This window comes from Pollicipes pollicipes, unplaced genomic scaffold (genome assembly GCF_011947565.3).
Source record: "Pollicipes pollicipes isolate AB1234 unplaced genomic scaffold, Ppol_2.1 Scaffold_7262;HRSCAF=8765_pilon_pilon_pilon, whole genome shotgun sequence".
Taxonomy (NCBI): Eukaryota; Metazoa; Arthropoda; class Thecostraca; order Pollicipedomorpha; family Pollicipedidae; genus Pollicipes; species Pollicipes pollicipes.
Window position 1 is genome coordinate 24,377,384 of NW_023597055.1, and position 72,089 is coordinate 24,449,472.

Sequence of the window (72,089 nt, forward strand, 5' to 3'; positions counted from 1 at the left end):
AGCAGCGGTGACGATGTTTAGGTCGTGACAGCTTCCAGAACACAAAGCTCCCTCCTGTTTGATGATATTATGATGGCAGTGTTTCTGGTGAGGCCGTCTCGGTTGATGTTCCGGCCGTTATCTTTCCGCACGTGCTCTTTTGGGCCACGTCAGCCAAGGACATTGTCAACCACCTTGAAAGTGGGGTGGTAATAACACCAACGTAGTTTGATATCTTTAGAAACCTGCAGTCTCCTGCGTCACAACGCAGTTGGCAAAAGACGTTGGTTCGTTTCACCGGGTCAGAGTTGGCTGTTAGATTATTTTCACGAAGATTTGGGTGACCTTTCTGTTTTGATAGTAGGTGGTGACTGGCATATTGTTGTCCCTGGTTGACTGGTTTGGACGTTTTCAGATCTTATTTTCCTGAGGATACGCTGATGCGTGATTTCGACACAGATGTGGTACAAGAAACAATATCAAAATGAAATACAGGTGGAGACCAAAAAACGGGCTGTGTGAGTGTTCACTTTGACATACGCCCGGTTGGCTTGTTGGATACCCTCCGCTCGGGTGGGGGTCAAGTTGACCGCCTTGAAATCTCAGAAACTCAGAGGGCTCGAGACACCAAATTGACTGGGTGTGTTGGTCTGTAAATAAACTCACTGAGGTCAAATTTTCAGGCTCCTAGGTCATGAATTTGTGCCAAACAATGTCAACTCCACATTTGTGTTCAAACTGTCCCCGGAACTAAACACCTGTTCTAAGCAAAGGGTCACATGCTTATTTAAGGTCAGTTACCTTTTTCGACCTTAGAAGGCTATGGTGACGAAAATCATAGAACACTGCATTGAGTTTTGCATCCGAATAAGCGGCAAAGTTAACGCCAGGTAATACGTTCCTAAAAACGAAGTGTTGACCTGAGTCAGCTTAGGTCAGTGAGCTATTCTGACTTTAAGAAGACCGCTGAAAACGTCTAATGCGGTTCTTTTATCAGTCATTCCGAAGTGAGCACCAGAAACTACTTCATACAGCAAGCCGTAGAGCGATAACACAGGTTGGTTTTAATCTTGGGCCGACCTCCCTACCTGACCCAAGGTCAATGGTCTTCGGTTACTCAATTGATGCGCTGCCTAAAAAGTGTCTTAGAGATGTTTCGTTTCATCTAACACTCCGTTGTCGACCTACTGCCGTAGGGCAGTAGGTCGACCTGTCGTAGGTCAGTGTTATTCACTTGCTATTAAGGTGTATCAACATTGATGTAAAAAACGAGATTCCACAATTTTTGCACATTTTACAAATACCTTAACTTCTTTTGAATGGTGAGAAGTTGCAGTACTACTTTGAAACCTATTTCATTATAGCCCATATTTTGGTTCTGTTCCAAGGCAACATTTCAAAAAAGTCGTTCATAGCACGGAGACCTAACATCGTAACTAAGCGTTTCCATAGAACCCTCCCAAGTCCACACTGACCGAGGTGACTGTGGCCTGCCGACAAGTGGTGGTGACCCGACTTTCCTGCTCCACCGCCACAACCTCGCTCGGTCATTCAACAACATCTGTCTTCCGTCTACTGATGCCGAATCAGCTGAGCCGGCGTTAGGAGTTGCTGAACTTTGGACCTGAATGAATACACGGGTTTTTATCTGCGTAAATCCGATTAAGAAGTGCGCAATGCAGCTTAGCATGCAGCTTTGTGTTATTTCCACCTATGATCAACAGTCTACACTAAACATAGATTCATGATTGTTTACGGCCCATATCAGTCATAACACATGATAGATCACTTAAGAAACATGTTTGATACTGGTGGCGCTTCTATGAACAGAGCACAAAAATGGTTCTTTAGAGAATCAGCTTTTGTTTAACTATTAGCTATTTTTGCTCTAAGGGTTCTGCAGATTTTCTTTTCCTTATTGCATGCGCCACTTCTTGCTTTATTCTAATGCGTTTTGTGGTTGACGACACACCTTGAATTGTACATGGGTTCCATCGTTTTGTATCGCGGGTGTGTCGTCTGTGTCGTCTGGAGCATGTTTTGATGAGGTATTTACTCTGTTGAAATCACCCTAAGTGAATATCCATTTGATGTGAATATTACATTTTGTTTCATCCCTTTCTGGCAGCTGCTTCGTTAGAGGCAAGGCATTGTGCCCTCAAAGGCTGTGCGTGAAGTACCGCAATTTTGATTTTCACGGTGTCAGCTAACGTGAAGGGCAAGGTGATAGGTGCCGAGATTGGCTTGGTGTAAAAATTGGAGTACGTATGGAGTATTTGGTGCAATATTTGATGCATGGAGTACACTTGATGTATGGAGTACATACAGGAGATGTATGGAGTATTTGATGTATGGAGTACAAAGTTTTTTGCCAGTCTTATGGGCCGTGAGCAAAGTGTTGAGGTACGGAACATCCTTGGTGTTGTAGTGATCCGTTCTAGCACCCCCTCTACAGACAGATAGAGGGAATGCCTATGAGGAGACGTATTGGCCCACCGCTTGCAACTATTTTTGTGCACATGTAAGTTTTGCTGTTCCGTGCCTCGCCTCCGGCTCACTGGTACACTCAGTACGTCCAAAGTCACTTCTGCATTTGACAATCGCCACAGGCGCTCCACACAGTCCGCCCCGCCGGCGTGCCTGTCCTTGCGCCGGCGGCTCTCCGAATATTATTGTTATTACTCCTCTCCTCGCCCCCCCGGCCGCGACCCTCGGATGTATGCCTGGGGCAGGAGGATTGATTTTGATTTCATGGTCAATCAATTCGGCCAAAGAAAACATTAGAAGCAAAGGGCTTTCAACATATCAGAAGTTCGGGTCCTGGTCACATCTGAATGCGAGGCGACAAAGCATGACAAGGCGAGCGTGAATGACACCGTGGGATAGGCAGACGACTTCTCGTCAATTGCAGCCCCCTCCGAGACGAACAGTGACAACCTGGCCCACGCAGCGCTGGTCGCGGATCGCTATGGGCGTCTCCAGTCGGGCCACCTCTGCAATCATAAACGCATTTGAACAGGAGATAAGTCCTCTAAGGTCACAAGTTAGATCCCACGACCCGCACTGCGTCATACTACGTCAATAATACCCTGAATGTTGGTCACCTCATAAAACTGTGGCTCGCTGCTTCAAAGAGAAAAAAATAAAAAATTGTGCTTGAATGTCAGGTGATTTAAATTAACTGCCCATCATCATCCCGACAAAGGCATGAGGCCGAACTAGTCGTCAATTTTTCTCTCGTTTTTCCCAATTATTTGAGAAGGAATAAAGCTATCAGTTCTGTCTTACGCATGAAGCAGAGCATCCTGCCTGCCGTAAGCGGTGTTCTGTTGGTCATCATGGTATATAGCGTGTTTCTCTACCTGGCTGCAGCTCAAGCTACAAACAATTTTTTCCCAACCTAATTCGTAAAACGATATATCTCCTAAGCCAAAAAACAGGAAACACATAACATCACGGACTTTCACAGATGGCACGTGCTTTGAGGTAACACGTTTTGCGAACGTAACACGCTGCCAAGTGCGTAGCTGTTAGCACACTTGTTGCTCCAACGAATGAAGCCAGTTGCCTCCAGTTGACTCATTCCTGTCGTATTTAAGACGGTGGTTCAGTGCCGTATCTTCAGCACCTTGCCAGCACCTAGCGCAAGCAACTTCCGTCATTATGTTCTGTCTTGGCCTCCTGGTCCTGTGCTTGGTCGCGGCCGCCACGGCTAATCCCACTACCGAGGGAGTGGGAGGACACACGCACTTGACTCTGACGGAGGTGTTAATGGCCATGAACACCGACGGGCGACGACTGCATCACCACGGCCGAACTCAACGCTTATACCGCCACCCTGATTCAGACGCAGCAGCGATCAAGTCGGATGTGGAAAAAATGGGCGATGATGCCTCCCGACGCAAGTGAGGCGGATGCAGCGTCACCGGCGGGAGTGCCGAGTCCGCGACTGGGCCGGTCATGGAACAACTCCGTCAGGCATCAGAAGACTTTTCGGAGAGGAAGAGATGTCTGAACAAATGGCAACGGTTTTTCACCAACTAAAAAAACGATTGTCAATTGCTGTGCGGCATGGACTCTGATCAGGTGGCCAACTTGAACAGGCGGCGCGCAATGTTTTCGAACGAATTCGTAGCATACGAAATAAAACGTGTCAATACAGGGCTGTATATTAGCGCGCAGCGTGAAAAGCTTGCCATGTGTTTATTCTCACGCGCTTCGCATCATTGATATTTTTTGAAGTGCAACGATTGTCTGATCATTGCTAGTTATGGACTCCTAAAAGTGCGGTGATCATAGACACGGTCATGACACATGATGTTTGTAACAAGCCAAATGTTCCGATTTGCATTTTTCGGGGTCCCTGACACACGTTGTCAGTCAGGGGTCACAGGGGCAAGATAGACGACAGAATGGGCCATCAGATTGGTGTAGGTTTTTGCGCCACGTGACACGCGGCACGTGCACACGTGTTGCAAAAAAAGGAACTGGCCGTTTTTGACGCTTTTGAAGCCACATTCACACATGACGTTATAACAAGTCAAGTCTACATCTCGTAAGCTTAGATCGGTCTTGGTCTAGATAGAAAGGAATGTATTCTACAGAGCTGGTAAAGTTCGTCTTCATTCATAGAATATGTTTTGTCGAAAAAGGTATATTTGGCGATAAAAGCGTTGCCTGGAAGGGTACTATGGCGTTGGTGTTGGGTTTACCACTACGCGTTGCTTAATCAGCGGTAAACATTAGCTACTTAGCGGACCACCGCAGTGCTTGACCTATCATGCTGCCCAGTTGGGGAAACGCCATGCAATTCCTGCATGGCAGGGTCGTGAGAAGTGTCACGCTAGGCGACCTGCTGATATTGGCAGGTAGTAGATATGATGTTAACGATGACGCAACGGGTCACACACTTTTTGATTGAAGTGCATGTTGCTGTTGACTCGTCCAGTGGTTTTCCTCTCACACACACCCAGAAGTGTAACATGCGCGTCGGCGTCAGACCAAAGTTACACGGCTGGTGCGACCTGCGTGATGACCCGTTAGCCGCGGCACAACGGTCTGATTACGTTCTGATAACAGCAGCGCATAATTTAGACGACGAAAAAGTTCATAATCTAACCTCGCAAATCATTCCTGAATTCTCAAGGGCCATACTGACAGTCCAAAAAACCGGTAAATACACCAACAAACTTAACAATAAGCCAATGCGCTCTGTGCAAATGCTGGTTCAATGTGAGCAGAACCTAAATTTCTGACATATTGGAAACCGCCTGCTTCTGTTATTTCCCTTCACTGAGTTGATCAGACCATGTGAAATCACACCTCGGGACTTACCTAAGCCCATTTATGCTTTGTCTTCACGCTTCGTCTGCATTCTGTCAAAAATTGACAGGAGGTTTTTGGTACATTCTTATGTAATGAATATAAAGAAGACCAAAATATACGGGCATCAAAAAGAGTATCAATTTTTGCGGTATTGCTCCATGCAGTTGAAATCGTTCCAAATGGTATGTAAAGAGGGAATGATGCGTGATTTTGTGACACATATGTGGTACGAGAAACAATATCAAAGCTAAATGCAGATGGACACCAAAAAAAAACGGGCTGTGTGACATACAAATTTTAGATGCACCTTGTAAGGTCGCTGACCTATGACAGGTCAAAGCCAGCCCATGGTTTCAGTGAAGGCAATTTCTAGGGAATCGTTCAATCTGATACAACAACGGGGTGTTTGACGAAGACATACACCTCTGAGATGCTTTCTTAGGCACCACAAATAATGAATGAGCAAATTACGTTGACCTAAGGTCAGGTATGATGGCCAGACCAAGGCCAAAACCAACCTGATTTATTACTCGAGGGCTTGCTGTATGGGATAGTTTCCGGTGCTCATTTCGAATTCATTGACAGCAGGAACCGCATTCTACATCTTCCTTTGACTTCTTAGAGGTCAGAACAGGCCATTGACCTAAGATGACCCGGGACCAACGTTTTTTTTTAGGAACATACTGCCTAGCGTACTCTTTGCCGCTTATTCAAATGCAAAACGCAGAGAGGTCTTGTATCAATTTGGTCACCATAACCTTCAAAGGGTCAAACAAGGTCAATGACCTCAAATGGGCTTGCGACCTTTTGCTTAGAGACAGTTGCCTAGGTTCTGGGGGCGCTTTGGAGACCAACCCGGAATTTGACCTTTTTTATCTTATTCGACCTGCAGGTCATGACCTAGGAAGCTCAAACTTTAACCTAAGTGAGTTCAGGTACAGGTCAAGACACCATGTAAATTTGGTGTCTCTAGCTTTCTTAGTTCCCGAGATCTCAGAGGGGGGTCCAATTGACCTCACCCCCCTTCTCCCCCCCCCCCTCACCCGAGCGAAGGGTATCTAGCTGGCCAACCGGGCGCGTGTAAAAGCATAGTAATTTCATGACAGTATTATGAGCATGACAAATTTCTAACACCAATAATTTGATGCTGCACTTTTCAATTCCCTTCCACAACACTTTTAAAACAAAACGAAGCAAAGGAATTCAATAACAAAATAACAACAGAATATTCAACAAGCATAAAACGCTACAACAACAAAAAACAGTGGACTCCTACATATCAGCCCACCACCAAGTCAAACACAATAGACATACTTCTGGCTTCTGTTAAGATGGGGTCTGGGAAAACAAACATTTTGTCGCTGTTTCTTACAAAATACCAATGCTTGTTTATATGAAAGTAGCCTAAGGCTAACCTAAAGAGGCCTCACATCATCGCATCCTGTATAACCTGTTTGCATCACAGCAGCAGTCGTGAGTTGCTGATTCTTGCACAATTCCTATTGCCACTTGCCATGCACTTGACCAACTTAACCTAACTTAGAGTAGTCCATATGATGAACATCATCTCAACTCATCTGTCTGTTGACAGCAGCTCTTGTGATAAAAACATGATATTTAAAGCTAGTTTTTGGCTGGTTTCAAGTTGCATTTTCATTCAGTTCATTTGTGTATGCCTGTTAACATCAGACAAAGTTGACAACGCACAAATCAAAAACACTTTAAATCCCTTTGAACAATTTCTTTTGGTTGTCATGGTTAACCTATGTCAAGGGCCATAATGGGTATGCTCCACAAAACAATCTCTGTTCTCCAAAAATAACATAACTTTTAGAAGACCATGTCAGGATTGCTGCTTGCCTTTTCAGCTGCAGGGATATGCATCCATTTGGGCTTGCTTATTCATATTTAATGACAAAGTTTGAGATGCTGGCTTCACATTTTAAATGGGGTGGTCTATTTGTTACATACCAATATTTAACTCATATTATAATTGCTATGCAGCTTAGAGTATCCCTGTGTTAAATATACAGTGCATATATACAGCACAGTCATTTGCCGGTCAGCAAACCATGACAACTATAGAAAACATCTGGTCAAAGCAGCCATGAGGGACCACGTTAAGAAACTTCCGGCAAATAACCAAGAATATGGAACAAAATAAGCCCATTGCATGCCTTGTGGCATCATAATTTGTCTTATGGCAAAACTCGATGCACCAAACCAGAAAATAGCTAACTCTGGTTACCAATCGTGTGTTGAAAGCATGTAAGGTAAGCAATTTCTTGGTCCACAGGAGACTTGCTGACTCCTTCCTGCTCCCCCCAAAACAAAAATTCAGGACCTTTGCGTGGTCTGCTGGCAGACAGAGTCATCCGACTCACCCTCCCCCCCCCCCCAAATATAAATATCAATCATGCTCACCAACCTTCGAGATGAAGATGCGAAACAAGTAAGAGGCTGTGCATGATAAACATCTCCAGAGGGCAGAATTTCGCCATCAAACGCTTCTGTACTAGCTGCGTCATGTCTGTCCCAAGGCTTGATGTGGCAGCATTATGATAGCCTTGCCAGGTAGCCTGGTGAATCAGACACTCGAAAGGTTTGGATTTATCATTATTGAGCACCGCCATGAACCAAGAAAACGGTTAAGCGAGGGTTTAAGAGGGCAAAAATGGCGGCAATAATATGTTCCGTGCTTCAGATTGTCTCCTTCATTTCCTGTGAATTGTTCACGCTTGGGTGCATATCAAACATGTTTGAGCGGCTGGCGAATTAATCCAATTTATGTATGAAATACGTACAAGTTTGCAGTTGGAGCATCTTGCAGAGAAATTAGGCAAAATTTTAAGCAGCAGATGGTGCCTCTAAAGACAATCGAAAAGGAAGGAAGAATAAAGTGGCATACACTGGTATGGTACCAAGAAAAACAAAAGTAGCTAAATCAATATAAATACTGGTACTTTTCTCGAACAATTTCGTTATCAGCTGATTTGACTTCAAATTTGTTAATAAAAGTGCTCAAATGGTGATATTCATCTTGTAAGTTTAATTTAGAAGACATTTCTTGAACTTTTCACTCATGCATTTCGGGAGTGATGCAATTTAGTGGTCAAGTTTCCTTGGGAAAAAAGAAATACGTGGAGTAAAATTATCTACCATGCCTTGCTGGTGTTTGCACCAGGCTCTGCTTTTGTGGTGTAGTGGTGAGACCCAAAAAATAGGGGATGCGTGGAAACCTTGCATTCGGCGCACAGGTTCAGATTGTGATGCATTTTGTAAACAAACCAAACTTAATGCATGCAAGCGGCTGGGGTCGCTAGGGTTCTTGAGCTTGGAGGTACCTGGCGCCCTTGCTCTGTGCATACATAGACATGATTCAGATGTAGGTGAGGCAGGACATAGCCATGGGTCTCCAGGTTCTGCGGAGCCTCGTTTATGCTTGGTGGTTTCAAGTGAGGTCGATTTTGAATGACACCTGAAAACCTCAGAAAGCGAAATAGGGGTTTGGCGTGTGCGATTAGACAATGCCAGGCAGGAGTAAAAAATTCACATAAAATATGGGAAAAAGGAGTGAAAAATCCCTCCTCATAGGGTGTTGCTTTACACCTTAAGTCGGCAATTCTAGGACACTGGATGGTCATGGTGTGCGCTATGGCGCCCGGAATGGCAATCCCCTGTTCTTTAGTAGATGTCGCTAGCTGTTTGTGGGTAGGTGGTGCTGAAAGTTCACATGGTCTGCAGGTGCCGAAGAAGCGAACCGAAACTTGTCGCCCTGATTTACTGATTTGACGGCTGCATTGCAAAGCAAGTCATTGGTGTTACGCAGCACCCGCATGCCAGCTGTTCTGTTTCTCTGTAAAGATCATCCGGTAACTGGCAGTTACGTCACATGCTAACCATATTAATAAAAAACGCGAAAAATATCTAGTCACAACAGACCGCGTGATGGACCTGCATCGCACGTCCAAATCCCCAGCGCTTGATGTAACAGGCTGGGGTAAAACGATCCCATCGTTCGGATATCTTTGGTGGTGGTGTCAGTCCGCGTGAAGACGATCGCGCATGTCGAGCCTCGGATCTGGACACTTTTGTGCCAATAATTAATCTGGCTTAACTCAGTTTGCTCTCTACACTTTATATATATATATATATATACATATATATATATATATATATATATATATATATATATATATATATATGCATTGTGCTTGCCTACAAATTCTGATTAGCCTCAAATATCCAAAAACACATTATCACCAAATGCCGCGTTAGTATTCAGTCGGCTCCTGCCGGCCAGTCGCGTGTGTCAGCCGGCTGCAGTCCCTGTCTCCAGTCGGCTGCAGTCCCTGTCTCCAGCCGGCCTCAGTCCCTGTCTCCAGCCGGCCGCAGTCCCTGTCTCCAGCCGGCCGCAGTCCCCGTCTCCATTCGGCTGCAGTCCCTGTCTCCAACCGGACTCAGTCCCTGTCTCCAGCCGGCCTCAGTCACTGTCTCCAGCCGGCCGCAGTCCCTGTCTCCATTCGGCTGCAGTTGTCCTTCGCCGCTCTGGCACGGGTTCGCCAGGAGCCGACAGGGCGCCGTGCTCCGTCACTCTGTCGCGAGCCCGCCAGGAGACAAGGCGCTGTGCTCCGTCGCTCTGGCGCGGACCCGCCAGGAGACAAGGCGCTGTGCTCCGTCGCTCTGGTGCGGACTAGCCAGGAATCAATAAGGCGCTCGCCCACTTTCGACTGCCAGGAAAACACCACCTCCGTACGTGTATAGGGTATATTCACTGTACACCGCGGCGCTAGCATGACACTCTCACGCAGCGGGCTCGCTCAGAGATCACGGGCTGGTGGCTCTCAAATGCCACTCGGTCGGCGGCGCACAGTCAGTCAGTGGTCCTCACATCCATGGCCGGGTCACATGGACCGCTGGTCTACCGAGTCAGGCCCACCACACACCAGCGCAGCGCGTGCCAGCTAAAACCGGCTCAAACCGGACAAATGTGGGCCGCCGTGTTCACGCCGACGACGGTCGACCACGACCAATCTTTGACGGGGCTGGCCACCGTGCTATGTACAGTTGACACTGACGGCCGCTCGCGGCGGCGTGCACAGACCTTGCCGAGCCCCAGACCACCGCCCTCCCGGGCCGTTGGCACATCAGAATTCACGGCCCCGCAAACGCTTGCGACGCTGACGCCTAGGCTACAAAAGAGCGGGGCTACATGGAAAGACGCCGCCAGTCCACACCGTAGTGCGACGATGAAACGTACCCTGTTTTTCCACGCAGCAGCGCAACATGCCCTTGACCCGAGGTCAGGGTCGTGACGAAGGGAACGCGTCGCCGCACTGGGTCAAGGTTAAAAGCTCTGGGATATCAGCCGGGCCAAGACGTAGCGCAAATGTTATTCGATTATGTAGATCAGCAACGCGCACTTCATACCTTTTACACCGTCGTTTTGGCACTTGAATGGAAAACAAAGTATCATCGGATTTCGCTATCACAAGTATCCTGACGCAGTGCTCGACCAGCAACGCGAGCAATGTCAACCTCACCAGCTGACGGGTAGGTGAGGGACTCGCGCAGCAGCCGGTCAGTAACTGCTGTATAATCTCACAGCTGTCGCTGAAATGGGCACGCAGTACTGAAGCGAACATAGGCAGACACGAGCCCTGCCCAGACGCCTTCTATCTCCGACGTCTCGCCCCAGCGGTCGGACCCAGCCAACGTTGCCGCTACGCTAAACGCTCTCATCCATCAATTGCACTATGTACATGCATATCACAGTCTTCACTTTGCACTGATAAGCAAAGGTTACGTAGCATCGGCACAGATAAGAAGAAGCAATCACATCGCAGGCCGTGGAGACGAGCCCTGCGCTCGCGCCGCTCTCCGCGCGCGGTCCCCTCACCGCCCCCGGTCGGCCGCGGCTGGCGTCAGCGGTCCCGGCGCGCGCCTACGTCTCCAGCACGCACTCGTTGGTGGCCGACCGCTCGGCGGCCGCCCGGATGCGGCGCCACTCATCGACGGCCAGCGAGCACGTGACCATGGGTACGCCGAGCCGGTGCCGCCCCATCAGCAGGTACTGGGCGCGGCCGGAGTGCGCGCCACAGTGGCGCGGCACGTACACGCGTCCCCTGACGGCCGTGTCGGCCGTCGCCGCACTGTCGGCGAACTGCACCGCGGGCCGGTACCGGTCGCTAACGTGGTTGCTCAGGTCCCCGGCGGGCGCGTCGCCAAACGTTAGTTCGCCCGTTCGTTCGGAAGATGTCGTTCGTCTGCCGGATGACGCGCGAAGCGCTCAGCAGCAGCGCACTGCGGTCCAGCCGGTCGTGGTGCTCGACGCCCGTGATCTGGCCGCGCACAACTGCCGACAGAAACGGTCTGTCAACGAGCGGTCACCGAACGGTCACTGGGCGGTCACCGAACGGTCACCGAGTGGTCACTGGGCGGACACCGAGCGGTCACCGAGCGGTTACTGGGCGGTCACCGAGCAGTCACCGAGCGATCACCGAGCGGTCACATAGCGGTCACCGAGCAGTCACTGGGCGGACACCAGCCGGGCCATCGGTCGGGCGCGGCCGCAGCTGGCAGCCGGCACGACACGCGAGACCCCGCGCGGCAGTCCGGTCCGTCCGCGGCCCGGTCCAGTGCAGCTGAAGACGGTCAGTAAAAAGGCGGCTCGGTGGCCGCTTTTCCGCGTTGGTGTCGCCCGACTGTGGGCGTCGTCGCAGGAGGGGGGGGGGGGGGGGGGCACAGGTGGAACGCCGCTTGCTGCAGAATGGGGCGACGTGTTTAACGGGCGATCAGGTCTCCAACAGGGCGACGTGTGGGAGCTGCAAGGAGGCAGCACAATCACGCAAGAGCTGCGAAAGGACAGCACAGTCCGTGAACTATACAAGAAGACGGCACAATGCTATGAGAGTTGCAAGAAGACAACACAATCCTCCGCAGCTGAGGCAGACAACACGAGATCTCGTGCGAGCCGCGACAAGACGGCACGATCCGCCACTACGAGCCCGACAGCTGCTGAGCGTGCCGGCCGGCGGGTCCGAAGCTCGACACAGAGACCGCCCCGCCACTATCCCAGCACACCACCATCTCAGCTTCTTCGGTGAAGCGTCCGGGGCACAATTCACCGACCGGATCCTCAAGAACGGCCCGCGCGCGGGTATGGACGCCAGTCCGCAGACCGGACACCCGGTGGTGGCGCACCTGGCGGTCGTGCCGCGAAGCTCCGCTGGGGCTCCGCAGCGCGTGAGCGAGCGAGCCCGCCTCGCTGTTTTTGTTACGGGACGCGACGCACGTGGCCGGGAAGCGCGTTTGTGAGCCGTCCGAGACTACAGTGGTCACGTTAGCACTCAGGAGCCGTGGAACAACCGGGAACCGAACTCAGGACCTGCGGGAGCCGTGGAACAACCGGATATCGAATTCAGGACCTGTGGGAGCCGAGGGCGCTGACCTTTTGGCCATAACGCCAAAAGGTCCAGCACATATCTCCAGCTGGAGATTCGTAAACGAGGCCAATGACCAAGTGCTATTTCACAGGTGATGACGTGATGACGTGATGACAGAAGTAATGACGGCACACCATTGCACGGGCCCTGCGGCATCGCGGCACAGACAGCATTCGCCAGCCGACACTCGCGGGACATGCTTGGGGAGCTGAGCCAGCTATATGGAACTTCTCGGGCCTGTTCCCTCCATGCATCGTCATACGCCTAATGCACAAACACACGACGCGACCGCCAGTCGCAAAACCTGACGTGATGAACGCCCCATGCTAAAACAGCGCATTCCGCCAGTCACCCCATCGCGACGTTACTCCATCATGGTGGCCTCCTGGTGGATGCGTTCGAGCATCGCTGGAAAACGACGGTTTGGGTCACGCGTCGTTTTTGCTTCGCTTTAGCCATCAACGTCGCCACCGTCAACTTTGTCACTGACGAAAACAAGCAGCGTTCACGAGCCTGCCATACGCTCATCAATGACGGCAGCCTGCGGTCTGGAGCCCGGTCCAGTACTCCCAAACGCTCATCAATGACGGCAGCCTGCGGTCTGGAGCCCCGTCCAGTACTCCCAAACGCTCATCAATGACGGCAGCCTGCGGTCTGGAGCCCGGTCCAGTACTCCCAAACGCTTATCAATGACGGCAGCCTGCGGTCTGGAGCCCGGTCCAGTACTCCCAAACGCTCATCAATGACGGCAGCCTGCGGTCTGGAGCCCGGTCCAGTACTCCCAAACGCTCATCAATGACGGCAGCCTGCGGTCTGGAGCCCGGTCCAGTACTCCCAAACGCTCATCAATGACGGCAGCCTGCGGGCTGGAGCCCGGTCCAGTACTCCCAAACGCTTATCAATGACGGCAGCCTGCGGTCTGGAGCCCGGTCCAGTACTCCCAAACGCTCATCAATGACGGCAGCCTGCGGTCTGGAGCCCGGTCCAGTACTCCCAAACGCTCATCAATGACGGCAGCCTGCGGGCTGGAGCCCGCCCGCCTGGGCTGGAGCCCGGTCCAGTAGTCAGCTCCTAGTCCTCGACCTTTGAGCAGGGCTCAGCAAGTAAGAGCAGGTCAGCACGGCAGCCGGCGGCGGCCGACGCGGTCGAGGCGGCGACTCACCGAAATCGCTGGTGCAGTAGCTGAGCAGCACCTCGCTGTCCGTGCACGGCCGGCAATCTGCAGAGGAGGAGAGGTAGGTCACGGTCGGTCACGGTCGGTCACGGTCGGTCACGGCCGGTCACGGTCGGTCACGGCCGATGACGGTAGGTCACGGCCGGTCACGACGCCGGCGGCGGGCTCGGTCGGTTACCGGCACGGTCGCTCGGCCCACCACGCCACGCGGGCCCGCTGGAGCTCGGGCCCCAGGAAGGCCCTGGAGAGGCCCGCTGGGACTCGGGGCCCCCTAGGAAGGCCCTGGAGAGAGGCTCGCTGGAGCTCGGGGTGACGAGTCGGTGGCATCATCGCCTGTCAGACCGGGCGCCAGTGATCGACACACCACGCCGGCGGGCGGTCATTGCAGAGCGTTCGTAGCTCACCTGTCGCCGCAAACGACCCCGTGCACGCGCGTGTCTGCGGTACGCACAAAATACATGGCACCACGATACCAGGAGGTGAGAAAAGCGCAAGCCGGCACGGTGCCACTGGTGAGGAAGGCCCGACCCTGACCGCGCCGCGACACACAAATACAGCCCGCCGTTTCTCGGCTCAGATTTGCACCCTATTGAAGCGAAATGTAATGGACAGCGTGCACGCATAATGCGGTGCAATTTATCGGCGGCGGACGCGAAAATTTCAATTTTCATCATATCTGAATCATTTGTGCATCTTTAATCAAAAAATAAGTACGCAATTGATTAGCTTACTGAAAAGATAAACATTCATCTGAATTAATCTAATCGCCCGCGCAATCTGAATATTTCGCCGCTGGAGGGCGCCCATTCCGACCCCTGTGCAGCACTAATCTGAATATTTCGCCGCTGGAGAACGCCCATTCCGACCGCTGTGCTGCACTAATCTGAATATTTCACCGCTGGAGAACGCCCATTCCGACCGCTGTGCTGCACTAATCTGAATATTTCACCGCTGGAGGATGCTCATTCCGACGGCTGTGCAGCACTAATCTGAACATTTCGCCGCTGGAGGACGCTCATTCCGACGGCTGTGCAGCACTAATCTGAACATTTCGCCGCTGGAGGACGCTCATTCCGACGGCTGTGCAGCACGCTCTTCTCCGCAAATCCTGCCAGCGATGATCAGTGTCCTCCCGGTCGTCTCCCGAGTCCGCTGTTCGTGACTTCAGACAGCTGACCCACCTCCGGACCACCAGAGGGGAGGGGTGGGAGGGGGGGGGGGGGTACGGCGTCGCCAGCGGCGGGGAGCCCGCCGTACCAAACGGGACAGGAGTATGTGGCCGGCGGCGCCCCCTCTGGCGCCCATTTTGGCGCCGCCCGCACGACGTCCCTGCGGACGGCGGACCTCTGCCATGGCCGATGACCTCAAGAGAGAGCAGCCGGGCCTTTCGGCCATGACTGGGCTCCGGGGGCCGCCCAGCAGGGACAGGTGGCGCGCCCTGCCACTGCGCTGGGCAGGCGCGGAGACGTTCGTCCCAGCGCCGGCTAATGCCACCACAAGCCGCCTAATGCTCGTACAGGAGCCAATGGCAGCAGCGCCGCTCAGGACGGACTGAAAACTTGTCATCAGCCGGTTCAAACACAAACATTTCAACCGCCTCAAACCAACACCACAAAAGCCTTTGCATTCATAACTCATTCATAATGCAAACGCAGCGTTTCGCCAGTGGGGATCAACAGCGTCCATCCGCTTCCCCCTCCCCCCCCCCCCCGATTCGCGCGCCTTTCGCCACCGAGGTCAGGTCGTCACGCCCTCGCCCCTCGCCCTGCCCTCAGGCGCATGTCTTCCATCCGCGAGAGATCCGCGCATCCGCAGCGTGAGCGCCTAAACTTGGCGAGCAGCGCGGCACACGGCCCGCCAAACGGCCCCCATCAAGGTGGGCCTGGCGAGCGGCGCGGCACACGGCCTGCCAAACGGCCCCCATCAAGCTGGACCTGGCGAGCGGCGCGGCACACGGCCCGCCAAACGACCCCCATCAGCCGGACCCGGCCGCCAGTCCCTCCCGATCACCCAACGCAGTAGCACCGTCCGACACTTTTACGACATTCCCCGACAGGAGCCTATCTTCCGCGCGCGCGCGCCGTTCGGCGCCGCGTCCGGACAGGAGTGGTCATCCATCTTGGGAGGAGGCGGGCGCGGCGGCGGCCGCCCGGTCGGTGAAGGGTTGGCCGGCCCGTTACCGGCGCCCTCGCCGCCGGTGGCGCGTCTGCCGGGGGCCTGAAGCCGTCGCCCGGAATGTTAATACCGCCGCCTGTTGGGACACTGGGCGCGGCCGCCGCGGGCCAGCCCGTCCGACCCGTGGCGGCGCGGCATCGCTCCCGCTGCCACAGAAGACAGGCGCCCGGAGAGATGACCTCAGCACGCCGCTCTGCTACCGGCAGGGCGGCCGGCCCTGCCCAGCCGGCGGCAGCGCCGCTCGACCGTGACCGGTCACTTCGGGTCAGGCCGAGCAGGTCACGGCTGAGGCCGCGGCGCGACACGGCCGGCGCGCCTGTCACGGCACTGATCTGTCACCACTCTGTCACGGCGCTGAGCTGTCAGCAGTTGTCACGGTGGTAACCTAAGCACTTGCTGGTTTGTCTGGCTTTTGAAACGTTCGCCTTTCTCCCGGGCAGGAGGAGGCTTTCTTTCTTGGACCGGCCTGTGTGACCGTAGGCGGATATTCGCCGATCCAGCCGCTGCCTTCGTTCTATTATCTACTCCATCTGTTTTGCCGCGTCGCAAAGTCCGCCACAGCAGCGAGCGCCTAACACAATTGCTGCGCAGGGTAACGCAACCGCCGCGTTGAGAGGCGCGCGTCAACCTGCGCTCCGCCGGAGGGCTGAGGACGCGGCGCTGCAGCACGCCCAGATACGCGCCTGCACAGCCGCGGTCCGCTGGCGCGCACGCCGGCGACTTGCAGAGGTCACTTCCGGGGATGTGCCAGAGCGGCCAGAGGTTCACCGGCGCTGGCGGTAGGACACGCGCGCGTTGCGGCGCGTCGGTCGCGTGACCGCCCCGGGCACTTCATTCGAGGAGCACGCAAGGCTGTGACTTGGAAGCCTCCGCTCATTACGTGCGGTCAAACTCATGTTTGCGCGGCGGCACCGGTCTGCAGCATGGAGCGTCACATGGGCTGCTGGTCCTGGTCCCCTGTGTGCCCCTGGTCACTTGGCACCCGCCGCCTATCAACAAGCCCGCGCGGGACAAATCGCCGGCCAGGCGCCGCCAGCGCAACTGCCGCTGACAAGGCACGACGCCGGCGCGCTGCCCAAAACAATCCCCGGCTGTAAAACAACACCGACAGACATCGGGCACGGGTCAGGGGAGGGGAGGGCAGGGCAGGGGGCGGTCCCCGTGCCGCGGACAGCGCGGCGCCTCCCGCCTCGCGCGGGGCGCCGCGCCCGCCCGCGACGGACTGGGTGGCTCCAGTGTCGCCGGGTCAGGCGCAGGCGGCGCAAAAACACCCACGGTCAGGGCCGAGGAGCGGGGGACGCGGCTGCACCCGTGCCGCAAAAACGGCGGCCACGCTCGGCTCCGGGCGATGGGGCCATCGGGAAGCTGCCGAAGGACGAGCCGTCGCGCCGGCCGCCCGTGGCAGCCAGGTGGTTAGGGTTGCGGCGAGGCTATTTTGCGAGTGGCATCACGTGGTCTCCAGATGATGACGAACGATGAAGAGCCGTCTCAGGCGGTCACCCACCAATGGAGTTATCCGGCAGCCCAAGAGTGGAGCTGCCACAGACAGCACCAGTGTGGTGCCGTCATGTGAGCGCCAGGCGAAGTTTGCCATCATGTGGCCGCCGGGTCACATTTGGCATCAGGCGGTTATGGGCTGATGGCCACCTGATGGGCTGACGCACCATCAGATGGCCCCCTGGTGGCGAATCCATCAGGGGACAGAACGGTGTCATCAGAACCATTAGCCTGCCTGCGTCGCCGACCCGGGCCGCGGGTCGGCCCTCTGACGGTTACCGTGGTGAAGTGGCGGGGGGGGGGGGGAGGGGGGGAGGGACGGACCGGGCTGCGGGTCGACCCTCTGACGGTTACCGTGGTGAGGTGGCGGGGGAGGGGGGGGGAGGGACGGACCAGGCCGGGGGTCGACCCTCTGACGATTACCGTGGTGAGGTGGCGGGGGGGGGGGGGGACGGGGGAGGGACGGACCGGGCTGCGGAACCGACACGGACCGCCCGAGGGCTGGTCGGACCCACGCCCAACCGTGGTTCCGCCCCTGGGCCTGTCCCGGCCCCACAGGCTCGGACGGACGGGCGAGGGTCACGCCGCGTGCCGACACGTGGTCCGGCTGGGCTGAACAGGCCGAGCCCTCCCCTCCGACCACGTGCGGCCACAGACCAAACAGCAGGAGCGGTGGCAGGGGCGGCGGCGGGGGCGGCGGCAGGGGCGGCGGAAGAAGCGGGGGCAGGGACGGCGGCAGGGGGCGGCAGGGGACGGCGGAAAGAGCGGCAATAGGGGCGGTGGCAGGGGGCGGCGGAAAGAGCGGCAATAGAGGCGGTGGCGGGGGCAGGACGACAGAAAGTCGACCGATGCACCATTCGGTGAACACCACAAATACCGATTAGCGTTCAGTGCTATCTTCCTCCAGAGGGCCGTTCGCATCTTGTATCGTACAGCCGATAGCGGTCTCCTTCGCTGATAGCGGGGCCCGCACAACTGCGTAGCATCTAGGTAAGCCCGCACTGCGCAGTTGTGGGACATATAAGTGACAGCCACTGGCGCCACAATCACTACTCCAGCGCACAGGCGTCAGCGTCGTGTGGCCTGAAGTGTGATGGGCGAGCATCGCAGGCAGCCAAATGTCTGACCATAATGACCTGCGAGCTGCAGGGCTTAATCACCGATAGCAATAAGCCTGAGCTATGCCTCCCCATCATCAGGTCATCGCCGACTTCAAATAGGGCCGCCTCATGCTGCACACCACGTGCCCGGACGCTGTCGGGCTGCTCCGCTGTGAAGATGTGCGACCACCGCCGGCACATTTGTCTCCCCGGGTGACGGTTCGTCTTCAAAGCAGAATACATATTTGTTCCCGCACCCTTCCCCTCTCGCCCCCCTCCCCTCCCCGTCCTCCCCACTCTATGCCACCTGTTCTCTGGACGTTGGCGGCCACCGACCCCCGAGGCAGGGGGGGGGGGGAGGGAAGGAGAGTAAAGTGGTTCAGTTACCCGACACGGACGACGGGCCTATTTCAATATGCACAGAGCCGACCAATGTCGGCGAGGGTTGAGATGAACGGCCTCCCGTGGCGGCGCAGTGTTCACGGAAGACCGGGTCTGCCGAACAAAGACCATCACAACGGGAATCGGGCTCGAGCTCGAGGAAACCAGCCGAGCCAAATGGCCGGAGCCCGCGATACAAGTGGGGTCAAAATCAGTCCTTGAAGGGAAGCCCCCGCTACCGCTGCGCCCACCGTCCGACTGTGTTACGGCTCCTCCAGTTACAATACGGGAGAGAAGCGGCGGATCTTACTGTCCCCGGGCGACAACGCATTAAGTGGATGGCCAGGCCGCTCTCCTGTCACTCTTGTCTGCGTACCCCCAAAAGGTCACCGTGATAGACAGCGACGGCACGCGAGTACAGCGGCGGGCCACCGCACACCTGACTAATGCTCCTACGCCAATACTGGCCATACGAGAGGCCAATACATCCATACTGGCCTCTCGGAGCTAGCCATGACACAATCCTCCACTAGACTCACCCCTCCACCTTCTACCGCTCCGCACCACCCGTAACATCATGCGTATGCATGTCCATGGTGACCACACTCGATGCCACTAACCGTACCACCCGTACCACCGGTGCCACCCAAGACATCATGACATGATGTTTTGTCAGCAGAAATGGGCCGACCTGTCCCGTGTGACTTGCACACTTGCAGCAATTCCAATAGCGTTTTGGCTGTTGCCACCGAATCAATTTTACATCGGAATGAATTCCTGCACTGGGTCACACCCCGTGAGTGCAAATCGGAGTTGGCTGAAAGCTTGGCCGCAGCGCTGAGAGTCCAAGTAGAAGCCAGAGTCGGTCCCAGCCAGGCGAGATCTGAAGCAGACCTGGTGACGGGATCTGACCCCAGATCTAGATCCAGAATTTGGTGCAGTGCGGGCCGCAGCGCCGCGCGACGGCCAGCATGGGGAGGATTTCCCGCGACGGCGCAGACGGCGCATGGGGCCTCCATCTCGTACCAGGGGCGTGGTTTTGCAACATCAGTTGGTGGGGAGCGGTGGAATCGGCTAAAAATGACTAGATCTACGCCCATCTTGACGCAAAGCCGAATTTCTCCACGGATTTGGCCCACTTCCCTTTCCCTTGAGCCAGATTTAGCCCAATTTCCGTTAGAAGGTGGAGACGGAGGGCGCTGGCGGCATAGTTGAGGTCAGAGCTCTTTCAAGCTGCCTACGAACTGGTGTCCATCGGGGTTCATCGTGCTCTCCCTCCCTCGAAGGTCGCAGGGGCATAGCTTCGCAAAACGAGGTGGGAGGCTGAACAGTGCAAAATAACGCAACTTCCCCAAACGCCAACAAAATGGCCTCTCTCTGGATTCGGCCCACTTTCTTCGCATAGTTGTGGTTGGGGGCTGAAGTTTGAATTGAGGGGGGCCGAATCCCCCACCCCAACATAAAAAGATATGGGGGCATATATCACCAAGGTGTCAGCCTCGCGCCTTTGCGATCACCGTCTTCGAGAACACTGCTCTAGCGAGTAGATGTTCCCCAAACAGCGCATGATAACTTGGCCGTTTCCCCAGACAGCCGTGGCGACACTCAGCATTTGACGCCCCTAAGGCAGCGGTGCAGTTTCGTGTTCCGTTGAGGGAGACGGGGCGCCGCCTCCCAACTTTGGCAAAAAGTGGACCGAACTCGTAAACTCGTAAAAAACGCTTTGGGCTTATTTGGGGGGGGGGGCAGGATTAACCAATTGCCCCTCCTTAGCATCCAACCCATTTCGCGAAACTAAGCTGCCTCGCGGCGCCACGGGAGCCGTCTTCCCCATCAGCCGGCCTCCGCGTTGGCGGCGGAGCTGATACGTCGAAAGGCCGCGCCCGTGCAAGACTTGACTGTCTGCAGCGCGCGGCCAATACCGATCAGCCAATCAGCGCCGCGTCGCCATAGCAACCGGGCGGGGCGGTGGCGTGTGCGGCGCCGCGTCGCCGCCGGCGCTCGGCGGCGGGCGCCCGCGTCACATTCCTGATCGGGCGCCGGGGGGAGCAATCATCGCCGCCCCCCGCTGCCCCGGCCGGCCCGCGTCTCCGGTCAGGTGAAAACAGGGGAGCAGGGGAGCGCCAGCCGACCCCCGAGCGCGCAGGGCGGCGGGTCGACTGGTGGCCGACCCGGGTGGCGTACGGCGCGCCGCCCGAACCCACACAGAACAGCCCGAACAGCCCGACGCCCAGTTCGGCGATATAGAATGCGAACACGGACCTCGGTGCTCTGAGACTGGATGGACGCACTTTTTGTTGTTGTTGTTGCGGCAACGTGTGATCACGATCTCGGATCAGCGGCGGATCCAGAAACGCCCAGAAGGCGAAACTTTGGAAGCTAAATACAAACAAAGTTTCAAACGTTTCAGATATCACTTACTTTACTCCGAGGAGTGCTAGGAGTGGGGAATTGCTTTCATTTTCCACAAAACTTGAAGAGGGTCCATTTAGCCCGCTTCTCTACCTCTTGGGGGGGGGGGGGGGGGGGTATTGCCTCTCGTTGCTCCCCAACCGGAGCCACAGTGCTCCGCACGCGGCGTGACCGTCTTGGGTCAGACTCCAAATTTGGGAAATACAAGTCGCGCACGAAGATAACTCCCAGCGAACGACCCACCCTATCCGTTCCTCCTCCCCCTTCCCACCAGCGACGCTGACATGACCACCACTCTGACTCAGCAAATCATATTCGCAGATAGCATCGCGCCGCCGCTTTCGTCTCGGCCGCAGAGCATTTCCGCCGGGCAGCACCCACCGACGCGCGCCACGCGCAGTCGTGCCGAACGTCCGGTACGGCCGGCCGGCGCCTGTTGGAGGACGGCCGGCGTCTGTTGACGGCCGTCCGGCGCGGCGGCGCGGTCATGTTGGCCGAGTCGCTGCTGCGCCACAATGGCCGCCCGGCTCATCGCCGACAAAGCGCGCACAGTCGTGTCTGTTTGAAGTCGGCCCTGCCGGCCGGCGCTGCTCAAACAAACACCTGATTGGCGATTCAAGTCACGTGCACTGGGCAGATCCCGCGGCGGGGGATCGGGGGGGGGGGGGGGGGGCTGCAGACAGCTGGCTTCTTATGGGGAATGCAGCATCGCTGGCAGATGAGAAAACACAAATAATCCACCTGTTTCACCGGACACGACGATCTCAAACGTCTCTCTGGATGCACCAATGCTGCTGTTGGCATGCGACTGGTCACGTTCCGCAGGCGGTACAGCTGATTGTCGTCCAGAGGCAGAGCAGCAGCAACACCGCCGTCGTGCTGTGTGCGAAGGGGCCCATCCACTCGCCCGCCGTGCTCCACGGCTCACCAAGGGCTCCCAGATTCTTAAGCAGAGAGCTGCATAGATCTGGGCACTTTGTGGCTTCGGTGGCAATGCGGTTGGGTGGAGCCAGGGGTCGGGAAGGAGCCAGCTGATGCATCGGGAAGGCCCGACGTCTTGGAATTGTTCAGGAGACGTCCTTCACATTGCGATGGGAAGAAGGTAAGGCTCTGGAGGCTGCCCCCACCCTGGTTCCATTTTTGGTGACAGCGATGATGTTGCGTTGCCACCAGCATCAGCACCAAAGCAATTCATTTTTCATTTGTCCCCGCAAAAGGCACAAAGTTTAAGCCGCTGACCAGCGGTCGCCACCGCGCATCCAACTCAGGAGACGCCTGCGAGCGGTCCCACCGCTGCCGCCAGTGCACCAGGAGGCCTCGGCGCACTTGGGGGGGGGGGGGGGGGGGCGCTGTGAAGCCGTCACGTCAGTGTGACGCCCGACCAAAAATACGCGGCGTGTTTCAAACACGCTCGAATCTTTCAGGCGTCACGTCCTGTGTCGCTCCTGAAGACAAATGTTTGGTGACGAATATAGCGGGGAATGCGCCGTCAAACAGCAAAGCAAAGAATAGACTAGGGAGATCAGCCCCGCGCCCTCATCACGGGCCAGCGCCTGCCCCTAAATCACGGCGGAAAGGACAAAGAGGCTAACGTCGAAAGGTTGTTCCGTTAGCCAGCGAGCGAGACCTCAGCGGCCAGCAGCAGCCGGCGCTCACCCTCGCCAGTGACGTCAGCCTCGACGGCCGAGCCGCCAACAGGTTCGATTAAGAGGCTTAGCGCCCCGGCGCGGCCGGCCGCCCTCCAGGGGTGGCTCGAGACCGAGCTGACGGGCAAACGCCGCCCCGGCGCGGCCGGCCGCTCTCCAGGGGCGGCTCGAGACCGAGCTGACGGGCAAACGCCGCCGGCTTCTGCGGCCCGGCGCGGCCGCTGCGGCTGGCTCGTCGTCGCGCTCCGCGCGCCGCGGCGTCGCGAGCCTGCCGGTGCCGCGGCGCTGTAGGTCCGGCCGGCCGGCTGACGTCAGGTGAAGGGTGACGGGCCGGGCGGCATGAGGTCAGCACGCCGCCGCCGCCGCCGACACACGGACCATGTTTGCGCCATGTGCGCCGCCGCGGCCGGAGCCCGGGGCGGAGCCGCGCCCGGAGCCGTGCCCGGATCCATGCCCAGAGCCGCCCCCGGAGCCGCGGGCGGAGCCGCGCCCGGAGCCGTGCCGGAATCCATGCCCGGAGCCATGCCCGGAGCCATGCCCGGAGCCATGCCCGGAACCGTGCCCGGAGCCGTGCCCGGAGCCGTGGCCGAAGTCGGCGCCGCCGCAGATGCGCCGGTGGACCAGCGCCGGCGGACCAGCGCCGCCTGCTGGCTCGGCGCTGGTCCGCCGCCCTCAGGCCACAGTCCCGAATGCAGCCATCACTGCTGGTCTCTCCCTCTCAGCCCCACGCCGCCGTCCACGAAGCATCTAAGCAGCGTCCGACAAAAGCCTTGACGCGGGGCTGCAAGGCAGGCACCGGCGGCGGCAAGCGTGGACACAAATGGCATCAGCCACGGCGGGATGGATACGGTGCCGTGGGTGCGCAGGGGTGCTTCTGCGCTGTACAGGGGTGCACTGTCCCGCGGTCTTCCCCGTCTCCGTTCGTGGCGGCTCGGTGCAGACGGCAGCCAGTCACCAGAGGCAGTGTCCACAAGACGATCCAGTGCCACCCTGTCGCCGCGCCGGCCGTGGCGTGCAGGGGCGGCGCATTTTATACACAGCACCACTACTCGGCTCCGGACCGGTCAATTGTCCTCCAAATAAGGACGGCGATAGATAGCCGCCGCTGCCGACAGAGCAGCGGCAGCCCCGCGCCCCGGCGACAGGCGGCCGCCGTCAGCTCTGCCGCCGACCGAGCGGCGCGCGCACACCGCTGAGGGGTTGACCTGACCTCGCGCCGGTCAGCCGCAGCCGACGACGCTGCCGCTCCGGGTCCACGCTCCACACGGACGGCAGGCAAAGCCTCATCCGGCTGGATTCGTCACTCAGCAGTGATTTCAAGTCAGGCAGACCCCGCTCGGCCATCGTCGCTGAGCCCGCGTCCAGCGGCGTGGCAGCCGAGCTGACCGCTCGGCTGCCCCGAGCGCCCCCTCGCGGTCGGAGCGAACGAGCCGCCGCCGCCAGAGGGCGCGCCCGCCGATCAGCACCCGTCCGCCCGTCGCCGGCACAGCAGCGGTCGAGGCCGATACTCGGCGGCTCCAACCGCTGACAAGGCGGCCCTGGCGGTCCCAGCCGGCTCGGACGGCACGGCACGGGACGGCGCGCGCCCGCCTGCAGCAGGCCCGGTACTCCACTCGATGACGGGCAGCGGTGGCGGCGCAGGCAGCAGAACGCCCAAGATCAATGACGACTCGGGTACCGCGGGCTTGGCGCGGGTTCGGATCAGGTGTGAATCGGGTGTGAACTGGGTGTGATGCGGGTGTGAATTGGTTGTGAGTCGGATGCTAGGCAGGCGCGGGTCGGGTGGTTAGGCGCCTCCCCTCATCTTAGACTTCGCTTTCCCTCCCTACTTTGATAAGAAAGGGTGACTGAATCTGTGACGAAACCCCTAACTGACGAATTCTGCCAAAGACTTCTTAATTTTCGCTGCTGAACCTACTCCCCCCCCCCCCCCCCCACACACCACCTTACACAACTGCGCTGCGGCTCAAGTGGAGTGTCCGGTGTCCAGTCAGCTGGGACCAAGCTGGAGTAGGTCCCAGCTGGCTGGGCGGGGTGTCAGTTGTCCAGTTAGCTGGACCCAGCCGGAGTGGGTCCCAGCTGACGCCGAGTCGTCCAGCTCGGGTCCGCCGGGCACGGCGGACCGGGTTCAGGTTCGGATTCGGTCTCGGCTCCAACACCACAGATCGGGCCGAAGCCGAAGGCCACGGCCATCTGGGCCGTGTTAACAGCCACCAGATCCGTGTCGGTGTCAGCCAAGGCCTACAGCGCTCGTTCGGGGCGGATACAGCGCAGTCAGCGCCGGCTCCGAGCCGATGGCTGTTTGTTCGGCTTATCTGGTGCTGACGACAGAAGCAGGCCCGCTCACAGGAGGCCCGCTGAAACGTTCCGTCACCGACCAATCAAATAGCTCGAGCGGGACATCGCGTCTCGCTGGATAACTGATAATCCCAGGAGCCAAACCTCACGGAAATAGTGATGGGGACGGGCGAGAGGATCACGTTTGCCCAAACATACGAAGGCTTTATGGGCAGGTTCGGTGTCTGACGGCTTTCCGGTCGCTTACACCGCCTATCGATGAGTGAGATAAACATGGGGAAAGGACAACCTATCACGAAGAGGCACGGTTCCTCCCATGGCCACTCGTGGTTCCAATCGTGTGGACGAAGTCGTGTGGACGAAAGGCAGCCCCGGCCCGCTATCGCTGCATCTCAGTAGAAGCCTTCAAAGGCTTTAAGCCTACCAAATCCGTTCTGTGCTCACATGGTTCCGACAACGAGCAGGAAATTCCGCCCTTAAAGGCAGTTTTTAAACCCTGGCAAATCCCCAACAGGTGGCACACTGTCAAAATCAACCTTTGCCTCCAACACACTGTCATTGGCCTAAACATGCCGTCGAAACTGGAGTACCACTGTCAGGCATTCCAATCCCACCATGCCAGCGTTCGGATAAATCCTTCACACACTTGGTGCGCCATAAAGAGCCCTGTGAGAAAAAGCATGCAAAATAAGCTCTGGTGTTACGCCGCAACCTCCCACACCATGAACAGGACACAAGTCACCCACAGGCCCTTAACCACAGACCAGCAGCGAAACACGCAGCATCAAATGAACAATGCTAAGCAGCAGAAGCACGTCTGATAAACCATGGGAAGTACACCGGTTAACCCCGCGGAAGTACGATGGCTCAACCAGCGGAAGTACACCGGTTAAAGCAGCGGAAGCACGCCGGTTAAGCCAGCGGAAGCAAGCAAGTACGCCATCCAAACCTTCAGTTGAACCAGAAGCATGATGGTTGAGTCAGATGAGGGGCGTTGTTCAAATATGCCAAAGTAAGTCAGCCAGACCAGCAAAAATACGCCGGTTAAACCAGCGCTTAAAGCAATATCACAGAGCAGCATGCATCCAGCGTCACACAGTCCGGGTGAGTGTCACCCCCACCCCCGCGACGGCCTGTGAGCCAGCTGGACACGTGACGTCACGCAGCCCAGCCGTCAGCCGCCGTGACGTGCGTGGTGGCCCGCCACGGCCGGGGTCACGGCCGGGGTCAGCTGAGCGGCGTCGTTCAGCGACACAGCCGGCCTGGTGACGTCAGCGTGGATGGGGATGGGAGAGGGAAGGTACCGCCAGTGGCCACGGTGACGCCCTCTCCGCCCCCCCCCCCCCCTCCACCCCTTCCACAGTCGCATCCCACCGTGCCCGTCCGCTGGAAGGAGCGCCACGCTGCGACATTCTATCACGACCGAAAGTGAGAAAAGCTAGGCCCGGCCTCACAACGTCCGGACAGATGTCAACAGTCACGCCGACTGTCCAGACTCGAGCAGACTCCGCCAGACTGTCTAGGACTCGGGCGGACTCCGCCAGAGTGTCCAGACTCGAGCGAACTCCGCCAGACTGTCCAGACTCGAGCGGACTCCGCCAGTGTCCAGACTCGAGCGGACTCCGCCAGGACTGTCCAGACTCGAGCAGACCCCGACAGACCATCCAGACTCGAGCGGACTCCGCCAGACTGTCCAGACTCGAGCGGACTCCGCCAGACTCCAGACTCGAGCAGACCCCGCCAGACTGTCCAGACTCGAGCGGACTCCGCCAGACTCGCCGGGTCTAACACATCACGGCTTTCGCCGCGCTCCAGCAGACCGAGCTGGACCAGTCAACTCGCATTTACGCGAGCAACTCTGCACCACTTAGAGCGATACTGCATCTTTGGGAGCGACACTGCACCACTGGGAGCGACTCTGCACCCCAGGGAGCGGTTGCAAAGTGCAGTGCCGCCGGGGCGCGCTGCGTCGCGGCCGGACTCCGCCCCGACACCGGACTCCGGACTCTGGACTCCGGACCGCAGCGCTGCTTACCCACGGCGGCCTCTCCGAGCTCGCAGATTCGATCTCGTTCATCTGCGAGTCGTCGCCGCCCCTCAGCGCTGCACGCCGCGTCCCGGCCCGACGGCCTCCGCGCCGAGCAGCGCCGCGCGTGCGGAGCGGGCCGCGCTCTGTCACCCCTACATGCCCTCTCTCCGATCTGGCACGTCATGCTCGGCGCCCTCTGCTCTGCATGCCGCCGCTTCTCCCTCCCGCCGTTCGGCCGCCGCGCTATCGTCCCTATCACTGACACAATCTGAATGTGGCTAATTATCCAACAAAATACCGCTGGCAGATCGGCGCCGACGTCCGCGGGCGCTTTATTAACGGCCGCGCTCGCTCTCGCCCTGCCCGGGGCCGGGCGTCGCGCGTCGCTGGGTGTCGGCAGGGGCGCCTTCAGGTCCGCCACAAGCCCCGCGCACCCCCACACACCCACACCCACACCCACACACACAAACGCTCCCCGCCCCACCAGCCGCGTCGGCCTAGTGACACCTGTCGGGTGATCGGGTCGTCCTTTGACCCTCAAACGTTCCGTGCCCGGGCGCGCCCCTGGAGGTGCGCGCCCCGTGTAGGCCGTGCTGTGTCCAGCCCAGGCGTCATCTGCGAGTGAGGCTTGCAGCCATCAGCGTAGCCGTCGGCGGCACCCCGTCCAGGCCAACCGCTGACTCCAAGCGCGAGGCAAACTATTGCTATAACTGATATCTGCCGGACACCCGGGAGACGCCTGCGAACCCTGCATCAGAGGGTGTTGTGTGTTTCCGGAAAAGAAATCCGAGCGCTGCGAGCGCTCAGGCGCGTCTCTTCAGGCCGGCCATGGAGCCGGAGTCCCGTCCATCTCTGGGTCAGCATCCTCTGAGAGATCAGACCGGCCATGGCGCCGGATCCCCGTCCATCTCTGGGTCAGCATCCTCTGAGAGATCAGACCGGCCATGGCGCCGGAGCCCCGTCCATCTCTGGGTCAGCATCCTCTGAGAGATCAGACCGGCCATGGCGCCGGAGCCCCGTCCTATCTCTGGGTCAGCATCCCCTGACAGACCCCTCAGCATCCCTTGGGCGGGCTGCGTCAGCCGATTCTGATCTCAGCGGCGTCCGTTGATTGGATAAAAACGAGTCCGCTCGATCACGCACGCCGCCCGGCCCTGACACGGGGGAATCCGGAGTCCTCCGGCCGCCACCCAGCTGGCCGCGACACCGGTCGGCCGGTTGGCCGCCGCCGGCATCAGTTACTGAGCTCCTCCGCCGGCCGTCCACTGGCGCTGGTTCGGCCGGGGGCATAACCTCGAGGTGTGTTCGGCCCGGGGCGCGACTCCAGGTGCACCCGACCGCCAGGGGCGTGGCCCTGAGTAGCTCACTCTTGAGACGCGCGTCGCCGAACGGGCGGAAGCTGGCCCGGCCAGTTTCACCGCCTTTGCCCCGGTACATTCCCGGCGCACGTCACCCTCGTCACACCTCGTCAGCGCTGGCGTGGCGTCACATCCGTCACGCCGACGGACGCTCGTCGGTGGCTGGATTCCTGGCGCGACGCCGTCGCTCCAAATCGCACGGAGGGCGGCAAACGGACAGACTTTCGTAAGACGCTCCCGTTTCCGGCGACCGAAGCCTGCGCCAGCAAAAAGTAATGCAGGGCATCACGATACGCGCCTACGCTCGGAAAGAACGCGCAATGCCGCCTGCTGGGAGTTCGCGTGACGCATCAAGGATGAAGAGAAACTCTCCAAAACAGCCGCCTACCTTGAGCGGTATGGACGGCCAACATTTCCTCGCCTCACGTCGATACAGCTCGGCGATGGGGCAAGGGAGTGAATAAAAAAGATCAGTGCTCGGCAGCTGAGTCGCCGGATTGCATAATCGTACGCACGGAGGAAGCTGCGTGCCCTATGTATCGCTGACCCTCGGCAAGTGGCGCAACTACCGACCCGACCGACCCGAACTCAGAGTCGCGTGGCTCTGCGACTCAGCACCGCGACTCGGGCCGCGCGCTTTGATGTGGCGCGCCAAATAATTGGCGCCACCATGTGGCAGCGGGAGCGCGGCCGGCTGACCTTGAAACAGGTGGCTGGCTGGCCGTGCCGCGGTCCTGGTCGCCGGGACGGGCCGGCCTCCTGCCGCTGGTTCAGTTTGTGGCCACGGGGGACGCACCGCAGGGGACGGTGGAACAAGCCACCCGCGGCCACCGAGGCAGCGCCAGCAGCCTTTGATCGTCCCCTGACGCGTGTAGTCGATCGCATCGCTTGCCGGCGCAGTGGTCAGCATCAGAGGAACATGAGTCATGAGCAAAACTGAGATGCACAGCACCACCGTCATAAGCTGGCTCGCACGACTACATCACTGCTCGGCGCCCTGAGCAGGAGCGCCTTCCTCTCACCGAGTCGCAGGCCCCACAGAAATAAATCACTTGGAAAGCATCCACACCCGATCGTGCCGGCTTGCCCACCAAGCAGTTTCCAACCCCCGCGCACCCTGCACCACGGCCCTGCGAGACTGCAACGCAGTGCAACCAGCGGCGTGCGGCCTCGGCGCACCCGCCCGCACCGCCCGCCGGACTAATCCGCTTGTTGCGTCTCCGTCCCGGTCCCGGCCCATCCCGCACCTGAAGCCGACGGCCCCGGCCGGCAGAGGGGAGGAGCGCAGGCAGAGCGGAGGGGGCCGCGGGCCGGCCAGTCAGCTCCGCGTGGCCGACGTGACGCTGGCGCGTGCCGTCTGGGCGGGTCACGTGGCCGGCATCCGCCCGCGACCCGCGCGGCTCGGGCCGAGTCACGTGACCGCGCGCCGCGCCGCGGCGGGAGAAGCGGCGGCGGGCGGTGGCGAAACGCGTTAGGTTGACGCCGCCGGCCCAGGCCGGGCAGGCGCACGAGTGGAAATGCCGACCGGTTTGCGCGGCGGCAGCTTTGTCCCGTTGCGCCATTCTCCTCCGAGGGCGCTGGTTCGACGTTTCTGAGCGTGATTTATGCACCCAGCGAGGTGATGCAGCCGAAGGGTCGATGACGAAACTAATGCAGTGCAGATCTGATTCGTTCAGATGGTGGGGGGGGGGGAGGGGTAAGGAGCGAGATTATAAAAGTGGCTACCCATTATAACATTGGAAAGGAACGCTCTGCCAGTGCAATGATGAAAAATCGCATTCCTCAGCAATGTAGAGGAACGATAAGACACATGACGCTGGAATATCGAAACGTGGCAACATCGTGCGTGCATGAAGTGAATGCATGCATATATATATATATATATATATATATATATATATATATATATATATATATACGAACTACTGAAAACAACTAACGAAGTCATCATCACGCAGGAAGGGCGGAACGAAGAAGAGGGCAGAGAACGAATAAAAGGATGGCAAGCAGCGAGAACGCATGCACACGAAGAGGCCGTGAGATCGAGGGCGATACAGCGAAAGAGCGAGAAAGCCAGAGAACACGGAGACAAAAGAAAAGACGAGGAGAAACAGATCGTGTGAAATGCCTGATAAGAGGGGGGGACAGGATAGAGCCGGGCGACCTGGACCAGCCCGGCTCCGCCTGATAAGAGGGGGGGAGGGACAGGATAGAGCCGGGCGACCTGGGGCCAGCCCGGCTCCGCTGATAAGAGGGGGGGGGGGACAGGATAGAGCCGGGCGACCTGGACCAGCCCGGCTCCGCTGATAAGAGGGGGGGGGGGACATGATAGAGCCGGGCGACCTGGACCAGCCCGGCTCCGCTTCGCCGCCGCGCGCCGCGCGCCGGACGCCTGAGTGTTTACATCCCAGCCCGTCTGTCATCCCGCGCGCCGCTCCCACGCTCCAGTGCCGGAAGCGGGGTCGGGCCGCGCCCGGGGCGCCGTGCGACGCGCCGGCGGAATTGCTGCCGCTGTCGGTGCCGGTGCCGGTGCCGGTGCCGGTGCTGGTGCCACCGGGCTCGGCTGGCCGCGCGGGACGGAACGCGGCCGCCGCGGCACGGTGAGCACCTGTGCCAGGGGCACAGGTGCTCAGGCGACAGGCGCCGGACGACAGGTGCTGGACGGTAGACGTCACGGCTCCAGTCACGGCGGCGCGACATACGTCATGACTCCAGCTACGGCGGCGTGACAGACGTTACGGCTTCAGTCACGGCAGCGTGACAGACGTCACGGCTCCAGTCACGGCAGCGTGACAGACGTCACGGCTCCAGTCACGGCGGCGTGAACAGCCGCGCCGACAGCCGTGGCCGCTGAGCCAGCCGGTTCACCACCTCGTCCTCGCCGAGGGCTGCATTGGCCGATCAGGTTCGGCGGGCCGCCCGCGACGGGCACGCGTCACGCCAACGCGTCGTCCAGGACGCTGACGTGGCTGCCCACGGCCTGATCTGACTTGGGTCGACCCTGGTTCTGGCCGATCTGACCCAGGACCGAGCGACCAGAGGTGATCTCCCGGCCCGCCGACTCACAGACGCTCCCTGGTCGTCACCGGCCGCGTGCACACTGGACCGCCATTGGCGAACCCCGCTTGGACCGGCCACGTGCCCACCCATCCGAAGGCGGGGGCGATAAAAAAGGCCCGGCGACCTGCGGGACATCTGAGCTATTTAGCGATAATGCGCGTGGGGGCGAAAAAACCGCGTAGAGGCCCTAGAGGAGCGTGCAAGAAGGGCGGACGTACTCAAGCATGGCGACAGAAGAAACATTGTCGGCTTTTGAATAAAACATACGCTCAATATGCCCCGATGGATCATTGCCGGCAAAAAGTTCTCCGACGAGAAATGGCAATCCACAGCTTGTTTAATTCAGGTTATGTTCGGAGCTAGTCATGCCTCGACCCGTCTAGACTTAATATCCACCTAGAAAAACGCCGAAATCTAGCCAGGTATTTGCCTTCGGAGATACAAAAGCCCCGGACGAACAACTACTCTTTGTGCACGAGGACATCTATGTTTCCGAGCGCGTGCGTTCACCTCTTTTTGCCTATCCCCGTCTGTTTGTGCATTCGATGTCCGATTGCAAAGTCTGAATATGAATGATGATCAAAATGGCTGCCGTTTTGTTTTGCCGCGTCGCATGTGACTGGCGTCCCGTGCCGCTGCTTATTGGCGCGCATGCGGCGATCAAAGGCAGGCAGCCAGCCCCCGCCGCGCGGGTCGACAGCGGTACATTCCGCCAAGACCGAGCAGCTGCTCTGCGTTGTTTTCGCGAATGTCTGCCGTGATCAGGCAGCCGGGATGCATCGCCAGCACTGATGCCGGCGCTGGAGCTCTTGCCAGGCGGTGACCCTCCCAGCCTGCAAGGGTCCAGCGCCTGCTAGCGTCTCGGCGCGGCCGCGGACTGCTTCATCCCTAAGGTCAGACACCTGGGCGCAGCCACGGATCGGTTCAGCCTAACGCTTAACAGCGTGGTGTCGCCTCGGATTGGTCCAGCCCTGACGTCAGCCGCCTTGCGCGGCAGCTGGTTAGCTTAGCCCTGACGTCAGACGCCCTTGCGCCGCCGCTGATTGGTTCTACCCTGACGTCTGACGTCTTGGCGCCGCCGCTGGTTGGTTTAGCCCTGACGTTAGACGCCTTGGTGCCGTCGCTGATTGGTCCAATCCTGACATCAGACGCGTGGTGTTGGGCCGCGTCAGCGCAGCGGCCGAGTGTTCGGTGACAAGCTGAGGCCACCGGTAGCGCCAGAGGAGACTCAAAAGTGACCCACAACACGACACCGGGCACCGCGGCCAGCGACGTTCGTCGGGACACTTCTATGGAGCCATTCTCCCCCGACTGACAATAATACCATGGGAGTCGCGACACCAGTAAGGCCCATCTCGCTCCCACCTCTCGCGCTCCCGACAAGTGCCCTTCAGAGCACGTATTTTTTTGTTTTAAAACATGTCCTTTGTTTCCGGTTTCGCAGACCACGTGACTGGAACACGTGGCCCAAAGTTGCTGCTGCTCGGTAACGCAGCTGAGGCCCTCAAATGATCTGCTGAGTAGGTGCGAGGGTAGATGTCAGAGCTTAATAAGCATCACTTCACCCGGTAATGATTTTGTACGCGTGAGAAGGCACGAAGGGGCATTTACAGAGAGGCACGAACAAGTGCCATTGTTTCTGCTGGTTTGCTGGTTACGCTTTGGTTGGTTGTAACCAGGCTGATCAATGGTGCCAATAGAATTGGGACGTGGACAGGATGTGAACGAAGACCTGGAGCATTATCTCTCGTTGCCAGCCGAGAGATGAAGAGCGAGTATAGCTCGATGCGAACCTAGGATCAAATATCTTCCACGACCACAGAAACCAGCTCCATCCAGCCGATACATACGTATGCGCACTCATCTGAAACTGCCGATGCCCTCCCCCCCCCCCCCCCCCCTCTACTGAAGCGCTGGCCATAAGCTAACCTACGACATGGGTCACCTGCGCAGCGCCACCATCATCCGTGCCACCCGTCCGCTTATTTCCGCCGAGCCGCGGACAGCGCCGCTCCGATCACCCTCCAGCTCCAGCTCCAGCTGCAGTTCCGGTACCAGTACCAGTATCAGTATCAGTACCAGTACCAGTACCAGTACCAGTACCGGTATCAGTACCAGTGCCAGTACCAGCTCCAGCTCCAGTCAGCGCCCAGCCGTGCCCGTGCCACTCACCTTCCAGGTCGTCCCAGAGCCGGTCCGACTCGGTCGGCTGCGCGTCGTACTCGAAGCTCACGCCGCTTCTGACTAGGGGGTCGGCCCGCTCGCCGGGCGCCTCGAGGAAGAGCGAGGCGGCGCCGCCGCGCGAGACGAAGCAGCGCCAGCGGCCGGCGTCCAGACCGTCGTCCTCGGCCCAGAGCAGCTGCAGCCGCCGGTGCGTCTCGACGAAGATGCGCGCGCCCCGGCTGCCGGCCTCGCGCGCAGACCACGCGCGGAAGTCGAAGGCGTCGGACGGGTCGAGCGCCACGCGCAGGGCGCCCTGCGGGTAGCGCCACTGCACGCGGGCCGGCGCCGCAGCCCAGCGAGACGACCGTCACGTGGCCGGTCGTGCCGTGAGCAAGCCCGCTGCAACAGAGGCAGGGTCGCGGGTTAGAGGAGAAGGCTTGCGTGGCGCGGATGCGAGGAGCGCGCTTCAGTGACGACGAGTGACGACAGTGACGACTCTGGGGGAGTTCGGGGGGGGGGACGCGGTTTGTGCATCGATTATTTCCATACAACGCTATGGAGTCAACCTTATCTTTTTTTGAGCGAGACGAGGTAACTGTCCCTCCCTCTCGCCGTTGTGCCAGACACATTCTCTGAGATGCGGCAGCATGAGCTCATCGTGGGCCCAAGCCGTCGCCTGAGTGCCGTGATCTGTTTGAACATCAACGGTCACGCGCGGCGGCGGGCAACGGAGGGCAACGGTCACGCACTTCAAACTTCCTGGACGGAAGCTCAGGAACGCCTTAAAGAGCATAGGAAAGTCAGCTGCGCGATACCGCACATTGCAGTTTACCCTAGTCATGCAAATCGGCGGGGAGCAGCAACAAGACCATCGGACGGCAGCCAGAGGAGCGTGGAATAGGCCACCGTCATACTGCGACCCGCCAGTGTCGCTCACGCGCTCTTCCGCGCAAACGCCGGCCATCAAGGCGCGCCATTCGACGAGCGCGGCCGCTGGCGGACGGGCCGCGGCCCCGCTACGCCTCCAGCCGCATAACGCCCGAGAGGCGAGTGTTTTCTTCGTCTTCCCGACGCATACCTGCGCAGAGTGGCAAGATGGCGGCGGCCGGGCCGCGGGCAGCGTCGGCCGTTCGGCGCCGCCGCCGCCGCCGCCCCGCCGCGATAAGATAATGCTAATGCCCGAGTCAAGTTCGTTTATCAGTGTATTAGCGAGCGGTGCCAGCTCGGTCGGCACGGGCGGATGTGGACCTGACCATGGCAGTGCGTGGGGGGGGGGGGGACCTGACGACACCGTTGCCGTCGGCACGGGAGGGGCGCGCCTCAGGGCGCCGGCCAGCCGCCGGCGGTGACGGTGACGGGGACGGTGACGCGGCGGTCCTGCACTGCGCGGACCAGGCGCTGGGCGAGGTCAGGTCACCGGCGGACGGTCGGCGGATACGTACCGGAGATCGAGAGACAGCGGATCGTATCGGAGATCGAGAGTCAGCGGATCGTATCGGAGATCGAGAGTCAGCGGATCGTATCGAGGGCCGAGAGACCCAGCAGTCCACTAAGGCAGCGGCTCCATTCCGCGACAGGCCAACTTTCAAGCCGACGCCGACTTCCACACCGCCAGTTCAGAGCGTCAAATGCCGCCCGAGCACTGCGGCCACGTCAGTCGCTCGCGGTTGTTTGATGACGAGATGCGCCAGACGGCGCGGGGGCGCTATGTTTGGATTGTTTCACAGATATACATATGACTGCCACCAACAGACAGAACATCCTCTCAGTTTCCATTGGGTACGCCCCGCAAAATCGGCGGTATTTTCCAGATGTGCATCGACGTCCGTGGGTGCTGCAGCGGCCGGTCTGCCCGCAGTCCGCTTAAATTCCTCTCTAAAGTGACCTCGGCGCGCGGGTCCAATTAGATGCTCGGCGGGAGGAGCGCCAAAAGACGGGAATATGAATAATCAAAGTCCAGGCGCATTCTTCGGACCCGCCACGAATTAATCACTCCATTTATAAACAGCCGGCGTCGGGTGATGGCAAAACAGGGAGGCCGGATGGCGTCTGGAATTTGACGGCCGGCTTTGATCAGGCCGGAAACAGGCCTGATCCGGCTGGCCATCAGCCTAGCTCTGACACACAGCCACCAGCCTGGCTCTGACGCACAGCCACCAGCCTGGCTCTGACGCACAGCCACCAGCCTGGCCCTGACGCACAGCCACCAGCCTGGCCCTGACGCACAGCCACCAGCCTGGCTCTGACGCACAGCCACCAGCCTGGCCCTGACGCACAGCCACCAGCCTGGCCCTGACGCACAGCCACCAGCCTGGCTCTGACGCACAGCCACCAGCCTGGCCCTGACGCACAGCCACCAGCCTGGCTCTGACGCACAGCTACCGGCCTGGCTTTGGCACACACCCACTATTCACAAGTTCACGCACTAACAAACAGGAAGGCGGATTCTCCGGCGATAAGTGTAGAATTTATCTGTCACGCGTATTGAAATGCTCCATCATCTCACAGTTCAAGCGCCTTCGACGTAGTGTCCCTAATTGACCCAGCTGCACCTCCGGGAGAATTCTGGAGCCTGCGGGTGGCCGCCGGCGCAGCTCGCCAGCGCCGCCAGGCCAGAAGACCCCGGCTTCAGCCACGCCCGGCGCCGCAGCACGCGTCCGACCGCCGCCGCCTCGCGACCCGCGCCACTTTTTGCGCGCCGGCCGCGGGAACCGGTCGGCGCGCGCCTTTTTTCGGGGCGCCGGTGCGCGACCGGACAGTGACGCGGCTCTCCCAGCGCGCCGGTCGGCGTCGACCGTGACCGGTCACTGGCGGGCCGCTCCGACCGAGTAGAGGGCGGGCGGCGGGCGGCGGGCAGCGGGCGGCGACCCGAGGCCAGGCGCCGCACGAGCGATCCCCGCCCGCCGATTAGGTCCCGACCGGCCCGGCCTTCTCGGGTATGGGCACGGGCAGGCGCCGGATCGACGCTGGCCCCCTGCACCGGTGTCATCGGCGGATAGCGCCAGCGGCGGCTAGGCTAGGCCGGACAGCGAATGTCGCAACCGGCCAGCTGGCGCTGCGCTGTTTGATCCTTCCATACAGTCTGGACCAACAGAGCACCACAGATGGCTCTTGAGCAACAGGTGTAGCATGAGAGCGATGCACCTTTGATTGGCTGGCGTCGCCCGGCGACAGGCGTGCAAACGACCTTAAAATGTTCGAGAGCGGCTGATAGGCGTCGCATGACACGGGATTACCAGTCCCCACAGGACGCGTTACCGGGCGGCGATCGACCGTGTTAAGCCGGCGCCCCATTCAGAGCGCGCGCGCTAACACTCGACAGCTGACAGCCGAGCCGGAGCCGGAGCCGGAGCCGGAGCCGGAGCCGGAGCCGGAGCCGGAGCCGGCGCAGCAGCAGGCGGGTCGCCAGCGGGGCCGGCTGTCACACCACTCCACTCCCTAGGACGGGGCGAATGTCGCGTGCGCCGCACGGGCCGCGACCACCGCCACGCCCCGCCCCGCCGTGGCCACAGCTGCAGGCGCAGACGCAAGCGCTCGTGTCCGGCTGGCGTCGCCGGACCGAGCGTGCAGGCGTCGTTTGCACTGTGCAGCGGTGCAGCGGCGGCGCGCGGCGTCCGGCCCGCCGGCCAGGAAACACAGCGCGCCCACCCCCGTCACGGCACCGATCGGGGATTCCCGCCGCGTGCCGTGACTAGCTAATTGAGGCGACGCGGTCTCGTGCCGCGGCTACAAAATGGCCACTTCGCCGCCAAATCGGCCGCTTGGCGGGGAAAAAAGCCAACCGCCGAAAAAACTGGACCTAGTTAGAAGTGGCGCCTTTCCGACGCTTGCGGCAAAAAAACAGAGCGGGGGTCGCGGCTCGTCGGTGGGACTGGCGAGCGTGGACGACACCGCGCTGCCCCTGGGTCAGGCAGGCGTGACCCGGCGGGAGGGCGTCACTTCCAGGCAGCGGTCCGGTCGTGACCGGTCACGGTCGTGCGGTGACCTGACCCGCCAGGCAGCATAGATCTGCAATAGGGGGGGGGGGGGGGGGAGAGGAGAGGGCGTGCCGGAGGCACCTGTGTGCCGGCACGCCCACTTTCGGCGCTCGCCAACGTCCTTGTGGATTGCAAACGCGTTACGATTTACTAGGCAATATGACGCGAGAGAGCAATGGCAGCCCGATAGTGAAATCTCCAAATGGAAAAATCTCAAAGCAATCTACTCTCATCTAAAATCTCAGAAGCAAACTGTTCTTGATATACAAAGTTGGTGCTACGGTGTACTGGAAGCAAGCGAAACGCACATGCGAAATAAAGAGCAAGGAAGCGAGTATCAGTGGGTATTGAGTCCGTGGTTAGTGTGTTAGAGCCACCAGCGTGGTTCTAACCGGTTATAACGATGTCTTAGCCGGCTGGTATGCTCTATTCAATGCCACTGTGTCGTAAAGTGACTTCTATTGGATCCTCCCCGTGTCAGCCCACATCAGTTTCTAAAATGATGTTTAAATTTATGATGGCACATACGGTAAAAATGTTGTCAACAATGAAGATCGCCAAAGTCGTCCGAAGACGATTCTTATGCATGATGATAGTACCAAGCTATCTTGATATAAAACTGCTACGTAACCCCTTTAACACTACGGCTACTGGGGCCGGGGGGGGGGGGGGAGGCGCCAGAGTATCAGAAAGTCTCTGAATTCGATCGCCTCTTGAGTGAGAACGGGACTGAGCCTGAGCGGGACGGAGCCTGACAATGACGGACTTCATGAACAGACTGTAATGGCAGGCCACTCTCGAGTCGTATTGTATTTAAAACTGAACAAGATGACCGTCTCATGTCTGTCGCTGGGTCTTACGCCTTGTGCCTAATTGCCCTGGCGCATTAACTAGAACAAAATGCTTCGATGTGGCACCAGAATGGCTTCTGGCATGCGAATTTGCATCAATGGGGGTCATGCCTACATTTCCTCGACACTGCGGACGTTAACCCCTTAAGCGCATACAGTCAACATCAAAGCGCTTCGCTTTGACTCGGGACGTAAGTCAAGCTCCGAATCATGTCACTACATACGTTATTTTTACAGCTTTGCAGTAGTTTATTGCTGCGGGTTAAAATTGAGTCATTGCTTGATTCACGATGGGGAATTAATTTACAAACGTAACAAAGAAAAGAGCTAAGCTACGTGCAACCGGTTCTGACCGTTTGCTACTGGTTCAACTAGTGCCATGATCACCGTATAAAAATAAACAAGCAAAATTCGCGTTTGTTCCATCTTACCCGCGCAACAAGCTTTCAGACCAGTGGCGCTTGGTCTACAGATGTCTCACGAGACGTATTACCGCTAGTACAATGTATGCTCCCACAGCTTCCAAATACCTCCACGCACTCCTGAGTGCAGTCAGGTCTGGCAGACTGGGCCTTGGTCCTGTCTGCCAGGTCCTGGTCCTGCAGCTGACGCCCAGCAGGCAGGGGTCAAAACTCACGCTCAACAAACTGTACCGACCACGGAAGACTACAGGCTACACAAACTAACTACAGACTATGCAGACTCTAGAAGACTGTGCACTATAAAGAATAAAGAAGACCGCAGACCATGCAGACTATAGAAGACTAGTCTGCACAAACTATAGAAGTTCTGAGGGCTGAAAGACCACACATCTCTAAAGGAACTCATAATTAGATATGTTGATCCTGAATCTGAACCCTAGTCATTTCTGAATGCTTCAGAGCCAGTAGTGATCCTGATCGCACGCTGCTGGACGCTGACTGTGCGTTGTGCGAGAGGGCCTGGTGCATTTGACTAGTCAACTTCACAGAAACGGGATCACAAAGCAATGGTCACGATGTGCTGTATGCTCGAAGACGCTGAGGCAACACGCGGGAGATGGTACAAAAGGCACCTACGCATCCGCCGTCGCTTTTCGCACGCTTGTCGAGGTTATCTTTGAAGGGGGACGGCAAGGCCGAGGCTGAAGCTTGTAACAGAAATATGGCGGGGTCCAACCACCACACCCTCCGCTGCACCAAAACCTGAACACTACGCACAACGTTCGAAATCCCGTGCCCATCAACACACGGTGGTCAACACACTTCTTGTGATACGGACTGTCGCGAATCCTGAAACCAAGCCATTTTCGTTAAGAATGAACTAGTGTAATTATTTATGTTGCCAGGTGCCAGTACAGCATCGGAGCGCGACGTTACGCATCGCGGCCGTGAGGCTGTGCCAAAGGCCCTCGGCGAGTCGGTCGTCAATGCTTTATCACGCAAGTTTCGCAGCTACAGAACAAGCTGATCGCAGTGTCAGCCAAGCGGCTCAAACCAGCTGATCACAGCCTCAGCCAAGCAGCTCGTTTGCCGGAAGTCAGTCGCGTGCGTTTGTCTCCCAGCAACCACGGCTTTCTCCGACCACTTAGCAACGGAGCGTTCAGTCACGCGCGCCAGCGTCTGTTCCGGCTATTGGGCGCGCGCCGGTGGCGTCAGGTGTTGGTGTCGTGGTCGGCGTGACCGTCTCCGTGCACCTGTTCCCACGGCCCGGGAGACTCGCACGCGCGCTCAGATAGTGCGCCTCCGCGCTGGCCGCCGCGGCCGGCGCCGGATGCGTGACAGGCCGAGGCGACCGGAGCTGATTGCGGCTCTGGGAGGCTGCGATCGTAGACAGGAGGACCACAGCTGAGCTGAGGGGGGAAGGTGCTGCACGTCGCGTGCAGCGCGCACGGCGAGCAGGACCGGTGATGAGCTTGGCTGAGTCGCCTTGACCCAAAAACGACGGCTGGACGGTTGGCTCTCCAGCTTTATTCCACACGAAAATACATAAATAAGGAGAAGCCCGTGCTTCCCGTGCATGGTACCAACGTGCGCGTAAAACAGTCTTTCAAACCTGTCCGTACTCATCCTCAAATGTGGATGGGGGCTAAGTTATGATGAGCTTACTATGAGTAACGGGGCTCGCTTCCTGGGAAAACCGTTGGTTTCGTGCCAGCTGACAGTTTAAGACGGTTCTTACCACCCCCTCACGGCGAGCACCTCAACCTAAAGCGCTGTTTACCGTAGCCGCTCCCCCCCCCCCCCCCCCCCCCCCCCCACCGAGAGCGACGACGTACAGAACGTACACAAGACCCATCGTTCAGTTGAACAACCATCGGCTAAGTCGGACCGCCAATACCCGCTGCACCAAGCAGGGTCTCAAACTGATAACAGGCCCGTGGGGAAAACAAACCTCAGCTAATGCACTATTCTACGAACGCATGTGCCACATTAATGACGCCACGCGGCACTGCGAGCGATCACTGCAGCAATTGTACCTTCAGACTCCGGCAAAGCCCCTGTGACTTAATGTTCCTGACACGAGAACATCGACTTAAGCGAATAAGCACACTAGGGAGGGGAGAGGAGCGAGCAAGGAGGGGATTACCCAGCGCACGGTCTCAGCACATGGTTGCCACGAACGCTTCCGAGATTACACCTGTCACCGTGGGTTTCTCACCTGCCCTTCCAGTCACAGGTCAGGGCCGCCCCCGAGCCAATGGCGGCAGCCAAAACACACTGCCAGCATCCATCCGATCTTCCAACAGTGTACCTCCATCTCACTACCTGCACAGGGCAGACGCCATCGTCCAGAAATGTGGGACAGCCCAACGTTCCCACGACCCCACGCACCCGGCGCAACCCCGAGACTAACTGAAATCTGCCCGGCAGCCGGCGCATAACTAGCGCCACGTGCGGACAGAATTCCAACTAGCCGGCCGCTGGCTCGTCCCGGCTTTCGGCTCGCCACCGCCGCGCGACCAAAGTCGGCTGCGCTGAAGTGGCGGCTGCCCGCGGCGAAAGTGCGACCCGCGGATAAATTGGCGGTCACGTCAAGAGTGATGGCTGGAGGGTTGGGACCCGAGAACCATTTGACCCTAGGGCGGCCCAACCAGTTGAGAAAAATGCCACCCATTGACGATGTACGCTCACAGGTAGCTACAAAAGGGGCACAGAAGAGTGGCAAAAATAGAAAGGGGAACACAAAAACGTTGCGTGTTTGAGAAGCGGGAAAGCAACATAATCACCAAATTAAGGAGTGAAAGCTGAGAGGAACTAATCTTTGCCGACAGTGGCCCCCTTCAGTAACAAATAAAGTAAGCTCCGTTGGGTCATTATTTCCGATCGGGGAATCAGAAACCCATGGTATTACAGAGCATGGTTCAAGGATTGGTTCGCGGATGGGCTGTGCCGCGGCCCTCCAGATATAATGCTGTATGATCTACAAGCTGTTGGTAGTTCTGCCTATGCCTATCAAACTAACCCGCCTAGATTTGCACGGTGTGCTACATCACCGTGCATATCAGTTATTCGCGCAGCTGTGCGTGCGAGTAAATGGAAAGCTGGATGTTGGTTACGTTTATATTCATAAGTTAGGAAAGCCACTGAAGTGGTGATAGCGTCCCACAAAGGCACTTGTCATCTTGCACTTTTCGGCTCGCCCCGCAGTAACTCTGACCTACGCTGCGAGGTCACTAAGTTTTCCCTTGCTGTCATCTTTACGTCCGCCTCATCGACGCTTCCGATGTTGATTTCATACAGAATGCCTTCATGTCATGAAGGTGCATTTCTAGGTCAAAGTGCAGGCGGCCAATAAAAAAACTAAAAATGGCACTGTATGTATGGCATGTTATCATTCTTGAAAACATAATAATGCATTCCCGGATGGATATCAACATTATTTTGACAAGCCCGCATCACTAGTTTTGCGGTACTGCACGCACCCACGAAGCACGTATGCTTGTGCTCTCCACAACGCTGTATACATATCCCTGATGTTATGCTGTCTCTTCTTAGCTCAATGTACCATGCAAGCGACTGAAGAATAGAAGTCTTGGCTAAACCCATGGAGCTGGACACAGTCAGCTTTTTTCACCGACGCAACCCAGCTCCTGTCTAAAGGTTTCACAGCCTTAGAGCTTACATCGCTGCGAAGTGCGAACCCCTCAGGCTTCAGTAATCAAACGTCTACCTATTTGATTAAGCAAATGCGGTTCCTCACTTTGTTAGAACCTTGTCGCCATATTCGCCGGAACGGTGTTTGGTGAGCGCCCATTGTTCGGCGAGGGCTGGACATTCCCGGCGTTTTATCGCCCGCTCCGCCTGCCCACGGCTGGGCCAGCGGACCACAACGGGGCGCTCCAGCTCGGTTCGACACATTGAGCCGCGCGAGCCAGCCATCGACGCATCAAACCGCGTGAGTCGGGCCACCGACACATCGAACCACGTGAGCCGCGCCACAGACATATCGAACCACGTGAGCCGGGCCACAGACACATCGAACCATGTGAGCCGCGCCACCAACACATCGAGCCACGTGAACTGCGCCACAGACACATCGAACCATGTGAGCCAGGCCACAGACACATCGAGCCATGTGAGCCGGGCCACCGACACATCGGACCGTGTGAGCCGCGCCACAGACACATCGAACCATGTGAGCCGGGCCACCGACACATCGAACCACGTGAACTGCGCCACAGACACATCGAACACGTGAGCCAGGCCACAGACACATCGAGCCATGTGAGCCGGGCCACCGACACATCGGACCGTGTGAGCCGCGCCACAGACACATCGAACCATTGAGCCGGGCCACCGACACATCGAACCGCGTGAGCCGGACCAGCGACACATCGAGCCGCGTGAGCTGGGCCAGCGACACATCGAACTGCGTGAGCTGGGCCAGCGGCACACCGATGGTGACGTCAGCTACCAGCACCTGCTGGGGAGGAGAGACGATGGAATCGGAGCAGTGGCTGGGGCAGACGCACGGATAGTTAGGCCTGAGGGGCTCGTGCCGACTTTGAGCCCTTTGCTTTCCGCATGCTGAACGTAACCATACCACGGAAAAATGTCTTAAAGTTATCCGTGTTTTTCATAGTCGCAATACAATCCCTTTAAATAAAAATGAGATCCCATTAAAATCTCAAACGGTTGACACCCCAGGACAAGATGCATTTCGGGTGTATGTTGGACTATTTCCAAGACTCGGGCCTTTTCAAGGCTCACGTAGCCCCGCACCTACGCCATTACCGCCGGCCCTGGTGAATGGAAGGACCAAATCCAACGCGCACGTCCCGAGGACGGAAAGTGGCAAGTGTGCGTGTGCCTTGGACAAGGACGAAAGAAAAGGGCGGGTGGGATCGCCTACCACCGAGTCACGTCTTCCAGCATATGAGCATTTATGGGAGGAAAAAGACTGCGTTGTTCATTGCAATTTCCACAGATATGGTTGTCTCATAGACTTTAGGGTGTTAATTCTCAGAAAGGAAGCAGTTCACATGACATGTCTTCGCCAAGAATCCATCACAATTTATTCATTTACATCATTTCGTAATTGTCAAGTTACCTCCTCATCCTATCATCTCACGCACGTGGCTATGGAAATGTGGTGCCCATAGCTACTATATGGAAATGTGGTGCCCATAGCTACTATATGGAAATGTGGTGCCCATAGCTACTATATGGAAATGTGGTGCCCATAGCTACTATGTGGAAATGTGGTGCCCATAGCTACTATGTGGAAATGTGGTGCCCATAGCAGCCACTCTTCTGTCAGTCCGACCGTGACAGCTGGCTGCGTATTGATATCGATATTGATATCGATATTGATATCGATATTGATCGCATGCTGCCCGCCTTGGAAATGCATAGAAGTCGTAGGCACAGTGCAATTTCAGGGTCTCGCGTGTCTGCCAAGCGGAAACGGCCGTTTCCACGCGGGGGTAAATCCCAAAACAGACCGATGCCACTATAAGGCGTGTTCTGCATCTTCGTGCCTTGTAAATAACTCAGTATCCGAGCTGAAAGTGGGTTCACTGGACAGCTTGCAAGCCTGTTGGTTGAATGGAGCAGTACCGGCGGTGAGACATGTTGTCAAAGGTTTGACCCACCATCCGAATTCGCATACTGAAACCTGTCTGGCCATCTGGCTGTACCAACACGCAGGGGCAAGCGAAAGGGAGGGGCTGCCCCTCAGCCCTATAAAAGCCTGCATTTTACCTTCATCATTGTAGATCGCTACTGGCACAGAAAGTTAAAATACGACGTCGGGTTTCTTACCGAGGTCCGTCCCCCCACCCCCGCTTTAAAATATTGACTGCGTCCTTGCCCACATGTATCCAAACGGAAAGCGACGAGACGCCCTTTCCCTGCAGTGTCCGGTGACGTCACGCATGCAGGTCTGCTACCCAATCACCTGGTGGTCCGACGCCAGGCGGAGGTGGGTACGGCAGCGGGAACGACCACGGGGGGGGGGGGGGGTGGGATGCCGAGGCCCGCCGCCTTCACGTCCACCACTCCCCAATGTCTCCGCCCGTAAATCCGGCGCTGCCTTTGTCGCCCGCTCTCGGCTGGACAGCCATAAAATCGCGTAGCGGCTATCGTCGGAGATCCGCACGAAGCTGCCCCGATCTGTCGGCCCCGACTCGACGGCGATCACGGGCGCGCCCAGCATCGCAGGACAGGTGGACAGGTGAGGCGCGGGCGGGGGGGGGGGGGGCGGACGACGGGACTGAGCTGGGTCAGCAGTTGACACCCGCCTGAGCGCGACGTGCACGAGTTCACTCTTGGAACGCCGCTGCCCGTGATACGCCGTAGTAATCCGAACCATCGCCCCCTCCCCTCCGTCCCCCCCCCCAATACCGGCACGAATCGCCTCTGAATAAAACTGAAATTGGGCTGATATCAGGGGTAAGGTGGTGGCCTCAATGGACACAGTTTGGGCGTCTTTATTGGAACTTGTCCGTCCAAGGCTACCGGCTCCCTAAATCGGATAAATGCTGCGAAATCGGATGTCTCGGCAGACGGTGGCGTTGTGGAATAAATTTGTCAACTCAAGGTCTTCCGCTTTGGGAAATTCGTCTGGATTATGAACTCACGGATGTTGGAAATTCGGCCCTTCTCTTTTGGAACAGGAATTAACCAGAAAAAAGCGATGCGGGAAAGCAGCTAACACCCTATCACCCTGGTTGGCAGGTAAGCCGCGCTCGGCTGCACGTTTCGGAGAGCCTGTCTGTTGATGCTTGATGGCCACACATTGGGGCTGAATTATTAGCCCCAATATCAGCCCCAACATATTGGGGTTGAATTAGCTGGCTTTCCGCAGACGCTCACTCATCTACCCAGCTTCCTGTGGAAAGCCGTGAGCGTGCGATGAGACCGAGCACACCGCTGATTGCAGGGAGGGCGGCTTAACACGCGCGTGGTGCGTGCAAGTCTAAAAGCCGCCTGTATGCACAAGCGCACGAGTTGGATGCAGCGGAACCGCTAGAAATCAGAACAAATTACAACGTTGCATCACTGGCACACGTACAGTGGCACACAATCATCCAGTGCATCATTTGGTTTGGACACATGGATATTTACTCTTGCAAGTGGCGATTTACATGGAGATTTACTCTTCTATGGGTATTGAGTGCAACATGAGCCCCGTCGGTCAACGCATACACGTTCTGACGGTCCCCAGCAGTCTCTGGCGGCAGTCCTCCGCCAGGAACGTCCTCAGTTTGAGGGGGATTCTGTGGATCCAACAATTTGCGCTGTTGGCTGATCAGCAGTTCGGTTATCACCGGGTTTCCTTTTTTCAAAATTGCAAGCTTCCTTGTCCATGGCTGACGCACGGCTGATGAGTTGCCAGTTTTAGCTCTTCTTGCACCGTCTTGGTATAGAATGATGTTGCTAGAGGTGGAAAAATATCACCTGATTGTGGATGAATGATGAGCTTTTAACTGGGTTGAATACTTCTTGGCGTAAGCGTTGGCGTTTATGCATCCATGTTGAGTTATAACATGATCGCTGCACCTCTTTTTGGAAACAAAACCTAAGCCAAGATTTTCTGGGCAAACATAGCTTTGGGCATGCACCTGACATCTTTGGGTATGTTTCGTCCTGTCAAGGGGAAAACCTCGCTTTTTTCTGACATCGTTCTCGATGAGACAGAGCTACATATTATGAGGCAGGATTATGATATTTTATGTGGCCTTCAGGCGCCTTCTTCGGAGTCGAATACAGTGCCAAAGTTTTTGTTTTGCCTTCTGACCCTCTGTTACGAAAGGAATCCACATTCTGCGACAGGCTTGGAGATCAAAAGAATAGAGAATAGATTTTTTATTGTGTTGGAGATTTATTGCCGAAATATTTCGAATTTCCTGTCCCTTTTTTGGGGGTGACGCTTTTATGGTGCCCGTGCCCTGTTTCAGGGCACAAGCATTTACCATTCATTTTATTGAACTTTTTACCCAGTGCCAGAGTTTCTGTCGTTTCCTTTTCCTTCTTTAAATGTCTTGCTATAACAGAATAAACGGAAGGTCGACTCATGGGCCTGCGTTTGAAGTGTCTCACCGTATAAACCTCACCCAACTCCTACGCTTTAGCAAAACAGATGCCAGCGACTTCGCTTCAGTCTCTTTTTTCCTAAGTTCTTCAGTGGCTAAGACGATCAAATTGGAAAAGCAGTCATTCACAGAGAACTCTTCGTCCCCAGGACATTGCACGTGAGCCATGGAGCACATATTTATCCCAAGCGAAGCTGCGCCATGCACCACCCACATTTGTCCAGATCCCTGCTGCTCTTCATATGTAACCACATTCTCCGCGTCCCGCCTGATCGAGGCGGGGTGTTGCCTGTGCTGGAAAGCATATGACCGCCATTGCTTTCGGCATGCTCCGGCAGGAACTCATACTTTTGACCTGGCCCAGCAGAAGCCTGGGCTCCGACCTCACCCGGCATGTTTCCCCGGTCAAGGTCACATCGGACGTCTGCCGTTGGTGGTCGGGGCTGGCTGCGGTGAAGATACAGCGCAGCTCAAGCTGTGGAATGGATCCGGCGTTAGATGCCTGCAGAGAACGTTGAATGGCATGGCAAGCCGTACAGCTCGTGCGACTGTCAAGTGTCAAGTCGGTACAGTGGAATTAAGCGCTTAAGTCGCGTGTGGTTGTCAAATCGCGGGAGATACGCGCGTGTCGCGCCACGTGATCTGTGCACGTGTTGCACAATTTGAGAAACTCAGACGGCCCGTGCGGTCTCTTCCACGCCGGTTGGCTTTGCGCACTTGGCTTCGTCCGGCCTGAGTCCGATGCACAGCCCGGAAGGGCAAGTCTGACAAGGTCAAGAAGGGTCAAGTCTGACGGGGAACCTGGAGGGTGTGGTCTGAGGCTGCTGAGAGGCAGGGTGCCCTGTGATGCGATGCCTTGCGGCAGTCACCTGTCAAGGGCGAGTCAAGGTCAAATCCGGTTGTTTCCGATTCCTCGTGACGTCTGGCCTTCTGCCCATTGGCTGATTTGTTGAGCTGCGCCAAATGCCGCTTCCTTCCGGCGTATAAATCACGGACCGGCTGCAAACGCGCTGGGTGAGTTCAGTCACGACTTCCGTTGGCTAACCTGCAACCACGAGCTGGTGGCTGCGTGCAAGATGTGGACAGTGCGCCCTCGTGACCCGCAGAGCGAGACCCGCCTGTGATGTCTCATCCCGGCGCGCCGTCAATGTCCGAGCCGCGCTGTTTCTGTCGTCGCACGTGTGGGCGTCGGGAGCTCCCAGACATGGCTCGTGTCCACTGTGGCATCGGGTTCTGAGAACGTGAAGTCCGCCGCGCTCCGTTGAAAACCCGGCCACAAAAATGGCGGACGATTGCCAGCTCGCGCCCGCAGACTGCACAGAAGCTGAGCGCGCGCCCACCCGGTGACGGCGAGGCTGCGGAGCACTCTCGCTTCGTGGAATCGTGTGGCATAGTGGGTGATGGCGCCATTTTGGTCAAATAAAAGAAGTTGTAACTTCTGGAGGACACAACATGCAGCAGACATCAAGGAGCATTACGGAGCTCGGATACATTTCGTTAGACTTAACTCATGGAAGCTGAAGCGGCGCCTCAAAACGTCACCAAATGTACCGTTGGGGCTTAGACATTGGTAATGCCTTCGAGGGTGGTACGAACACTGGCATGGCATCGGGCCGTGCCACCATGCGGTTTCCTTATCTGCCTCGTAAGCCTCTTATTTAATGAAATTAAATGTGCACGATGGACTAATAATTATCATCTTGCGGGAAACTGATCATGCACTACATTTCTACAAGAGCCTTAACTGTTTGTAGGCTCGTCTTCGCAAGAGTAGCATACTTACTTGTCTGGGGGCTCGTCTTCTCGAAAGCAGCATACTTAGCTGTCTGTGGGCTCGTCTTCCGAGAGTATCTTACTTAGCTGTCTGTGAGCCCGTCTTCTCAAAGGCAGGATACTTAGCTGTCCGCGGAGTCGTCTTTCCGAAAACAGCATACTAAGCTGTCGATTGGCTTGTCATTCCGAGACCAATATATTTGGCTGTCTGGGGTTCGTCTCCCCGAGAGCAGTATATTTACTTGTCTGGGGGTTGGTCTTCCTGAGAGCATTACACCTACTTGTCTGGGGGCTGGTCTTTCCAAGGGCAGCATACGCCATCCTGCTCGGTGAAGAGACGGAGGCGACGCTTGGCTGATCGTTGCCTTCTATGTAACTTCACGCCACAACCTGGTGATGTTAGTGTTAAGCTGTTCCGACATAGCGCCCGAACACATACCGACTGGCATGTTGGCACTGGGATCGAAGGCTTTCCGATTTGGTTCGGAGTAAGAAATGGCCGACTCCGAGTGCGCTGTGGGTTCCTGTATTTTATGTTATATTGATGTAACATAATCTATCTAACATCATTATCTCACACGTCATAAATACATCGCTTGATCCATCTAAGAAGCCATTCTTTCAGTTGTTGCTATGCACCCACATGACTTGTGTTCATAAGATGTTAAGCAGCAATCAAGATCCCCGATGATCGCTCACTCGAGCAGGTTACCGTTTTACTTGTGAAGCAGTAACCTGATCGAGTTTTACTTGTGAAGCAGTAACCTGCTCGGGTTTCTACTTGTGAAACAGTGACCTGCTCGAGTTCTACTTGTGAAACAGTGACCTGCTCGGGTTCTACTTGTGAAACACTGACCTGCTCGAGTTCTACTTGTGAAGCAGTGACCTGCTCGAGTTCTACTTGTGAAGCAGTGACCTGCTCGGGTTCTACTTGTGAAGCAGTGACCTGCTCGGGTTGTACTTGTGAAGCAGTGACCTGCTCGGGTTGTACTTGTGAAGCAGTAACCTGCTCGGGTTCTACTTGTGAAGCAGCAACCTGCTCGGGTTCTACTTGTGAAGCAGTAACCTGCTCGAGTTCTACTTGTGAAGCAGCAACCTGCTCGGGTTGTACTTGTGAAGCAGTAACCTGCTCGGGTTCTACTTGTGAAGCAGCAACCTGCTCGGGTTCTACTTGTGAAGCAGTAACCTGCTCGAGTTCTACTTGTGAAGCAGTAACCTGCTCGGGTTCTACTTGTGAAGCAGTAACCTGCTCGGGTTCTACTTGTGAAGCAGTAACCTGCTCGAGTTCTACTTGTGAAGCAGTAACCTGCTCGAGTTCTACTTGTGAAGCAGCAACCTGCTCGAGTTCTACTTGTGAAGCAGTAACCTGCTCGAGTTCTACTTGTGAAGCAGTAACCTCGCACAGCTTATAGGGTTACTGGTTGACACTGCGGACCTTGCACAGATTAATGGTGAAAGACATGTTGTTGAAGTCATGTAGAAATTAACATGGGTTGAATTATTTTGTTCGTCCTGTGGTGAATTTGTTTAATGGTTACGCTTCATCTTACACACTGAATCCTACCCAATGCGTGATATGAACACTTCATCAACGTATTCAATACAAAAACACCCCACGGCACAGGGCGTAAAGAGACAGGAAGCCTGTTGCAAACCACAAGTAGACTATCTGCGCCCCGAACCTCACTGACCGTAAATATTGAGTAGTAAAAACAACGTCATTTGTCTTTGCCACGGAAAACTCAAATGGCTAAAAACAAAAGCGAGCTGCAAAGTCCGAATTGCTTGCATACTGCAGATATGAGACTAAGTTATCCGGAGATAAATGTGTTCAGTGGTACTCAGATTGAGGGACAACGCCAGTTATGATAATTGGCATACTGGATAGCCACATTGGCGTGTTGCACGCAAGATTACCAGTGCTTCAACCGCTGCTGATCGGTGCCCGTGTGGGGAGGGGGTCTTTTATCTGGTGGTCGATGGTCTATTAATATGTGTAGCAAAAGTCAACCAAATCTTCTTCCAGGCCATTCATTTTCTCGACATTCCGGTTTGGTCTAATTGACAGCTGATTACTGGTGCAGCCAGCTATCTGCACCTACCGCGTGGTTGCAGCAGGGGCACATTGTAGCTTTATGTGCATGCTCCGAGGCTATGTGACCCTGTAACGTTTGATTATCTAAAATATTATTGAATGTTGTCTCGGGTTTGGTGCGATATGAGACATGAGCAAGTTATGCGTTAGACAGTCCAGTATGATGATTTAAGTGCACACGCCACAAAGCACATTTGCATTGGTGCTGACAAGCCTTTTATTTTGTGATATATGCTCGAAACGTGCAGGTACAATCATTGGTTGTTTACCGTAGCATTTCACTGAAACAAATCAAGGTTTTGATCACACACTTGACCCATTCAAAGCTACGCTCATTCATTGTATTGCTTACCATGTTGTGCTTGTTACTTTTGTGTGATTGCAGGAATTACGCCGCGTTCTGAAAGTCATTGGCCGATACGTGGCTCCCGGTGCTACTCCATGTATATAGCTCTTGCCCTATGCTCCAAACTGTCTCCTGTCAAAAATGGTATCTTTAAATTGTAATGTTGTTTTTTTATTCAAATTATTGAAACAAAATTGATTCATGATTATTCATGGCTCCACACGTTGGAATATATCTTACGTCTTGAAATGCGCGGCGTTGCTTAGATAATTTTCGCTTCAAAGCCGTTCATATTTTTTCTGTGACCGATCGAAACCAAATTGGTCTATATCGGTTTCCACTGATCAAGCTTGTAGCCATTAACTGACATTGTTGGAGTGCCGATAGTGTAGTTGTTAACGCGACTGCGTTAACACAGCGCGTCTGGGAAACCTGAGCTACGGGATCCAATGTGCCGCGGTGCCCACCCTCCCTGCCAGGGTGAGAGGCAGGCGACGCCACATGGTCCCACCAGTTAAGTGTATCGTAAATCCCCAATGACGCACACAAACACATATGAAATCGTGTAGCAGACCTGAAAACTGGACATCGCCGTCTTCCCTACCCCTTTTCCACATATACTAAGATAGTCCAGTTGATCCGCCTGCACCTAATAACAGTTATCTACTACCCTTCAGCGCAGCGACGCGTCATTTATTCTGAAAGATGCAACGCAATCACGAGCTTCTTACGAGCCAACGCCGTGAACGTAACTATAGATCCTCAGTCGTGCAATGAACTGATCCTGTATTTAACCGAGATGGGTAGCTAACAGCATGACCATCTGCTCTATGGAATAATCATTTTTGTGACTCAATCTGTGACCAAACTATGGAGCCTAAACTTTTCTGTACCTCCCTATGCAGATACGCCGGCACAAGTAATGGTAAATAGCGAAACACAGCTAAGATACTGCTTGTTTTCTGTATCATGCAAGTGGAAATATCAATTCAAACGTACAAAATTCGCCCCCAGTGACTAAAGCAGATCTATCGCAAGCGTCCAGCCCCTAGGCAACCACCGTGGATGTCCGTATATAGTTATATAATAAACGTGCATATTTCCAGTATGCACGTTTATCTGTGAAATGCACATGTGGAGCCTGCTTCGGTCTCATAATATAAGCCTTGTAAATCTATCCCCCAAAAAAGAGGAGACCAATCGCCTTAAGAGGCTTGCAATCAGCAACAGATCTTGGGACGTCACCCAACGAGACCTCAGACATTTAAAAATGAGCTGAGATTACTAAGCTTAAGTGAAGGATCATGGCAACGAGCTGGTCCGTAACCAAGCACAACTGAGGTTACCATGGCAACAAGTTGGTCCGTGTTACTCGATATGCATTATTTAGAGATGCTTGGATTTTTCGCTAGCGTCATTCGCCAATGTAAATGCAAAAGCGGTTTCCAAGTCAAATGCTCTCTGATAAAACTGATGAGCCTTATTTCTTCAACGAGGCAACTCAACGCGGTTATGTTAGATATCACACGGTTTGAAATGCGTTTCTTGCAAACAAACAGTTGAAAAAATACTCAGACAATTACCAACCGTCAGCATTTGTACAACATGCCCCGACACGATTTAAAGCGTTTCAGAACCTTCCGCAAGGTAATCTTCGTCAGCACATCTAACGAGTCGATTTTTACGAGCTCATACATCTGTTGTGTCTTACTATGCTAAGAACAGTTGCTCAGCTCGAGTCATCATCATCGATCGCCTCCAGCCCGTCAACAGGACAAAGTGGAAGAGGTGCACATTCCAAACATACAAACGGACAGAATGCGCCAGTCGTGACAAACAAAAGTCCTATGTCGGAATTAAAAGCATCGATGTCCCACGGCCACTACAAATTACCCGTGCATTTTGTGCATCCTGAAACTGTTGCGGCCGGTCAACACGATCTAACCCCGCTCCCCCCCCCCCCAAGATATCGTTGAATAAGCCCTAAGTGTTTAACATAATATGTAAAATAAGCGTTTAACCCGCGCTTACAAAAATTCAACCAACCTAAAAACAAGTTTTGTTCGAGTGTATGCACACAACCTGTGACATCTCTCCTCATCACAATCAAAATGGCATGCCTCACACAACTAAGGTAAGGTTCCAGGTAGGTAATGCCGTTTCACTATCAGTCAAAGAGGGTGAAATTTTCCATGGTAAACGGCAGGGCTAGTCATTCGCTTCCCGCGCATGTAAATCACGTCCGGGGATACACCCTCATATTTGATGAACACATCACCCGGGATCTAACATCAGCCTGCATCGGCTCCGGCCTCGCCCAAGCCTGGAGACACGGCCTCCTGCCAGGGCCCAGCCGCGGGCTTGGCTACATCAGCCCGCCCAGCCCACGGCACTGCACAATGGGGCCCGCGCGCCGCATTGTCCGAGTGACCGGCTCCACGGCGTCGTGCTTGGTGCGGCGACCTCGAGTCGTTTGTCACGCACTGGGGAATCGTCATACTCTACTGCAAGCACGTACAAATGCTCGCGCTTGCACGCACGTTTTGTTCATTCCATATTCGGCGTCATAGCGGATAGTTTTGCTGTCCGCTCGTGGACAATGCTCTGCTGTAGTTGCTGTCGAAATGGAATCGGGGAAGTGAAAATGGAACAAGGACCAAACTCTTTCTAAGGTGAAGAGGACATGTGACAGCGCGACATAATGGGTCCCGTCCGGTGGCATAGTGTCCGCCGGCAAAGTGCCCGCCCAGTGTCACAGTGTCAGCAGGCCGGGCGCCCGTCCGGTGCCCCAGTGTCGGCCGGCCTGGAGCCCGTCCGGTGTCGCAGTGTCAGTCGGCCGGGAGCCCGTCCGGTGCCCCAGTGTCGGCCGGCCGGGAGCCCGTCCGGTGCCCCAGTGTCGGCCGGCCGGGAGCCCGTCCGGTGTCGCAGTGTCAGCCGGCCGGGCGCCCGTCCGGTGTCACAGTGTCAGTCGGCCGGGAGCCCGTCCGGTGTCGCAGTGTCGGCCGGCCGGACGCCCGTCCGGTGCCACAGGGCCGGCCGGTCGGGAGCCTGTCCGGTGTCGCAGTGTCAGCCGGCCGGGCGCCCGTCCGGTGTCACAGTGTCAGTCGGCCGGGAGCCCGTCCGGTGTCGCAGTGTCGGCCGGCCGGACGCCCGTCCGGTGCCACAGGGCCGGCCGGTGTGACGCTGACGCGGCGCCGGCTATCACTTGTTTTGATGGCCGAGCCCCCGCGCCGATAGCGGGCGGCGGCAGCCTGTTTACCTTCGGCCCGTGCTGACCTGGCGCCGGGCGGCGCCGGCGCGAGGGGGGAGGTTCCTTGAGAGGGCGTGGGCTGGTCGGGCTCGGCCGGCAGGGATGGGAGAAGGGGTCCCCGGCGCCCGCTAGACGAGCGGACCGTCGGGCACTCCTCGAGGCTGTGACGGATCTGGCCGGGACGGTCTACGGAACTACTGGGACCTTTCGGAAAGGGCGATAAAATCGCTGACCTATCGGGATGGCGCGGTAGGACAGCTAGAGCTGTTCTGAGCAAATGAATAGTGCTGCGGGGGATTTCGGGAGAGCTCAGTTTTACTGCTGGAACTGGCCAAATTAGTTCCCGCTTCTCTTAAAGCTGTTTGAGGGTTGCATTGTTGTTTACGTCAAACACATTGAGGGCAATCACATTGAGAAGCTCAGAAGCAGCTCACCCTGCAGAGCCGCTTCTACGACTTCTGCTCCCTACGGCCAGAGGGGATGAGGGGAGCCTTGACCAGACCACGCTCCGCCCGAATCTCTACCCAGGTCATGTCGACAGGTGGCACCATGGTCTTTGAACAATGTCAGGGATCGGTGGAAAAGAAAGAAAATGTTCTGTTGGGCGATATTAACCATCTTAATTTGAACATCGCGTCACAGCCTCTTCCTGATGCCTTTTCAGATTACCTGTGATCGAGCCTTAGTTTCGAATGCCGTCCACAGGAAAGACAAGACAGCGTTTTAGCGCCAACGTGATAGCGACGCGGATGCTTTGGCGCCGACGGTAATACAACTGCAGCTGTCCGGACAGTTCACATGCTTACACTAGCGCACCAGTGCCGCTGAAACTGTCCGGGATGTTGCCCGGTGCTGTTGTAGCTGTCCACGGCGCTGACGGGGCGCGGTCTCGGGCCGACCGACGGAGCCGGTCACTGGCAGCCGGTGCCTGTGACCGGCCTCCTGACCTCAGGTGATCGGGTGCCTGATCAGGCACCTGACCAGCCTGACACCGGCTGGTCAGGTGCCAGGCCTGATCAGGTGCCATCTGGCCGGGTACCGACCAGCCAGTACCAGGCCGGTCTCTGGACGAGGTCGCTGCCCAGCAGCACGCGCCGCCTCCGCCCAGCACGAGCTGGATCAGCTGGTGGTCTCTACGCCGGGAAAGGGTATATTTAAGCGCGCGACATGGGGCTAACGCCTCCACACACAGGAGCTGGGTGGGGGTGCGGGGGCACACTTTTGAAACTGAGCACCGAGTACGCAAGCCATCTTTCTCAAACCTTGTATGGATTTTCAAGCCCGTCCCCCTCCCTCAAGTCCGACCACCACCTCGGTTACGTCTCGGCCTGATAAGCACCAGGCTGGACAAACACGGCGAGCCTCTGAGTTGGACGGATTTCCCGAGGCGAGGATGGCTCACCAGGCCAGTCATCGGACGCTGCACCACTCAGCTGACGTCAGGCCAGTCAGCTGACGACAGACGCGTCAAATGACGTCAGATCGGCTTTAACATGGCGTCCTCGAAGTCAGGACGGTCAGAGGACCTCTGCGGACCAGCGAGGGGACGGGGTCAGGTGCCGCAACCGTTGAATAAGGCAGAATTGGGCAACCGCTCAGGCAACAACGAACGGTTAAAACCCGTCGATCAATTTTATGCACCCTCGGCGCCACAGCAGTGCAGAACTGCTGCCAGATGGTTTCGGCCCCCTGCAGAGAAGTCGTGCACCGGACGTTTGGCTGATTGACTGTGTTCAGTACTGGCTGAGACAGGCCAGGCCTTGTTCGATGCCTGCTGATTGACGGTATATGCAGGCTCTTGTTTGATACCTGTTGATTGGCGGTATATGCAGGTCCTCGGTGGTGCGCAGCGACAAGGCAGAGCATAATTCCTTGCTGCTGCATAAGCTGAGGCCAGAGGCGCACGCAGTGCTTCACAATGGAAGACGACTTAAAACTGGAAACTGAATGAATCGCCCTAGAGGCACCTTGCAATTTGTTCCACGTCGTAAAACGACGTTGCATGTTTTCATTTTTCACGTGTCTACTTGTAATTTCTAGGAGTTAATGTTCACTTACGCACATACTAAAACCTTCCATAAATTTGGTGAGGGCGGCACTCCAGGGAGACCATGTGCGTAAGCTCCTGACTGAGACTTCATTCTGGGTCAGGTTAAATGAACTTCTGCATCGTTGTTTATTTACTTGCGTCAAAGGCTTCTAACGGAAACAGAAAAGAAAACGAAAGTCAACATTTCAAAAGCTCCGTTGATTCCGGAAGTTTTTGAGACGACTTGCACCTGAACACTGACCGCTGTCCACGTTCGGCTGCGTTCTCGCCGGTGCATCGACCTTCAAGCGCTTCTCAGCATGCCGACTTCCAGGTGGCCTTCAAATGGCTGAAGGAATTGATAAGCGCATCGATAAGACCTCAGTGCATGTTTTATGCATTTGCTTCACCGGAGATGACTGGTGGTTGGACACCAGCACCGGTTCGCTGTGGTTGGGCTTTTTGCAGACTCACGTGGTTACCTCCTCAATCACTCACTGTCATCTGAAATCTTCCCTTTCCTTGCAGTCTGACATCCATTTGAAAAGGCCTCATTCGGCGCACGCTTCAGTACAGGGATATTTATATTACTGTCTCTTGGCAAAATCCTGTCATGCCGCATGAAATCTGCGTACACTTGACGCCACACAGCATTTTCATTAAATAAGGCATTCAAGACATGAGGCATTAAATAAAGGCATTCACCGAAAACTGCTCGCCTTCCATCTTGATACGATAATTTGCATTCCATTTTATGCCGAAATGACTGCTCCCAGAGCCCGCAGACCAACGCAACCGTAACGTGGTAGCATTTGGGGCCGCACGGATCCCTCAGTCGTCTGGAAGGCTTCCCTGTGCTGCAGAAGAAGCTGGTCCCGCTGGCGAAGTCGGCGCCGCCGCGCTCTGCGGAAGTGACTGTGCAGTGTGCACTCTGCGCTGTGCACGCCGAGCAAGACGGCCGCCGCCATCTCCCATGCATTATTCAGCAATGGTGATCAGTCATTCCTCGTTTGCATGACGCCGAGCATGGCGCGAGCATGGGTGTGACCAATGACGATAAAGGAGCGCGACCTAGGCTCCCGGCGGGACATTCGCTCCACGTCAGAGCTCAAGTCCCCCCATCCTCCTCCCAGCTCTCTCCGCTCAATGTGGGGCAATAAACGCATAGCAACTGGCTGAAAGGTGTCAAAAAAATAGCCCAAACCTTTGTTGGTACAGCTTTGCCATTGAGCCCTAAAGGTGAGCCATTAGCGGAAATTGGCGATGGGGGCTCATGCGATTTTTTTCCAGGTGTCTTCGTATTCAGAGCCACAAAGTGAACTGCAAATGCCCGGAGGTGACAAGTGCCTGCCCACTCTCCTCCCACGTCTGTCGCCCCGGCCCCGAATCAAAGTATGGCGCCACGTTCCCGGGGTGATGTTCACACTGTGCAGCAAATCGCGTCGCTATGACGCGCACCGTGTCGTGTCGTCTCCCGCCTCATTCTTGCGTTGTCTTCCGCTCCAGCAGGCCGCTTGGACCTGAGAGGGAAGCCGACTGCCCACGGGGCCTATCCCAGCACCTTCTTCCTTTCAGCGAAACCCATCCACAGAGGCGGCTGCAGGCGGGCACCAGCAACTGAACTCACGTGATCCCGACAACAACAACCAGGGATGGGGGATCTTCATGACTTCAAATCTCCCTCAAAGAGCTGAAAAGCTCCACCCTTACTACTCCTCGTACTCGCATCAAAGCCGATCCCGTCACTTAAAACGCTCGTCGGCACGTGCTCAGGTCTGGCGACTTACATAATCATCTGGGCAGGAAGTGCCTACATAGACGAACTTCAATACGGGTTCCACGACAGTGGTGCTACAACACTAACCCTTACCGACAGGAGTGCTACACCGCTACTTCTGCTGAAAGTGTTTGTACACGAAATGAGTGGTACACAACAAAACTTTTACCCAGAAAACTCTTACCCGCCATCGCCTCTACTGCAAGAAATTTAGCTTACGCACGAGATTACTCCTACTGCAAAGACTTATGCTGACATTGGTGCTACACGACAAAATTCTTAGATACACTTAAATACAAACAAAGGTACACTTCGACGTGTGTACCTGTCATCGCTTTTTACTGTGAAAAATATAGACTTAAGTATGCGCAACATTATTTCTTCTCCTAATGCCTGCCTTAGAGAGCAACATGTGTGAAAACCTAGCAGTGGTGTAGAAACAGCTCACAGGCTCGGAGGGAACCCCAACTGGGAAATACTGCACTTAAAAGTTTGTGCCGCCGACACGAAAGCTTTGTCATTTATCATGTTATGTTATTATGTCACTTTGTTGCGCTTGGCCTATGAGAAAGGCTGTAGTTTTGGAGCAAAGCTTCAATAACACGTATAGCTTTTTGAGGCATTAGTTTTGTCGCGTGGCACTGGAACATTACATTAAGTCATTGTAGTAGAAGAAATGTCATGTTCCAGGGAACATTAGACATGGGTTGCAGTTTCGTACTCAGCCGGGGACCCCATCCATCCCTCATCTATGCAGGAAGGTGTGTCTGAGCATGCCATGCATTTTGGAGCAGGCCTTTGCGTTTTCTATTGCTTAGCGCTCAAAACTCGGTTTGCAACGCTATAACAGTGCGCTACGCGTTGTTTCAGCAGAAAACAAATCCCGCTCAAAACTAGTGTGGTGGGTCTGTCAATAGCAATATTTGCAGCAGCAACGTGCATCAACAGCATACAGTAAGCACTTCCAGTATGATTTCGCCGTCCAAGTGTTTTCATGTATTTGTACCTCGCGATTTTGGTGAGGCTTAACCCATGGACTGGAGTGCTGGTGGCTAAAATTTATGGATTATGGCCTGTGGCGTATTGCACAAATGTCGCATATTAGTATTGGCCGAAGAAGTAGTATGTTTATGAGCCGCGTATAAGTCAAGATGAGAATCGAATATAAAGTGTATATGTCATTTTGATTTAACGACATTATAAGTATGCGAAAAAATGTATACAAAAGCATGTATTTTGTCGTGCAGCGCTCACGTCGTGTATAAGTCATTGCATTAGAAGTAATGTCGCGTTCAAGTAAAGTCTGTATGAGTTTTTGCAGTAGAAATAATGTGGCGTACAGCTAATGTCGTAGCATTCCTGCCGGTAGGAGCTCTTGCCGAGCACCAATGTCGTGACGCCGAAGCGGATTGGGATACCACTATCAAACCTTCATGTCAGACGGACACGACCGCTAGGCGGTAGGGGTCACGTGACGGGGCCCAACCGTCACGTGACAGACCGCGGCGCGCACCGGACGCGCCTCACATCCTGAGCACGCGCCATTGTTGCGCGTGCACCTTGGTCCGCCCGCCTGGCAGGGGACGGCGGCTGATGGACGCCGGCTGACAGCAGGGCTCGGCGCGCGCAGCAGCGGCCGGCCAACCGTGACGGCCGGCACGTGCAGAAGGCCGGTAAACAACGCCACCGCGGCTCGCCTGCGCTCCCACCACTAAGAGGATTCGACTAAAAGGGTGGATTGCTGTAAGCTGCTGAGATTTCGCCTTTTACGGCGGTGCCTCCGACAGACGCTCGGCGTGCGGTGGCTTTTCTTTTTTGGGTGTGGATCCCCAAAGATGGCGTTCAGAGGCGTGGCAGCCTGATCCGACGTGACATTTGCCCGCGTCGGGCGATTCTGGCCGTGTTTGCATCGTCGTGGCATACTGCCAAGTGGAACTGGACTCTACTGGATCAGATCAGAAGCCCAGCGCGGACAGTTGAGAGTGCGTCAGTGAAGTACCCAACCTCGTCTAGCCCACATGTCACAAACTGTGTAAAACCATTAGCTTGCGCTGCCCAACGGACTTTTGCAGGTCTTCGAGGAAACATGCCCGCCACTGGAAACGTACCTGGTATTTTAAACGCTATACTGAGTCTAGTCTATTAAACGCTATACTGAGTCTAGGCTAAACAGTTCTTTTTCAGAACCGGCAAAGCGAATAATCCGTTCCTGTTCGGTCCCGTGCCGTCCAGTAAAGCTTAGCTCATTTCCTTTCAGCCCAGCGCAGTCCAGTCCAGTCCAGTCCGGGACCGGCCCGAACCTGTGCTGTCCTGGCCTCTCCTGTCCAATCTTTCGCCGTCCTGAGTGCCACTGGCCCGTGCCCTGTGTTATCCCATGCCTATGACTTCTTTGTTTTGAGTGCCCGCTGCATTAACCGCACGCCGAAGGTCAAGACAACTCTACTTTTTGCAATTTCAGCCGGATTTTCGTCCATGTTACCGCATCAATGATCGCAGACAATGCACGTGCAGCCCAGCCCAGCGTCCATCAACCACTGGGCAGGAATCTTCAAATGAACAGTTCACGTACGTCCTTCGTGGTCGATTAGTAACAGACCATCCGGACAGGGCCGACTCTGGCTGCAAACACTGCAGATGGCACCGGAGTTAAACAATTTGAGAGCAATCAAGACGGAGCGTTGACGTAGCGATAGGAATAAACCTTCTTTTCCGCTGAAAAAGGCCATTTAAATTGATTGCAGTTTTAACCGAGAGAACATCATGCGGACCTTGGTCACGTGCTGATTACTCAAAGCCCAAGATATCGAGTTCGGGTCTGGCGGTTTGAGTCGTATTGCCTCCCTTCTACCCTGACACTGCCCCGCGCAATTTGTTCTTATCTCCTTGGCTGACAAGAACTGGGCGCTGGGTCCACTTTATTTGTGATTGGCGTTGCCCTGCCGGCGGCCATGACGGCATCGACTTTCTGCCCGTAATCAACGTGTATTTGCTGACCAAAAGGACGGGTTAGTGACCGAGGGATGACAGGCCAGGGGTCGGCGCCGTCCTTGCGGCGTCGGACCACCATCTGACCCAGTTCGTCGGAGGGCTTCAGCAGTAAAACTGACCGGCGCGGCGGGACTGCCCCTCCCCAGCTCCGGCGGCCGGCCGCAGACGGCCATTACCCGTGTCACAACGGCTCATCTGTCCGCCGACCGCGCTGTGATTATCAACCGAATGGGGCCATGCGGTGCGAGATTCTGGAAAATCTTCTCAATCGGGTAGTGTTCTGTTTCGAAGGTGGCGCGCCTTTTTTGTTGTAATCCTCCACAGCGAAGTATCTGGTGTCGGGGGATGGTGCAGTGTGGATGCTCGGTGTCAGGACTTGACAGAGCCCAGGCTCTGACAGCCCGTTCAGACACGGGCGCCAGGCGTACAATGCCGCTCTATTTCCAGGCGCGCTACCACACCCTCAAGCACCTCGTGAGTGATTGGCCAGAAAGCACTGATAAAAAGGTGAAGGCTCCTAGCGCCCCAGGCTCAATCCAAATGATTGTTAAATATGTTGTTTAGTATGATGTTTATCATACTAAGTATATTATTTAGTATGGCGCATAAGCGCCTACCCGGTTTATGTGGTTTGTCACTTTGTGTTTGCTTATCGGTTTTCTTCACGCCGAAATAAGTTTTGCAGAGCTTTTGTTCTCATATTGGCCTTGCGCGAGCCCGGTGCGCTATGTTGGCACCGCACCTTTGCGGTACTTCACACTTTTTTGTAACGGGGTCATGACCTGAAGGAAACAGTGAGAAGATGTGTGATGAGAATATCAAACAGGGGAGAATAATTGAAGTGAAAAATGACTTGCAAAAATGGTGCTTTTCCCCGTCAAAAATCAACTGAATATTCTCTCGACGAGCCTTTTTACGTTTGTCGCGACAATGATAACTTTTTTGGCACCTTCTTCCATCGCGTATACACATTGTACCACTCCGCCAAACGAGATGCAGGGGATATCATATAGCTATCGATACGCTCGAACTTGTCTACAAAAGATTGTGACCGCACCATTGAAGGACGCGTGACACTGTTCAGTCCAACAAAGGGTCTGAAGATCTCATCTGATCTAATTTGATCTGAAGACGACGTCAAGGCTCGAGCCATTGCCGCCAGCTGCCACCGGATCACGACCGTGAGCTCGTCCCAGCTGCCGCCGGATCACGGCTGTGGCTGTGGAATCGACTCCAGCTGCCACCACATCACGGCCGTAAGGTCGTCCCAGCTGCCGCCGGGTCACGGCCGCGAGATCGTCCCAACTGCTGGCGGATCACGGCCGTCAGATCGCCTCCAGCTGCCGCCGGATCACGGACGTGAGATCGCCTCCAGCTGCCGCCAGATCACGGCTGTGGGATCGTCCCAGCTGCCGCCAGATCACGGCCGTGGGATCGTCCCAACTTGCGAACCGGTGAGGGATTCAACTGAACCGCTTATTTTCCACCCGATTAAAATGCTGTTCCGGTCCGATAAACTCTCGAGAGGAGCGCCCCAGCGGGGGGGGGGGGCAGTGCCACGTAGCGGCGTCGGCGCGCGCCGGGCCGGGCCCCGCGGGAGGCCGGCGCCCGTTTGTCAGCCCGTCGGTCAGCAGACGTGTCTGCTATGGGGAGCAGCCCCTGCCGACCGTGCTCGCCACCTCTGCGGTTGGTCGCCAGAGGCACTGTAACCGGATCCAACTCTCCGCGACCATGGCGAATGGGATCGCCAGGCTGCTATTAGCCGCCAGAGGCACTGATGGTCACTGTCGCTGGATCCAACTTGCCACAATACTGGCGAGTGAGATCACCAGGCTGCTCATCAGTCGCCAGAGGCACTGTGGCCGGATCCAATTTGCCGCAACTCTGGCGAGTGAGATCACCAGGCTGCTCATCAGTCGCCAGAGGCACTGTGGCCGGATCCAACTTGCCGCAACTCTGGCGAGTGGGATCACCAGGCTGCTCATCAGTCGCCAAAGGCACTGTGGCTGGATCCAGCTTGCCGCAACACTGGCGAGTGGGATCGCTAGGCTGCTATCAGCTGCCAGGAGCACTGTGGCCGGATCCAACTCTCCGGAACACTGGCGAGTGGGATCGCCAGGCTACTCATCAGTTGGGCGTCATTGTCCGTGAAAACTGTGCATAGACAGCGACGAACGACATAGCACAAACACAGCATTGAGTGATTGTGTAAGCCCTATCTTAAGCGATAAAACTGACGCATATGATGTTGTCTGATTACCTACGACTTCATGACGCAAACAAATGTTGGAAAGGGCAGCATGGCGCCGCCACTTCGTACATATTGTGTAAAAAAGAGAGCTCAGTCGTTTCGCCGCTAATGTCTCTAAAAATGTGGGTGACAGACACACGACATTCAAATTTTCTGAATCAGTGTGGCGAGACCAAGTTTTTTGCAGCAGTTTGGTCCAGGCCGACTCGCTGTGCGTTGTGCGGCGAGTAGGGAACATAAAAGACGTCTACGTTGTTAGCATTGACGGAATAAAAGAAAGGATTTTTGACATGAGTGAAAGAACAATGTAGCCCCAGGTTCTCGACATTACAAGCTCTTATGCTACAAATCATCAATCTTCGTTACAGCAACAGGCAATGCTTAAACGACGCTTCAGGCAAGCATTGGTATAGGTGGCGTTATCGAGGGAGCGTTTACACTAAGTACCAGGAGGACAGTCTCGAAACGCTGAGTTTTCTTACAACGTATACCAATGCACGCATCCAACCACGTCTCAGGATTAGGAAAAAAACAGTGTTCGGGTGAAGCTGAAAACCAGGTGAGACAGCTAGACCCCAGAATGACGACTGGAATGGGAAATCGTAGACAAAACCTACAATGCGCGGGTACGATTGTGGGGGGGGGGGGGGGGGGGCAAAGTCGCATAGTGGAAAATTGGTGGCCATATTCCCGTGTCCCACTGGTTATGCCCCTGTACCAGTCGCTGTCCGATCGCGTCATTGAACCATTTATTCCTGGATGTTCGGCTTTTGGTGCCATACGAATACATGCTATGTCTTTTGATGCCATACGAACACATGCTATATATTTCGGTACCATACGAGCACTTGCTATGTATTTTGGTGCCATACAAACACCTCTATGTATTTTGGTGCCATACGAAGACATGCTATATATTTTGATCCTTCAGACGTCGAAACGCAGTGCCGGCGGCGTCGCTGGACCGTCTTCCGGATACGAAGCTCGCACTCTCCCCCATCTCAGTACCGCGTATGACCCAAGTCACGCAGCGCTTGACCCGTCCGCTGTCAGGAGTGTTCGAGCCGGACAGGGACCGTAGTGCTACATGTGGGTCACGCGAATCCGCTGGGTAGTCAGCCGGTCAAGCAGCGATGCCGTAAGGCTGGCAGACCTGTTTTGTGGCATTCACCCAGATTGGGTGATACAGGACTCATGTGTTTCTTCTTTATTTTGCAATATAGCTTTGCGGCGTTTGTGTTAAGCTGTTGTCAGGCTGCATTGAAAAACCGTAATATAGTTGTATACCCTCGGTTGACTTGAAGCTGCACGCCTGGTATCTTTGTATTCAGTGAAGTCCGCAGTTTTGTTGGAACGTATCCATCGATTAAATACAAGTACAAACACGAATGCGTACAACGCAAGTGAGACAAACTTGCGATTATGAAACTAGACCTCATGGTCCCACGCTTCCATATTGCTACGTTGCAGCGAAAATGATTTCATTACGCGGGTTCCCAGTCTTTGAACATTTTGAGTGTGGTGTGAATGTCCCGCAGCGACAAATCCAATACACTTACAGGATGCCCCTCCCCCACCACAAACACACACACACACACACACGCGCACACACACACACACACACACACACACACACACACACACACACACACACACACACACACACACACACACACACACACACACACACACACACACACACACACACACACACACACACACACAACACACACACACACATTAATGACTGTTCTAGGTTTGCTCTAGCCCTGTTATATATCGGAGCTTATTCATTACATATTTTGTGTTGTTTTCGCCGAAATGCAGGATTACAGCGCCCATGTCTGGGAGAAATCGGGGCTAGATCGCATGTGATGTGAATCCAAGTCTGGGATCACTGTTTCACTGGGATTTCCTCTCTTTTGAAATTCCTTTAAAAAACCTTGTAGGCTCCGCCGAAATCCCAACGAGTAGATAATGCTGTTCGCGTGGGAGGCACAGATAAGACGGATCCCTGATCAGGAAGACGGTCCCAATCCTCGGGATCACATGTCCAAAAGCTAGGCCCGGTTATGAAATCCAGCTTTTCTGCGTTCAACTAAAGAAAGATATCTATCTGCATCCAAATGGCAGCCCAGTGTGGTCCTTCACAAGGGGGTAAGGAGCCAAAACGTCACGCGCACGACCATACTCGTATACTTAAACTGCAGAGATGACGCGTTTTTCTCAACATGCGCAATGTCAATGACTGTTTTTACTCGATTTAAGCCAGTACGAGGGCCTGGAGCCAGCGCAAAAGTCACGACGGAAATTCACACGTTCACCTCACGATTTTGCAGCACGACTTTCACGAAGCAGACATGAGCGTAGTGGAGCAGACAGCACGTAAGTATGGCAGATGTGGCCTTGCCGTGTTTGTTGCAGGAAGTAAGCAATCCGGTTAAACCCATTACCCAGCTCCGTTCCATGCCTAGTCCCAAACTGGGCCGGACTATGGATCAGTCGCATCCCCAGTTGGATCTTCCGGGCAGCTCCGTTCCATGTCTAGTCCCAAACTGGGCCGCACTATAGATCAGTCGCATCCCCAGCTGGATCTTCCGGAGACGAAGCTGCACCTCGGCTGACGTACCACTACTTCAGCGGCATTGCCCTAGCATTGGGAATACAACGATTTCCGTTTTTCACAGAGAGAGTCTTTGCTAAAACAAGGTACACATTTGTTCACGCATCACTTTGTTATCAAGCTGCATGTGTTATGCACCGCACATGAGGGCAGTTAGTAGAGAGAACGTGCCCGCTGCCGCCAAAAATGGGCCTTGCTCGTCCCAAAAACACCATCTGCTCATTACCATGGACTGACACAATGATTGTTGACGAGAACCACCCAGCAAATGCTGCGTTAACCAGCATCTTTATCGGAGCAGGCTAGGCTCGTTGAGCTGACGCAATAAGAAAACGGAGCTTTGGGGAGGAGAGGGCTAAGCTTTCGGCTTAGGAGATATTATCACTGTTTCAGACGTATTGCGCCGCATACCAGGAGGCGATTTCACACCCAGCCGCCCCCACTGCCAGCCCTTCATTTTACCGCCGTCAGGACACGAGGGCGCAGCAGTTCCCCTCCGGTTTGTAGATATCTCCGAAACGGCTTAAGGGATTGTGCTGAGTGGGCCTTCGATACACCAGAAGGTACTCAGCTGAAGAACTCAGCATAAGAACACTAAATCCATGATGCCGCAAACAGGAGCTGAAAGTGCCTCTCCTTCATTGCAAGAGCGTGATCAAATTAATTTGATTTCCAGGCGCAAACAACCAAGTTGTTCGGTGCGCCCCAAATCCATATATATATATATATATATATATATATATATATATATATATATATAAGGTTATTTGACTCATGTGAGCTAGAGTTGACACACTCCCAGCCACCCTGTGCAAGAAAAGTAAACTAAAAACCAAACAAGCAACTTGTCGACATAGTTTTTGCCGTCTCTACCAAAAATATAGTAGACAGGTGAGTTAGGCTCGTAATCCAGCGGAACTTTGCACAGGTCCTGGCACAGGTGCATTGTTTGGTTAGATTGTCACAGACAGGTCAGTTGGCCACCGGCCATGGAGAGTTAACCTAGCCTGGGGCGACCGTGTACGGCACGCACGGTTTTGCACGGCACGTAGCTTTGAACGGCACGTAAACCCCCGCGTCTTCATTTCTGATAAAAAAGGCCGGGAGCAAAACGATCTAGTGAACTGGCCAGGGTATGCATGAGACAAGAGCTCTTCCCAACAAATCTTCTGCAAACCATTTGAAATCAATTTAGAAGTGTAAATGTCTGTGAAAGTTTTCGATTATTTTCTATTTCCCGCTCTCAAAGGTTTTGCATGGTGCTACCCGCTCAACGGTTCGTTTTGTCACCTTTAGGTAAAATGACATGATGTGATAAGTGGTAGCAAACCAAAAAAGACTCACATAATTGCAAAAGGCTGTGAATTTGAATGTTGAATCCAGAAAACCTTGTATGTATCCCACAGTCACAAACAATTTAGGGTACCAAGAATAGCGCGAACTTAATTTGTTATTCTTAAACCACATTGCCATGGAGATCAGTGCTAATCCATTTGTGTGTGCTGTAGAAGGCCGATAACCTTAGAATAGATTCAAGTGTTTAATCATTCATTTTACTGCAGACAAAGGCTGCCATTAGACTAACGACTTAACATGTCGCTGGTACTGCATTTAGTCGAGTGAATACGGATTAAGTTGATGCGACTGATTCAAATGCCAAGAAGCGAACCTGCCCTGTATCTGAATCCCACGGCTGTCAAAGGACTGAAATCGTCCAATCGTTCGTTCTTGAATTCTGATTATAAACCGGGTCGAGCACAAGTCTGACTTGTGATAGATTCCGCAGCCTGCCGCCAATCGTCCACCACACCAGACCGAGAAGCCTCCCAGTTGGCCCGACGACCCGCGCAGAGGGCGGCCTCGCCTCCGCAGCCGGGCTCCCCAAAGCCCCCGAGTTATTGCCACGCCTCTGCAGGGATTAATCGACGACTGCATGCCAGCGACCGATAACGCTGGCGCCACTTCCATCAGCCGGTTGACACCGAGCCTTGCTGAGCTTCTCCGCAGCGGCGACTCTCAGCGGCCGGTTTTGTGTAAATCTCCCGAGCCGAGGTGCCCCGCGCGTTGTGTCACGTGCCAACGGTGCCATCCGTTTTGTTGACGGGCGAGCTGGCGCGGCTTTGGCGTCCCGCAGTGGCTCCATCCGGGAACTCTTGATGGTGGATAGGGCGCCCCAATACACCGCCGCCGCCGCCGCCCGCGGCGCCCGAAGACAGGGCCGGGCAGGGATGTAGACCACGAGCCTCGGGTCTGATGGATCGCTGGCTGCCGTGATGATAGGGTGGTGGTCGACGGCCCGCCGCATATATTACCCCCGCCCGGCCCGGCGCCGCCCGGACCGGCTTTTGCCCCGCTGCGTGACTCATGAATATGCTCGAACGCGAGCGCGCAGCCCTGTAATTGGCGCCGATTATGTACGCGGCTGCGGTGGCGAGGCGCCCCTCAAACAAACGGATCTTCCTGATCTGAATTGCTCATTCGGTGGCGATGATGGTCGTTTGAAGAAATGTCCCTGTAGGAGCACCCCGTGGCATCAGGGCTTCTCGGGGCTGGTACTCCAACTGTGCCTGGGGGTCATGGCAGCGCATCATAACTGTGAGAAAAACTCCTCAGGAATTACAAAGATCAATTGCCGAGTACCACTCTGAAAGACAGCGGTGTCGCAACACGGAGTTGAAAGATGGGTCATAAAAATTGTGGTGTTTTACGTTCGGATAATGGTGGGCCTTGGCTTTCTGACTGACTTAAACACGACGCAGAGGAGGAAACATTGGGCGGGGGGGGGGGGGGGTGACAGGAGTGCAACATTTTTTGGTAACGGGAAGCGTTTGGACAATCTAAACCGAGCATGCTCATCTTCTGTGAGGAAACTACGGAACTTTGCAAACTCGTCAGAATTAGCAAACAAACGTCCAGGATGTCCAGGAGTGCTGTGCCAGCTCACATCTCGCTCCGCAGGCGAACACGTGCCCCCAGTTCGTCGAGACTCTATGCATTCCTGGAGCCTCGGTCGCCCATGCGCACCTACCCTGAGTCCACACCGCGGGGCGGCCGGAGACCACGGCCATCGGGCGGCACGCCACTTCTAACGCAACGACCGCTCCACGACAGGTGAACGGCGCTTGGCCTTCTGCTCGCGCTCCATATAACGCCTCCGACGAATACATCACGAGACCCGTGCCTCTCTGGGCAGCTCGGCCAGTGGATGCTCCGTGGAGAGAAGGCTGGGCTCACTTCCAGCGCAGTTAACCTTTCATCCCTGGCTTGTGGGCTCAGCAGCGCCCCGGGAACGGACCAAGGAGTGGGAGGAGGCAATTCGCATGGGCTGGCGTTGAGCCCTCACGACTTCTGGGGCGTCGGGTAGGCCGCCCCCCCCCCCCTCCTCGGTCCCCTCTTCGCATGCTGATGCTACCTAGCATACAGGAGACGGAAACAAATGAAAACGCAGACAATGTTTGGATATCAGTTTGTCCATGATGTGAGGAAGCAGAATATTGCCTACGCTTAAATGAACCATAATAAAATGCGGCAAATGTGCATTGTATGTGTTAATCCGTTACCAAGGTACGCGGGCATTGTTGCTCATAAGCCAGCGGCACCTGCAGCAGCAGGAGTATAGTTTCTCAAAATAGGTTGGAGGCGGGAGGGGGTGGCTGATTAGTAAAAAATGACAAGTCCCTCCCTCAAAAAATGTCGAAAAAAGGTTTATATCAGGATTGGGCTCACGGTCTCTCTTCTCAAAGTTTGGGAATCTGGAGCCCAAACTCGAGGGGCTGAACCCCCTCAATTGAAAAGGGAATTACACCCCTGCGACGGCAGCCACGCTCGAGAAGCGTTCAGTCCATTTAGCCGATAGCGCCAGGGGTGCACCATATGATGGAGGCCACATGTCTGATCTCGAGACCCCGCGCCGCCGCGGGCTAGCAGCGTGTCGCCAGGATGAAGAGGCGCGCCCCATCAGCTCGCCATGTCGCCAAAGTCTGCGAGCGAAACGGCGTCCTTTCAGCCGCGCGCCAGGTTCAGCTTTAATGATCCTCAAACGTCCCAAATGGTTGGCTCTAACCAGCGATTCCATTGTCACCGGTCTCGCTACCCAATAACCATAAAATCGGGAAATTTTCCAGCCGGCCGCGCATTAAACCCCGCCGACGGCGAGGGTCATTCCACGGCCCGGCCTAATGGGAAAATGACCCTAGCGACCGCCGGCGGTCGAGCGAATCAATCAGGGTGATATTAGAGGTGGAGAGACAAGAGGCATGCTGGTAGAAGGGGAGCGAGCTCCTCCCATTGTTTGGGTTCCGCCAGCGGCAGCGCCATGTCGTGTCGACCGCAGCCACGTGGCTCAGGGGGGGGGGGAGGGGAGGGGGGCACTTCAGCGCCCCAGGTGCTTGCCGACCGGCTCAGTCTCCGTAGGTGAAATGGCATTTGCCCAGCATGAAAACCAGTCCGTATTGTCCCCAACGCAAGGAAATCTATGGAAAATACTACGCCGACGCTCTTCCGCTGTCTTTTTTGGCAGTCCTGCAAATCAGGCGATGCACCGTATCGGCAGTCTTGCAAATCACGTGATGCACCGTATCGGCAGAGTAACGCCTCAGTGAGGGAAAACGTGCAGGTCACCGCAGTGCTACTTTGTGCAATGTCCTCCCCCCCCCTCCCCCCGACGTGGCACTGGTCTTTCTGACTTGTCATACACCAAGCGGCGAAATACTGGATTTTGTCAACCACCGTAACGTGGTCCATTCCGAAGACTACTTTGTGGCCTGAATGACGTCCCATCCAGTCTCCGACTCAACGTGGTACTATCCGGAAGTATGAAGCGGACCGCTGTAGGACCTATACCTACCAAAACCGCGGAACCGTACAACGTCAACGCTTATATGACGTCCCGAGAAAAGCCTGCAACGGTGTGGACGTTAGGTGAATGAACATCCTGAAAAAATGACCGCAAGTTTTTGCTGGTATGGTTTGGGAATAGTGTGTTCTGTGCGCAGGCTCGTGCAAAGAGCATGACTTCATCACCACGGTAATGCATTCAAGATCCACGGAATTTTTTGCCAGGTGATCTGAACTGGCATGCAATGAAGTGACGCTGCCACCCTGTCTCATCCCGACTCGCCTGATCCGGTGTCAGCGGACTGTCATAGACGAGTTACATAACTGCAGACCAGACGTCAGCTGACTGTCATAGACGAGCTACATCACCGTACATCAGATGTCAGCTGACTGTCATGGACGAGTCACATAACTGCAAACCAGACGTCAGCTGACTGTCATAGGCGAGCTACATCACCGTACATCAGATGTCAGCTGACTGTCATGGACGAGTCACATAACTGCAAACCAGACGTCAGCTGACTGTCATAGACGAGCTGCATCACCGTACATCAGATGTCAGCTGACTGTCATGGACGAGTCACATAACTGCAAACCAGACGTCAGCTGACTGTCATAGGCGAGCTACATCACCGTACATCAGATGTCAGCTGACTGTCATAGACAAGTTACATAAACGTCAGCTGACTGTCATAGACGAGTTATATAACTGTAGATCAGATTTCAGCTGAGT

General features: G+C 55.9%; 1 protein-coding gene across 1 annotated transcript; it reads right to left on the reverse strand.

The window, feature by feature from the left end:
- Positions 1 to 10,053: 10,053 nt before the first annotated feature.
- On the reverse strand, positions 10,054 to 34,268 carry LOC119113623 (meteorin-like protein; the record flags this gene model as incomplete). The annotated part of the gene is made up of 4 exons (XM_037237911.1): positions 10,054 to 11,456; positions 11,545 to 11,659; positions 13,912 to 13,968; positions 34,052 to 34,268. Coding segments are annotated over 4 exons (597 nt in total), but the record flags the coding sequence as incomplete, so codon positions are not given.
- Between the last annotated feature and the right edge of the window lie 37,821 nt (positions 34,269 to 72,089).